General features: G+C 47.2%; 1 protein-coding gene across 2 annotated transcripts; it reads left to right on the forward strand.

The window, feature by feature from the left end:
* The first annotated feature begins 12,586 nt into the window (after nt 1-12,586).
* On the forward strand, nt 12,587-52,997 carry LOC133905424 (probable ubiquitin-like-specific protease 2B). Of its 2 annotated transcripts, none has more exons than XM_062347189.1 (16): nt 12,587-12,817; nt 14,596-14,876; nt 14,960-15,038; nt 15,126-15,175; nt 22,047-22,241; nt 22,331-22,388; nt 24,981-25,089; nt 26,515-26,583; nt 26,976-27,104; nt 27,960-28,160; nt 28,246-28,301; nt 28,376-28,469; nt 29,619-29,709; nt 30,388-30,507; nt 50,919-51,293; nt 51,418-52,997. In XM_062347189.1, the coding sequence occupies exons 2-16, from the start codon at nt 14,610-14,612 to the stop codon at nt 52,687-52,689; spliced, it is 3,165 nt and encodes a 1,054-aa protein (XP_062203173.1). In that variant the 5' UTR covers nt 12,587-12,817; nt 14,596-14,609; the 3' UTR covers nt 52,690-52,997. The 2 variants fall into 2 exon arrangements, with proteins under 2 accessions (XP_062203173.1, XP_062203174.1); XM_062347190.1 differs by having other exon boundaries at nt 14,601-14,876.
* Nucleotides 52,998-72,089: the final 19,092 nt, after the last annotated feature.

Here is a 72,089-nt window from a genome sequence, read left to right on the forward strand (position 1 = left end):
AAGTTTTAGCATGTTGACTACCCCCTTCTACTTCATGTATATAATCTTTTCCTTATTTGATGGAACCACACCTGTCTTCCTGTGGTTTGCCCGTGTTGTTTCTGGAATGTTTATTCCTTTGAGTTTAACTGAAGTCCAATCTACGTGTATAGGTATGGCGGCCTGAGGCCAGAGGGGGCCTCGTCCGTATCTTGGATAGTGCCTCCGGGGTGGGATTGAGTGTGTCCAAAGCGTCGGGGGCTACTCCATCTGTTTGACGGCGGAGTCATTTCGTTATGCCCCGCAACTCTGAGGGGGCAATTGATCCGCAAGTGGCCGCCGATGTCTTAGTCAAGGTCGAGTCAGAGGATCCCCTTGTGTCTACTCCAGTTGTATATTTTGTTGCAAGGGATGACTGGTGTGCAGCCTGAACAGCCCGAGAGGTTGCTGGCTCATGCTTCCTACAACGTTTTGTCCTTCCCCGGGGTTCTGACGGAAGAGTCCCCTCAGGACTTCTTGAGTCTATCCTGGACGAGTGAAGGTGGAGGAGGTACATGCCGCGGAGGTCACGCCGGAGGGGCAGGAGGAGGAAGAGTTGGACTTCTCAGCTTTCGACTCATATCCTTTATGGAGGATCCTTCGTCTTCCCGAGGCCGAGTCTCTATTTTGAGCAGTAGCTCTTCTCGTGGAGGGGGCTCACATCGGCCTCCTATGCGCAGTTGTCTGGGATGACTCTCCAGGTCCCACGGTGTTCCCAGGAGGCGTGGCAGTCAGGCACCCTCGTCATCCCATAGTGGTATAGGGAGGCGTGCAGGCAGGCTAGCCAGTTTGCTGGGCACAGATTCGATGTACAGCGGCTAGCTATGTGCAAAGACTCTTTGTATGTTATGTAGGTACAAATTGCATTGTGTTAGCTTGTTGTTTTGTTTCTTTCTCTTTCTCTCTTTTTTTATGATTGATCGTATCGACACTTCGCTTGTGCCCCTTATCCCAGTCCCTTCGCATCCTGCGGCTACTTAGTGGCCACAGGGTGCGAGATTCAAGGGGCATTGTGTTGCAGTAGGTGGGAGTCGGGAACTTGGAGTTTTCGGTTTTTAAGATATCGGAAGGGTCAGGTGATTTTGGCATAGAGACTTTTAGTCGTGCCAGTGCCGGGGGTTATCCCTCCGCCATGTTAGGTCAGGCAGGCCTTAGAAATGATGGAGGGTGTTGTTCATGTCCGGTATGAAGGCACTACCTTCAAGATGCTGGAGCGGTCTTTACCTATCTGCCATTTTAGGTTTGCTAGGTCCAAAGGATGACAGACGGAATGCCTGTCCAGCACGGAGACTTAGGTCTTCAAGATGCTAGAGCGGTCTTTGCCTATCCACCACGTTGGTTAGCTAGACCTTAAACATGGCAGACGGAATGCCTGTCTAGCACGGAGGCTTATGCCTTCAAGATGCTGGAGCGGTCTTTACCTATCCTCCACATAGGTTAGCGAGTCCTTAAAGATGGCAGACGGAATGTCTGTCCAGCAGGAGGCTTCTGCCTTCAAGATGCTGGAGGGTCTTCGTGGGTTTTTTTTTGGTACCTTTGGAGAGAATTGAGCCTAGGGCCCCCTATACATAGTACTTGCGAAGGGTCTCAACATTCCAACTGTGTTCGAGGGGGGTTCCTTCTGTATCAGCAAGGCGGTAGGAGCCGGGCCTATTAGACATGAGGACCATGTATGGGCCTTCCCATTTGTTGCGTAGCTTTCTCGGAGCCAGGGCATGTCGAAGCACTAGTTCGTCGGGTTTGAAGTTTCACGGCCAACCCTTGGATCGTACCAGGCCTTAGTTTTCTTGATGTAGTGATCTAGATTCTGAATGGCATGGAGCCGCGTGCCTTCGGTAAGGTTGAGGGAGAGCTCCCTTTCTCCGTCAGTTTGTGGAAGTTGTACCCTGAGAGAGCAGCCCTTGACCTCGGTGGGGGTCATGACCTTGTCTCCATATAGAAGGCAGAAGGGTGTGAACCCGATGGCCCGTGTGACAATGGTGCGGAGGGACCACAAAACCTTGGGAAGTTCCTCGACTCATAGGCCTCGAGCTAAGCCGACGAGGTGGCGATTTAGACCGGAGAGGATGTTGCCGTTGGCCCTTTTGACTGCTCCTACCCAGAAGCCCCCTTTTGTGCTGACCCAACACACACTGGATAGACTCTAATCAGTATGTCATGCCTTACCCATATCAACCTTGTGGTTGGTACGTTACTTCTTAGGTTGTCGCTCCACGAACCGATCCTTACTTAGGTTACTTGAGCAAAGACTAAACCAACATCATAACCATGACAACCATCAAAACTACTTTGCTCAAGGCCTAAAGTTCCATGTTGCTAGACCATTAACAAATTAATCATCAATGTTGTATATGTTCATTAGTCAAGATCATGACACTTCTTAACATCCCAAAAGCATGGCTAAGCAATCTACCCACAAAGGACATCTAACCATAAACCATCTAGGTTCCAAGGGATGATATGGGAAAATCTAGGAAAAACCCTAACATAGGTGACTACCCATCATATTGACACTGCATGCAATTTTGTAAAAGAAAACATTTAAAAACATAGGTTCAATATGATCAAGTACACTTGCCTTTTTCCCAATGCTGGTCAGTGTTATCGAAATCTTGGTCTTGAAGTCCCTCGAACTGCTCCGGAACGTTATCAACTAATCGCGAGATCTACCGACAAACAACACAAAGGAAGACAATAAGAACAACATACCAAACATCATTAAAACACTTTAAAAGCACTATGGTTGGATAGGTAAGATTTTAGAAACATTTAGATGCAAGAATCGTCTAAATCAGAGTTAAGATAAAAAGAGAATAGCTTTTGAGAGATGGATTAGACTAAAAGGGAAATGCTAATTACCAAAACTATCTTCCTATGAGAAAGGCTTTATTGCACAATCACTGTGTCAGGCTTGACAACATCATAATGCATGGTTCAAGAAGTGTAGGGCAGACCAGACTTTGCTGACTAGGCTAAGAAGAATGATGTGGCGCTAACTTGGCATGCTATGCAAGTACCATCTTGGATTAAAGAAAGGGTACACTAAGGTCTAGTCTCAACCACCTATGATGGATCAAAAAGGCTGAAGGTTATGCTTCTAGGTTAAGGATACTACTGGTGACTCTATGTAGCGGTGGTGGTTCGGGTTTCGTTGGAGATGGCGATCGGGCATGTGGCCACAAACATCGATGTCGGCTTCAGTGATGTTTCAGTGAAACGAGGGAAGCATGGCGTAGAACGCGGAAAGACTAACTCAACGGTATGGTTGGTTTTGGAAGGGGTCATTCGAGGTAGCGGCAAAATAGCGATAACTACTTCTAGGTTTGTTGGTGACCGCGAACGGATGCAGGAACAAAGATGCTCACGTTCTAGGAGATTGGCTATGAAATTTGAGAAACCGTTTAAATAGAGATGTTCATATATCTCGGGAACACAATACTATGGCATGAGTTTTGGTAGATCATCCACCAAGAGGAATAACGATCAGCATAGATGAGATAGGTGATGGCTTAACATGCTGTGGTTAGCAATAGCGTCCTGGTCCTGTCGCTGCAGAAACATGGATAGGCTCCTAGGTCACGTAGAAGACTCCATGGGACACGCCGTGATGCAGTTGGTGCATCCATACGGCTTTCGGATTAACGGGGAACGTGAATGCAAATCCGGTGCGCACGCAGAACGCGTCCAGAAACCGGACAGCGGGTATGTCGACCTTGATTTCGATAGTTTGGCTAATCTACTGGCCAAACCGGTTGGTGAGGGCGTGGGGAACATCATGGGACATGCACCGGTGAAAGGGTTTGGGGATTTGACCTCTGGTCGGTCGGGAACATCGATGCCAATTGGCTACAGCGTGGCTATCCACGACGGCGACGACCGTAGCGGCGTAGATCGGGCTTTGGCCCGGGCTAGGGTTTGGCTAGGGACTTAGTATGATGCTAAAATAGTAGTAAGGGAGGAGAAGAAGGGGTCCTCACATTGCTTTGATGTTCGAGGAAGGAGGATTCGCAGAGAAGATGACGTAGAGAATCACGGGCGGCGGCGGCGCTCCGGCGACGCACAGACAGGGCAGCAGCGAATTCTAGGGCTTGGGGGCATGGAATAGAGGTAGAAGAGGGCGTGCAACTCAAATATATAGGGCTAGGGGCGGCTGGTTGAGGTAGAGTCCAAACCAAACACGAATTGGATTCGAGTTCGAGTCGGTTACGACTTCCTTTTTCACAGCTCTCTATTCTGAGGATGATATCTCCATCTTCTGGACTCCAAATTGGACGTTTCTTGATTCGAAATTGTAGTACTCGAAAATATATACAACTTTGGTAGTCATTGGAACTTATGAAAATATCATGTTGATTTCCAAAACTGCACCACAAGATAAACTGTTTGAACTCGGACTTCTCTGCGTAACACTAATTTCGGGGGCCATAACTCCTAGCTCCATTATCCAAAAGGTGACTTCCATAGTTTCAAATTGAAGCTCTCACCGAGACATACAACTTTGGTTTTGTCAAGATTTCCATTTGAGGCCGTTTTGAACTCCGAAACGTCATGAGAAGATGAGGCTGTCCAGGACTCCGTGAAAATTTACAGATTTCGTGGATCCTTTGTTGGGCCATCTAGAAGACTTGGCTAAGGGTTTGGACTTGAGCAAGATTGAGCCCAAAGACACTTTAGGTATATCTAGGGTTTAGAAAAGAAACTTCTGTAGAGAAATTTGAATAGGGTTTAAATTTGAATTGAGCTTGAAGTGAATTGGAGAGAAACTAAAAGATAAGGTTGAACAAGAATAGGGGTAGATGAGGAATTTGAATTTGGATTTGGGTAGAATTTGAGAAAGAGGAGAGATTGACTTTAAACAAGGATTTGGATATCATTTGAATTGAACTGGAGAAGGATCAAGTATGATCAAGGATTGAATAAATGATGAATTCAAAGATTTTGAATTCCAACCATTAAGATCCTTAACTTATTCACTACTGAGTTTTGTAAAACCGTTTCAAAATCTTTTTCACTCAAAACACCAAAGAGAAAAAAAAAGGAAAAAGAACTCTAATGCATTTACCTGGCTCCTAACAAAACTCAGCATGCAATGCACAGAAAATAATAACCTATGTTGATTGATTGATTAAGAAAATAGGTTTTAAACCTATACTACTGGTGAAGCTATTCAACAATCTTGGAAAATTTTAGAAATTTGATAAATTTGAAAATCAGGGTGTTACAGAAGGTCTGAAACCCAATCTTAAAGCTGTATTCATTCTTCAGCGTGATATCACAGAAGCCCATCAATCCAACCAAGCTAGATAAGCTACAGGAAGATGTGGTTGAGACTCTATCACAATTTGAGGTATGTTTCCCTCCATTGTTTTTTCATATCATGGAGCACCTCATTGTTCAAATTGTGAAAGAGATACGGATTCTTGGCCCCATGTTTCTGCATTAGATGTATCTATTCAAGAGGTTCATGGGAGCTCTGAAGAAATATGTTAGCAACTGAAATCGGCCGGAAGGCTGCATGGCTGATGGCTGGGGAATCGAGGAGACCATTAATTTCTGCGTCGACTACATGAATCTCAAATATTGGTGTGCCTGTATGTCGCCATGAGGGGAGCCTACAGGGAAAAGGGACGATAGGTGCAAACTCATTTTGCACTAATGACCCTATTTCATTCACGCAAGTATATTTCACAATTCTGCAACAATCAGTTGTAGTGGACCCGTATGTCGAAGAACACCAGAAGATGTTATGCACCAAAAATCTAGGGAAGTCCGATATTTGGATAGCGCGAGGGCACCGAGATCATTTTGGCGCCTGGTTACGTAGATAGGTGATGGATAAGTAGATATAATGTAAGAATTTTCACAACGACAGGGTCTACTCGATATGGATTAGGCGTAAATGCTCAGTTGAATGTGTTGGCTCACAGACCGTCAACTACAACCCTCGCATTCCAAGGATATGACGTAAACGGCTATACATTTTATACGAGAGCTCATGATAATAAGAGCGCCAACCAAAATAGCGGCATCCTTATAGATGCCTATGACTACAATGTAAATAGGGAGACCTACTATAGATTCATAGAGGAGATCTGGGAGCTCGACTATAGAGTGTTAAAGGTTCCTCTTTTCCGGTGCTAATGGGTCAGAATCCCAGGGGGCATGAAGATAAACAAGTATGGTATGACTACAGTGGACAAAAACTCGTTGGATATAGTGAAGAACCATTCATACTTGCGAATGATGTTATGTAAGTTTCCTATGTAAAGGACCCAGACCTAGCTAACATGGAGGAGTGTCACGTGGTTCTTCAAGGAAAAAGAAACATTGTTAGAGTGGAGAATATCGTTGATGAGGAAGACTACAATCAATTTGATGTGCTACCTCCTTTTAGAGAGGACGTCGACATAGGTCCCATGGAAGACATCGATGAACCTCCCTATGTACGCCGTGATCATTATGAAGGGCAAATCGTTAATACAAAGTAGCTAAATTGTATTAATTGTTATGTATTGCTATGCATTAATAAAGGTGTCTTTACTATTGATTTACATTAGCTATGGTTCTAAGCATATTTCTTTTCAATTTTTAATGATTTAAAATATTTATCTATGAAATTAAGATATGTAGGAAGTTCCAATTATTATTTTTTAATTAGCAAGATCCAACAATATTTATTTTCCATTTTTATTGAATTACAAAAGTTAACCATGAAATTTAGGTTTATAGCAAGCTTAATATTGGTATATAGCAAGTTCAAATTAAAATAATTATGTACTAGGATTGGAGGTAAAAAGAATGTCAATAGAATACACTTGAGTAGCATGGCGGTTAGTTTGTTGGTCCTAGCTGGGGCCAGACGTCGCAGGTTCGACGCTTGTGCTCAAAACAAAAAAAAAATTGACTCCCAGCGCACCTAGGGAGGGGGGAATTTCACTGCCAGTTGGCTTCATGGCCCGGCAGTGAATCCCCCCTTCACTACTGGCACACATTGGAGCCAGCAATGAAGGTGTGGGGTTTCACTACTGGCTAACCTTATGGGTCGGCCGTGAATCCCGCGCCCCTATATAACCAATGCTCTGCACGTGTTCTCCCTTCGGACATAGAAAAATTTTCCCCTTCCACCGAATTGCCTCCCACACCGTCCTCAAGCGTCGCCACCTCCGCCTTGTTCTCACCCACGCCACTGGAGGGCCATGAGCCCGCACTGACGACCCTGAGCCCGCTGTCTCAGTCCTCCTCCATTGGTTATACACTCGCTTGGAATATCAGTAATCTCCCAAGTCCCATTAGACATGATAGAGTCCATCTCGTTATGGACCGCCTCTTTCCAATACTCTGCATCAGGAGATGCAAAAGCCTCCGAAAGAGTTTTTGGCACATCATCGACAAGATATACAATAAAATTATCACCAAAGGATTTTGCAATCCTTGGTCTTTTGCTTCTCCTAGGAGCCTCATCAACTATATTGTCATCCTTGTCAGATATCTCATTATTTGATTCAGGTGGTATAAAGGTTTCAGAGTATCTACATGAGTTTCATTATACTCACTATAGTTAGAACTGCATGCTGCTCTCATGGGATAAATATTCTCAAAGAATGAAGCATCTCTAGACTCTATGATTGTATTAGCACAAATTTCTGGAGTATCAGATCTCACTACTAAAAATCTATAGGCCGTGCTATTTTGAGCATAACCCAAAAACACGCAATCAACTGTTTTGGGTCCCAGCTTTCTCTTTTTCGGCGTAGGTATATTGACTTTTGCCAAACACCCCCAAGAACGCAGAAAATTGACATTGGGTTTTCTCCCTTTCCATCCCTCATACGGAGTGACATCTCTATTCTTTGTCACAACTCTGTTTAGGACGAAAGTGGCTGTCAAAATAGCTTCCCCCCCCCCCCACCATTTGTAAGGCATACCGGCACTCTCTAACATGGCATTCACCAAGTCTGTAAGTATCCGATTTTTTCTCTCAACTATCCCATTTGACTGGGGTGAATATGGTGGTGTAACTTCATGGATAATTCCATGATTAGCACAAAATTGTGAGAATTCATTTGAGATATACTCTGCTTCGCGATCATCATATAATCGCTTAATTTTCCTCTCAAGTTGGTTCTCAACCTCGGCCTTATAAATTTTAAAGTAGTTTAGAGCTTCGTCTTTTGTTTTTAGTAAGTAAACATAGCAATAGCGTGTTGCATCATCAATTAAGGTCATGAAATATCTCTCGCCTCCTTTAGTCAACAATCCATTCATCTTACACAAATCATAATAGATAAGATCTAGAGGTGCCAAATTCCTCTTTCCCTCTAATCCTTTAAAAGGTTTTCGAGGTTGTTTAGCTTGAACACACGATTGGCACTTTGATCCTTTGACAAAATCAAATTTCGGAATTAACTCTAATCTGGACATTTGAGCAATGGTGTCAAAACCAATATGACAAAAACGAGAGTGCCAAGAGCTGGTCTCGCAAATATTATTCATGGATGCAACATTCAAATTATAATTAGGCTCAATAGTACTTAGGCGGAACAAGCCTCCGCTCTCATAGCCTTTACCAACAAAGTTCCTGAATTTAGACATGACAACTTTATTGGACTCGAACACTAACTTATAACCATCCCGACAAAGCAAAGAACCACTAATAAGGTTCCTATTTATTGTTGGAGCATGCTGCACGTTCTTCAAATGGACAATCTTCCCTGAAGTGAGCTTCAGTTCGACCGTATCAACACCAAGAACAGAAGCAGCATATCTGTTTCCCATCAGGACGGAGGAAGACCGCGCTCCCTGGTAAGAGGAAAATAAGGAAATATCAGAACAAATATGTATATTGGCACCAGTATCAACCCACCAATCTGTTGATTGTAATACTGAAAATACAACTGGTAGATTACCATACCAAGAAGATCCGGCCTCATTGCCGTTGTTGCCAATAGTAACATTCACAGCCTTCTTGTTTGGCTGTCCATCTTCTCTAGTTTTGCGGTAGCGGCAGTTCTTTGCAAAGTGCCCATCTTTGCCACACACAAAACATGCTTTGTCCTTCAATTTCTTCTCAGTGTTCTTCCTTTTGAAGTTAGTGGTTTTCTTTGGCTTTCCACCATCCTGCATCTTGCCCTTGTTCTTGTTGTACAATTTTTTCTCTATGATGTTTGCATTAGCACCATTTTCCGCCGCCACGGATGTAATCGGCATGTCCTTTGCTCTTGCCTTTTCCTCCACATCAAGGGCTATAATAAGATCCTCGGAGGAGATCTCTTCCCTCTTGTGTTTCAGGCTAGTGGCAAAATCCCTCCATGATGCAGGAAGTTTGGCAATAATACTCGCTGCCACAAACTTATCAGGCAGGACACAACCCAAACTTGCGATGTCCCCAACTAGAAGCTATAACTCATGCGCCTGTGCAACTATCGACTTCGTAGCATTCATGCTGTAGTCATAGAATTGCTCACAGGTATAAAGCAAGCGACCAGATTCGGAGACAGCAAATTTGTGCTCAAGTGCATCCCACAACTCTATGGGGTTTGTGTAATTCATATACACATCGTACAACTGATCTGATAACAAGGTCAAGATGCAACCGAGTGCAGTGTCTCTTGCACTCCCAAAGTTGGTATTCTGATCAACCGTGAATGGCATCTGTGGATGGATTACCCACCACAGTCCCACCGACATGAGCCAAAACTTGACTCTAGTTTGCCATCTACGGAAGTTCATGCCACCAGTAAACCTCTCAGGTTTCATTGCATCCGAAGCATCAGCCATTGCTGAATAAGAATTAGCGCGATAAGGTTTCTGGAATGTTGGTAATATACGCAAAAATCTAATTCCAGATTCTATACAAAGGCATATTTCACAATCTATAATAGATGAACATATTTCTAACCCTAGCAGCAAGCAACAGTACCAAAAATCCATCAGTTTCATCAAGAACTCACAGTCGGGTTGATGAAGGGATTAAGTTGATGATGTGTCGGTTCACTGCCGTGCAGATCGTAGATGAAGCAGTGCAGAGCGGTCGCGCAGGTGCGCTACCCAGAAACCTTATTGCTGTCCCTCGTGCGGGCTTCACGACGGCAGAGGCTCGGAGATACTGCTCACCCTCCAACCTTATGCACGGCAAGGAGAAGGGCCGGTGAGATCAGGCAGCACATCACACAAGACAGTGATCGGGTTGGGTGGAGACGAAAATGTGGAGCAGAGAGATGTGTCCTCAAAAGCCTGGACGTCTCCAGGATTTATAGGAAAATAACTGCCCTCTTGGAGCCGTTTTCTCTCATAAAATGCCCACTAATTGCTGCCTCCATAACTGACCAATTACCCTTAGAATTAAGGTATTGATCGCGATTAAAACGGCTGATTATGACATTGATCACAATTAAAAAGGGAGAGCAGCAAAAGGGCTTGCAATTTTGTGCTGCCACGCCACGCCATGGCCGCGCGTCACAAGTCACAAGTCACACGGATATTCACGCGAAAAATACGTGAATACGCGCGCGCGCGTGTGAATATAGCAAAGCATACTCTCTCTTTCTCATTTTCTCTATTTTAAAGAGGCCAGAGAACTCAAGTATTTAAGTTTGTCTACATCCCCTTGCCTGGTAATACGGGACTAAACCTTCTTGCTTTGCATTCTCATGAAGGGCTTTAAATGGGCCACATTCCAACACCTAGAAGTTAGCTCGGAACACTTCGCAAAACTGCTCCAACGAGTAGATTGTCCCTGATGATAGATTGGTCAACCATGGCCTAGCTGCTCCTTCAAGGGCCGTGGGGAGGTAATTCGCCATTACCTTCTTGTCCGCACCAACCGTTTGGATGATCGTGGTATAGATATGGAGAAACTCAACTAGATTTATGCTTCCATTGTATTTCTTAATCTTCTCGAGGCGAAATCTTGCCGGCCAGCTTACGTTTTGTACAACTGGAGATAAGGATAGACATCTGCTGATGGCGCCTTGTTCCAGCACCCCCGAGAGTCTTTCTTACGGCGATCAAAGATCGGTCGCGATTTGATCTCCTTTGTTAAGTCGATTGCCGAGTTCACCCAATCCTTATCGGTTGGGGTAGCAAGATCCGTAGTCGAATGGCGTATGAGGACCTCTTGTAAAAAGAGGATCCTCTTAACAATTGCAGATTATTGATAATCGGGAGACTGTATGACCAGGGCCCCGATAAGAACAGGGGGTGGTGTGCCCGCCTGAGGCTGACCGTAAGCTGCTACCGGGGTCAGAGGACCCCGACCGTTCGCAAGGTCGTCGTCATGATGACCTAGATAATCACCCCCGTCTTCGATACCGAAAACTTCTCGAGGGTAATCTCTGTTACAAGAGAGGTATAGAGATCCATCATGTATATTTCATCAGATGGATCGGAATTGGTATCTTGACAATCCATGTTGTCAGAAATTGTGGGGATTGATCCCGACTTATCGTGAATTGGATATTCATAGTTGTCTTGGCTACCGAGTAGTTCGAACTCAATCCCGTAATCTTTGGCGCATTGATTCATAAATTGACTTACTTCGTCGCTTGAATCGTCGCCATAATGTTCGTCGTCAAAATCCACCCGATCAATCACTGGTTCGTCGGGAAGATGAGTAAAGTTATCGTAGGACCCCTCATCTAAAAAGCTAGTTTTCGGCAAAGTTTTGGGCGATGTTGATGGCATGATGTGTGTAGACTCTTCAACACCTTTTTTTCATGATCCCCACAGATGACGCAGCTGTTGACTGTTTGTGAACCGCCGATCTAACGAACTTGTTGAAGAAATAGAGAATGCTTGAAGTAGATGAATCACAAAGGAACATACAAGGGTTTTTAGACAAATTCAAACATCCCTGAGAATAATAGCCCTACGTTATGTTTATCTTGTATTGATTTGAGCTTGTTTACAAAGATGAGTGGCTAGCCTGGATGGATATAAACTTAGTCGGCGACATACTTTTTGGCTTCTGTTCGCTTGTCTTGCTTGTAGCGCTCTCTAATGATCTGTTTTTTCTTCCTTTTCGTTGGGCCCCTTGGCTCCGTATATTTATAGGGGTGTCGTTCATCCTCTAGACTTCTTATTCCAATTTTTGGAGATAAATCTTTTTGGTTATGGGACATCTTGTGTATTTACGGATGGTTTTCTTTCTTCCAGAGATTCTCTTCACAGAGATGGTATGCCCCGAGAATTACGAGAAACCCTGAGGTAGCCGGATGCGGTAACTATCTATTATTCATTATTAGGAGTGTATGAATAAAGGCTAGAACTCCATTTGTTGCTGTGCTAAGGCCTCTTCTTGTGACATTAATTAGCTATTCAATTCGATAAAAACTAATGTGACAAGCAATTTAAAAGATGAGAGAAAACGAGAATATTCTTTAAATTAGCATTTAAACAATTCTAGATAGAAGACACCTCTCAGTGAGATAATTAATTACTTGAAGAAGACCTTAAGAAATAAGGTATAGACGCAACGTTAGTTTCTTAACCTCTACTTTTAGACATCACTAAAAAAAAGCATTCGGAGTGACGGGTCAGCGGTCGCGATGACTGTTCCGGCCAACCAACTAGAGGCGAGCCCGTCCCGCGAGCCGTCCCTTGGTCTTCCGGTTCTTCCCTTCTGTCTCGTGCTGCGGGACTTCCGAAGTGTCCAATTCTCCGCAGTCTCCAATTCCCCACAGTTGCTTGCCCGCTCCCGAATCCCGGAGGCCGTCGGTCGTCCCCTCGGCCTCCTCCCCCTCCGCCGCCAGCCGACGAGCCGCGCGCAACCGGAAATTCGCGCCTTCCTCTTCGTGGCGTGGTAAGCCCTAATCCCCTCCCCTCTCCTTGCTCCTCTCCGACCAAGCTCTGGCAGGCCCTCCGGTGCTGCTGCCGTCTTCTCCGCTAGACAACGCACTTGCCCCGGTGCCTTCTCGCCGCGCCGTGTAGTCCTCTGGCCCCGTGCCGTCTCGTCGAATCCGTCGTGACTGTCCTCTTCTCTAGCGACGCTTTGGTACGAGGGTATGCAATGCTCGATGCCGGACTCTTCCCCGCCGGCGTCCGCGCCCATTCGTTGCCGGACTCTTCCCCGCCGTCGCTGAGAAAAAAAGGTTTAAGGGCCGTCTCCCACCCTAGATCGGGCCTCAGGTGCGACTCCTTCGTTCGCCAAATCCTCCGTTGCTCCCTGGCCTCTCTCCCCCACTGCCTCCTATTCTGCCTCCCCGTCCTCCTCCGCTTCCCTTGCTCTTGGCTGCAGCTGCCGCAAACCTAGATCACTGCTGCAAACCTTCCTAGCAGCCGATGGCCTCTCCTGAAATTCTCCATCAAGGCCTCAATTCTGGGCCCTCCACCCTCTCTGCCTCAGATCAGTACCGCTTTAAAGAAAATTTTTACATGTCTGTTTTATTAGGCTTGCTACATTGCTCCTGCTCTTGAACAAGTTGGAAATTTGATTCCAGATGACATCCAAACAGAAAAAAAAACTGACACCAAAGTACTGTAGGTCTGGATTCAAATAAAAATTGAAACGGAATCCATTTTTTTAGTGCTGCTATAGTACAGACTGTTTGTACAACTCCTTTTACAACCAGGAGATTGAAGGGCTAAAATCAATTTTGCGGTGACTCACTTAATGGAACATAATATATGGGACCATATGTTAAAATCCTGTTATTTGTCTAGCAATGGTGATGTGTAAAACAAATGGGTCATAATATATAGGGCTAAAAGCAAGTACAATAATGCCAAGTTAGTGGGCTTACACCAGAATTTTGCCTGTGTGGAGGAGACAGGCGTGAGACAAGGAGGTTGGCAACTACTTAGTCACCTGGCTGTACGAACTTTCCAATGTGGCAATCCTTGAGCTGCGCCCCACCCACATGAACCTTTCCAACAACTCCCATCACCAAATCCGGGTGGTGCAGTACCCTTAAGCTCAACTGCGTAGTACCCTTGAGCTCAATGGCGTGGCCTCCATGGGTCCGACATACAACGTGGCAACCATGCATATCGGGCATGGGCCGCGCAGTTGGAACTTGACACCACGGCCTTAAAGCGGCAGGACAACCTCCTCGAGCTGCGTGACAATGTATGGAATGAGCTCGCGCTTCAGCAAGTTCTCGTTGGGGGTAAAGAGCCTAGGCGGCCACAAGCGTCGATTGGATCGACAAATCGGTGTGAAGTATAGAGTGACAATAGGAGGTGTAGCTTGTCCATTAAGAAAGTGGGCTCCACATTGCTATTGGAGGGTGTGTTTGAAGCCAAATTGTTATAGGCGTTGTTTGTTGTGACCAGAGATGGCTTCACATGACATGAGGTGACATTGACGAAATTGGAGACAACAACGGGCTGTATTATTGATCATGCTCTAAGTAACATATACCAAGGAACTTGGGGTTTCCTAAAACTTAGACCACAAAACCTGGGGTTATGTGAAATTTACTCTTTCTTTAAATTCTTTGGAGGCAAACAAGGCCTTGGGTATCTCTATTTCCATTGCATTTGTTTTGGCAATAAATTGGGGTTGACATAAACCTGGTTCATGATTGTCATCTGTCAGCTAATATCTTATTTTATTTCGTACTATTTTTGTTGTTGTAGCCCAGCTGGTGCAGATGAATCAGACTGAGGTCTCTGGTTTGTTGTGCGTTGGCATGCATGAAATGGACGGGGGTGAAGAATCATATGCAGCTGAATGCTCTAAAATGAATCAAGATAAATCCCATGAAACAACAAAATTTGATGTAGTAATGGCAACTTCGGCAATGTATACTGATCATGGCAATACCAATGCTACGTTAGATGAATATCACATGTCAAGAATTCAGCATTTGGAGGAAATCAGATTTGGCAGTACACAACACTTTGAGCTTCAGCCAGTTGTATATATCTCTTCATACAGTTGATTCCTGTTCTGTTTAGTGCATTTCTTTTTGTTAACTGTTTATTTTTTGGCTTCTATAAGAGAATGGTTGCTGATTCTGAGGAAGAAAGCTCGTCATCTAGCTCTGGCACTTCATCTACTACTAATTATGATATGCCTGGTAAGATGCTCAACTTTTTGTAATAGCTTCTGTTTGCACTGTGGGGCAATCCTGGGCAATCCTGTAATCATTGTTATGCAATTTTAGGTTACATGGAGCAAAATGTGCAGCATATCTATACTTCTTTGGATGCAATGGTATGTGTCCTTGTATTACATTGTAATTTGATTGTTGACACCTGAAATGTCAGTTTTTTTAAAGCAACTTCCAGCAGTGGGGCTAGAAATTGAAATGGTTTATCAGGAAATTTGGAATGCCATAGCAGTAGAATTTTTGTAAGTTCAGTTACGGATCTTGGCCTACTAACACAATTCTAGTGCCTTCTGCCGTAAGCTAGTTAATTTTTCTTGAGAAGACTAGTTGTTACTTGTAAATTGAGCTATGTGCTGTTGGAATCAACCTAGATGAACACACACGGACATGGTAGAGAACACACATGGGAATTTTTTTATGCTGCAACTATCACAGCATTTTCTGCTCTATTTCACTTATAAAAAAGCAAGTAAACAAGTCTTAAACCTGGCCTTAATGTGGCATTAATGGCCCTAATGGTCTTAATGAACTTAATGACCCTAATGGCCTTAACAAGGAATAAAAAACACCAATAATGGTGGCTGTAACATCAAGATTTATTCTGACATTATTCTCCTAAATCTTGCTGCACTGTATTGAGCTTGATGAATACTGATCTTAGAACGAAGTTCATGGAACCTGACGTGGCCGAGCGGCTTGGTGAAGATATTCGTGAGTTGCTCCCCTGTGCGGATGAACTCGATGTCGATCAGGTCTTGACGCGCACACTCTTGAACATAATGATAACACGTGTCGATGCGCTTGCTCCGGTCGTGATGCATTGGATCTTTTACCAAAGAGATTGTGGACTTGTTGTCCATCTTCAGGACCGGCGCGCTGGGCTCTGAGCTGAGCATGTCACTCAGAAGCAGCATCAGCCATTCGGCCTCGCAGGTCGACATGGCCACCACCTTCTGCTTGGACGACTGTCAAGTGATGGGGTTGCCGTTGAGGAAGACCATTCCGGAGATGCTCTTCCTATCATCGATGTCATCGGCCATGTCACTGTCGTTGTAGCCTAGCAAACACGGCAACACACTCTTCTTCTCGGCCGCGTAGAGGACACCCTATGTTCTTGTCCCTGCAACATAGAACAACGAGGTGCTCTTTGCATGGCGCCTCCATTAAGCGGCTGACGTAGCCTACTGAGTTGGCTAGGTCCAGCCGGGTGTGAACGTGATACCGGAGGCCCCCGACCAGACTCCGGTAGAGAATAGCATTGATTGACAGGGATAAGCTTGACTTGTTGAGCTTGAGGTGTATCTCCATTGGAGTTTGAAAGGAGTTGCAATCCACTAGTGCAACCTTCTCTAGAATCTTCAACATGTAGGTAGATTGCCCAAACTTGATGGTGTCCAGGCTTTGGTGCACCTCGATGCCGAGGTAGTACCTGAGCGCTTCCAAATCACTCATCCGGAATACGTTCTTCATCTCCCCGTTGAACTCGTGGATGCCGCTGATGTCGTCGCTTGTGATGATTAAGTCATCAATAAGACGCCCATGATCAGTCGACTTCTACCTTCACCACGCGTGTACACTCTTTGTTCGGAACTGTTGCGATGAAACCCCAGTGTGAGCAGAGTGGCGTCTAGCTTCACATTCTAGGCGCGCGGTGCTTGGCGGAGACCGTAGAGCACCTTGTGGAGACACAACACCTTGTTCTTGTGCTTGCTGTCGATGAAGCCGAGCTACTGCGCGCCGTACACCTCCTCCTGGAGATCACCATTCAAGAATGCCGACTTGACATCCATATGGTGAGCCTCCCAGGATTAGTGCGCAGCAATGGCAAGTAGGAACCGCACCGTCTCTAGTCGGGTAACAGGGGCGGAAACCTCATCGAAGTCCACCCCCTGTCGTTGGATATAGCCCTTGGCGACGATGCGTGCCTTGTGCTTCATGATGTCTCCATGCTCTTCGTGCTTCACTTTGTGCACCCACTTCATGCTGATCGCGCTGTAACCTGTAGGGAGATCGACAAGGTTCCAAGTCTTGTTAGTAATGGAGTCCATCTCCTGCATTGCCTTCCACCAGTTGCAGCTCTGCTCTGCTTCAGCGAAGGTGCTTGGTTCCTCGGCGCTCACCATGTGAAGCTCGTTGAGCTCCAGTTGGCACGGTGCGTACCCTCGTGGCGTGGCCGGACCAAGGATGTTGTCGATGATGCGGTACCACTGGGGATTGTATTCTTTAGCAGTCGCGTCAAGACCAGAGTCGTGCATGGGTGGCGTGACGTGCTTGATCGCCACCGTAGTTCGATCCGCTGCAGTTGCAGGTGTCGACGGCGGAGGTGTTCAATCATGGTTTAGGGAGCTAATACGCGTGTCGTGCACTGACTCCTTGGTGACCATGTACTCCATCGTGAAGGGGTCATTGTTGTTCACCTCATGCTCCTTTGAGTTCCATTTCCACTTCGCTAATTTGTCGAACATGACGTCGTGCGTCACGTGTACGCGCTTGCTGATGAGGTCGCACACCCGATATGCCTGGACCCACTCTCGTAGTCGATGAAGATCATCGGAGTGATGCGGTTGTCGAGCTTCTTTAGGTGAGGCTTCAAATCCTTGACATGCGTGACGCAGTCGAAGGTGCAGAGGAAGTGCACTGCCGGCCGCTTGCCATGCCATGCCTCGTATGGCACCTTCCCGTCAACGCTCTGAGTTGGCGAACGGTTGAGGATGAAGACAACGGCGGAGATGGCCTCACCCCAGAACGTTCCGGGGAGGCCCTTTGCCTTCAACATGCTTCAGGCCATGGCAACCACTATTTGATTGCAACGCTCAATGACTCCATTTTATTGCGGAGAATAGGGAGCCGTGAGCTTCCATGGCACGTCGCGCTCGACGTAGTATTCGCCGAATTCCACCGAAGTGAACTCGTCGTGGCGGTCTGTGCAGAGGACCTTCAACCTGTGCTCTGTCTCCACCTCCACCGTCACTTGGAATCGCTTGATCGCCCTCGATGCTTGGTCTTTGCTCGCGAGAAGACTCAGTCACATATAACGCTCATGTTGTCCACGAGCAGGAGGAAATAATGGTTCTTGCTCGGCATCGTGGGTCTGATGGGCCCTCACAGGTTGCCATGCGTAAGGTCAAGGACATGCTCTGCGCTGTACTTTGCCAGCTTGGGGAAGAATGCTCAACTCTGCTTCCCGGCGAGGCAATCGTCGCAGACTTGATCAATGTGATTCGCGGCAGCCCTCGCACCATGGCATGCTTGGAGAGCTTGTGTATGGATTGCAAGCTGAGGTGCCCATACCTCGCGTGCCAGCGCCATGCCTTCTTTTTGAGCCCCTTGCTGACAGCACCCCAGTCGCGCGATGTCGAGGATGAGCACCTCACCCTTGCCAGCAGCCATCGACCCGGGTCCCAGATCCGCAGGATGTTGCCGTCGACCAGCACTTGGCAATCGTTCTTGTCAAGCTGACCGATGCTTATGATGTTGGTGGTTAACCGAGGACTGAAGTACACCCCGTGAGCGTGCGGTGCTTGCTGGTCTTGAAGGTGAACAGGATCGTGCTGCGCCCCTCGATGTCGACGAGGGAGCCATCGTCGAACTTGACGGTGCCTGGATTCCGGAGTCAATCACGGAAGGCGGCGCACGACCTAGTCATGTGGTTCGTGGCGCCGATGTCAAGGTACCACAATCAATCGTCGCGGTCCTCCTCTTGATCTAGCTCTGCAAATACCTTTACATCGACTAGTCAGAGAGGGCTGCATTGTGGTGGAGGGGGTGCTGGCACGGCGGGTTACAGCGGAGTGGATGGCAGGCGGTGCGACACAAGCCCTGGCCATCAAAAGCGTGGGTTCATCGTCGTCGCCCTGCGTCATGTGGGCATCGGCCTGCTTCGGCTTGCTGTGGTAATCCTTAGCCCAATGGCAGAATTTGCCGCAGTTTCGACATTGGTCCCAGCCACCTCTTGGGCCAGACGTGTTGCCGTTGCCGTCACGCAGCCCGTTGCCGTGACCACGCCCACAGTTCTTGCCATGATGACGATGGGAGGCACTGCTATTGGACCCTCCCTCACTATCGCGCTTCTTCATGCGAGCTAGCCACTCCACAGTGAGGAGTAGCTTATGCCTGCCATTGCCACCTGAAGCGCTAAGCTTGTACCTCTGCTCCACAGCGTGCAAGCGACTGATCACGTCCTCGATCGAGAGCGTGTTTAGATCAAGGGGGGTCTCGATGGAGATGGCGACCTGCTGGAGATGTTCCGGGATGACTTGCAGAAATCTTTGCACCACCTTAACATCAGTGACTTCATCCCTCGGTACTTGGAGGTTGTTGGCAAGGCCCGTGATCCTCATGGAGAAGTTGTCGATGGACTCACCATCTTTGAACTCGATCTCGCTGCTTCTGTGCGTTCGCTTCTCTAACACGCTCATCGTCTTGATCGCTTCCTAAGCGTCCTTGGCGGTGTCCTTGACGGCGAGAGTTGACAACATCTCTAGCAGCACGGTGCAGAGAATGATAGACAACGCTAGCCTGTCGTTGTGGTAGTTGTTAGATATATATGTTGCTATTCCTAACAGTAGTTGCCGCCAGGCTCGATCGCCTCCCAAAGACCCTATGCTTGCAGGTTGACACACATCACAAGCGCCCAATTAGTGTAGTTCGTTCAGGTGAGCATGGGGTACACCACCGAGCCCGATGCCTCCTTGACTATGCGTTTCGTGACCACTTTGCGGCTACCGTCGTCACGGTGCCGCGGTCGGTGCAGAGGAGGTGTCGGTGAGCAATGGCGCCCTTAGTGCGGAGGAGTCCTTGGCTGCGCCATCCTAGGAGCCCACGATGACATAGCAACGCTTGGATTGACAACACATGTTTTGATGCCAAATGTTGGAATCAACCTAGATAGACACGCGGACACAGTAGAGAACACACTTGGGATTTTTGTATGCTGCAACTATCACAGCATCTTCTGCCCTATTTCACTTATAAAACAGCAGGTAAACAAGTCTTAAACTTGGCCTTAATGGCCCTAATGGCCTTAACAAGGAATAAAACACCAATAATGGTGGCTGTTACAGCAAGATTTATACTGACATTGATGCTGCTGTCTCTGTAATTGTTATGCACTGAGTTATGTAACATGCAAATTCTTTTAGAAAATATGTTTAAGGTTGGCCTAAGAGCCTGTTTGTTTTAGTTTGGGATTTTGAAAAACTGATTTTAAAATCTAAAGCTAAAACAAAGAAGTAGATGGTACAATCTACTTTTCAAAATCTAGCCCTCTTTTTTACCACAATCTAAAAGCTGCCTCCCACCAGCTTTTTACAGATTGTGACTAAAAGAAAAAGAGAAGTGCCCACACAAGCCTACGGTAATTACCCACCAATGCCATTACTATTCCCGAACTGTCATTTTTTTTCCTCCCTGTTCTTCTATTCTATTCGTCTCCAACCAACCGCCGCCCCCTCCCAGGCGTCTTTGCGCTCCCGCCCCCCTCCCAAGCTAGCGGCCGAAGCACCTAGCCTAGGATGATAGCACGTCGCATGCCCAGTCTGCTGGTGCCCCTGCGGCGCCTTCTTCCTCTCGAGAGTCGGTGGTGTCGGTCCTATGGCCCATAGGGGTCCTGAGTAAGTTCAGCGGCCGTAGTTGGCGCTCAAGACCTGGCGGTGTATCCGCCGGCCACTGCTCATCCCCCACAACACGCCGCTCCTATGTTGTTTCCGATCAAATGGAGCAAGCCACCAATGGCTCACTGCCAGCACCTCAGCCGCTTCCTCTCATCTATCGCTGCCAAAGCAGAATCGCCGATCCCCGCGCGGCGCCTCCCTCGGTCGCTTGGCATGTCCGCACATAGTGCCCGTATCCGAGAGCTCGCGTGCCTCAGCCGCGTGCGCGAGGCCAGGGAGGTGTTCGATGCGATGCCCTTCTGCGACATCATCGCCTGGAACTCCATGATCTTCGCTTACTGCAACAACAGGATGCCTGATGCCGTGAGGTCGCTCGCCGTCGTAATATCCGGCAGGAACCTACGTACAGGCAGCATCTTGCTATCGGGTTACGCCCATCACGGGCATGTGCGTGACGCTGGCAGAGTGTTCGATGAAATGCCCCCTCGGAACGTCGTGGCGTGGAATGCCATGGTCAATTGCTATGTCAAGAACAGGGACATCACCCTTGCACGCAGGTTTTTTGACGCAATCCTGAGTAGGGATGTCATGTCGTGGAACTGGGTATTGCCATAGCTGACAGATGGTGGGTGCAAGGACTCTGTTTGGACAAATGCCAGAGCACAACTTGGTTTCCTGGACACTGATGATTTCTGGGTATGTTTTGATTGAGCAGCATGGTAAGGCTTGGCACATGTTTTGCATGATGCACCGTGAAGGAATGTCACCAGACCAACCAAACCTTGTATCTGTGCTCAGTTGTAAGTCGTCTTGAGAGTATTGACATTCTAGAGTCTCCGTGTTCTTGCTCTTAAGACAAGCTTTGAGAGGGATGTGGTCATTGTCTCAATTATCGTATAATTAGGATCAAATATGAAAAACAAGGAAAGAAAAGGTTAAATAGACATAAATATGCACTCAGAAAAACTAGGGGTATTATGGACATTACGCAACCAAAGCAAACATCCAACCTACTCCAGAATCCAGGATGCCAAACAACCTTCAGCATTTTACAATCCAGCCTTTTAAAATCTACACTCTAGAAGCTGCTTTTCGGAATCCCAAGCTAAAACAAACAGGCCCTAAATCCTTTTCTTAGATTATAGTATCTAGCCCATAGTAGAATTTTGTTGTTTTTCCTTCAAAATCATTCCAAATTATTCATATGTTTCATTTGAATTATTGTTGAGCTTGCTGTGATCAGATGCTTAGTATATTTTTTATGCTTCAGTTCAATCTTTTCCACCTTTGTTTTCTACATTGGGCTGATATGTTGCTTAAAACTGGAGAAATTTATCATTTCTTATTAATTTGCCTTTTGTAGGTTGACAAAGATGGACCAGTTATGCTTAGTCCTGACTTTATAATGTGCGATGGAACTTCACATCTTGAGCCTCACTTTACTTTCTCATCAGATGGGATCGAGATTGAATATTTTGATTTGGATTCCTGTGAGATGATAGCTCTACATTGGAAAATATCTAATATCATTTCCATCATTTGTAAATGGGCTCAGAGTGTAAGCAGTTCAATTTATTTTATTGTTACCTTCTCTCTTAATTTTTCATGTTTTTCACAATGTTAATATCAATTTATCATCCTAATCAGGTTGGATCTGCCTTTGTAACTTTCCTTGCTGGATCTGAAGCAGAAATTGGAAATTCAGGTATAATATATAGTCAAGATATTTGATTCTTTTGCTTTCCCGGGTGCTCCAATGGTAAATAACATATATTGTTCATTATGATGCATATGAGGTAGGAGATATGGCTGTGTTGGTTTTTTTTTGGTGTGGTTTGAGACTGCAAATTTTGCATGTATTTTGTATCTTGTTTTGTAAATGGAATCAGTACTAACCAATGAAGGTTCTATTGTGTAAATGGTTTTAGTTTGGCTTGTTTACTTGATCTGCTTTCATTTTTTATGTAAGTGTAACAATTTCCAGACATCATCATAATTAAATACTAAATTCTGTACTTTTATAGAAAATGTATGTCAAGTCATATTCTCCGTGATCCCATATTAGTATGATTTTGAAAAATAGAACAATAGTTTGAGTGCACAAAAATCTTGATTGTGTGGTGTAATAGTTATATATGTATTGTGCTTATGAGCTGGTCAAGGGTTATTTAGTTCCTTTGCCTTTTTTTTTTCAGTGTATGTTATTTTCCCCTATATTTGGTTTAGGTTCATGTAAACTGAACTAATACTGGGTACCAAAGTAACCTAAACTTCCAAATTCATTGGGCTAGATTTGTTTTAGTTTGCACACCTGAAATATTACCAGGTAAGTATCAAGTACGAAGTATCATAAGTTTGAGGGTAATTTGCATCTTTGCCAGTGGTATTTTTCAGTTTTGCACATTTTCCATAAAAAAGCTAATGGCAAAATGCCATTAATGGCTTCTAATAGGCCATACCTGCCATTAGACACGATAGAGTGCTCACACTATTTGATCCAAGCCTTCTGACCTAGATAAAGACATAGATACCTCACCATGTCCTCTTCCCCACCATCCTCACCCACTCGATCTCCTCTCCGACACGGAGCTCGCCGTTGTTTGCACCCTCTAATCAAGCATACCTCCCTGCTCGTCTGCTCATATGCTGTCCTCCCATCCGTGCGTTGGATTGGCCGCCTCTGTCCTCTCCTCCCTATCGTGTGTCAGAATGGCAGCCCTGCAACTGCCCACACCACGTGCTCATTGCCGCGATGGTGGCCAGCCTCAGGAACTCCTTTAGCAATTCATCTACAGGCATCGGCCTCCTGATGGTTATGTTGGAGGAGCAGTTCACGGCATGGCATTGTGTCCAAGCAACTGTCGTCTATAGAGTTCATGTAGCGGCGCTGACAGAGGATGACATCCATTACGAGGTGCAAGATGGTGCTATCGCCTTCTTAGATCCATCCCGCCATCTCCTTGGATGGATCCCACTGCAAGGGTTCATGTGGATTTGGGGATTGGGCTGCCATCCTTGGTGGTTGAGGAGCAGCGCTTTGGGCTTTGGGGCTCCCACTACCCCATGTGTTCTCAAACTTCCCTTCCGTTGGTGCCTACATTAGCACTTATCTCAGCTTCTACCTTTTCTAATATTTAAAATGTAACGTAAGGTTATGCTAGTCACAGAATGAACAAACTTATGGGTATTGAAGCGGCAAATTTGCAGCTATACATTTTAACGGCAAATCTCAAATTGGAGGTCCAATGAGTGGCAAATATGTCATTTTGCTTAAGTTTGATGCTTGCTCATTTGCTCTTTCCATGTGAGCTTTGATTTCAGCATGGGATTTCTTTTAATGGAAGCATGCGATTTTGTTACGGACCAAACCTCTAGTGCCATTTCGTATGGGTTGTGTTGGGTTGCATTAGAAACCGGCAAACCGTCCCATGCCCTAAAGCCCACTTGAGTCACGATTGGATTGAACGCAAGGGTGTTGCGTCACCTCCCGACTTCGGCCCCAACCCTACCTTTGCTGTAGCAATGAACGAGCCTGACTCTGCTATGAACTATTTTCTTGCTTGCGTGAGCGTAGTGATTGGCGGCACAATTGATGTTGTCAGTGCTCATGCCCCCCTCGAGATCGAAATCCTGCTTGGTGCAGAGCACAACCCCGCCACTAGCTTGGTGCCCCTCATGATTCTGGAAGATACGTCGAGTCCCATCAGACCAAGCTAAGCATAGATATTTAATTTCATCCATTGGTCAATCTCCGGATTTGCAAGTTAAAGGCAATCAAACAAACACGCACATAAGCACAACAAGAGGGACCTGAGTCTTGAGGTATACAATGCCATCTTCAAACACCATGGCTGCCGCCATTGCCCTCTGCGATGATCTCGATCTCGTCTGCCACTACCACAGGTGATGGCTTCTGCGACCTCAAGCTGCTACAGGTGCCGGCTACGACCTTGTTGATCTCGAGCTTGTCAGTACTCAATCTTAGGAGTATGTCTGACGTTTGTTGCATGACCTTTGACTCGTTGAACTGACCCTTTACCGTTTCATTCCATACCTCCCAATGAATCGCACAAACCTTCAAAACCAAACCGCCTAACCCGTCATCATACGGGTTGGTTTGGGTTTGTACCTAAACCCATGTAAAACCGGCTTTGAACAGCCCTAATGTTAACTTGTGCATTAAAAAAAAGCTCTAGTTGATTAATAAACAACTTTTAGAAGTATAATAATATTGTTGAGATTCAGATACTCCTTGCTTCTAACCAACTAATTTGCCTGTCTTTTTTGTATTCAACAGGTCCTGTTAGAGTACAATTTTGTCTTGATGATCCACAATGGCCAAGAAAACAACAAAAGATTTGGCATCTTGCAGCAAGATATCAAGAAATATGGAAGGATGTTCCATCGTAAGCTTTGAGATAATGTTTTGCCTTATGTCTGTATTGCTTTTTAGTAATATATCAAATTTCTAACCACAGCATGTGCTAATAAACTCATATTAATGCATCGTTAGGTTATATAGATGCGGTTAGGATGTTTTCATTTTCACCTGCTACTGCAGCATGGCATGTATTGCAAGGCTAATGCTGACCATCAGGCCATGTTAATTGTGGTGTTAATATTTTAGTAAGAGAACAATCAATGGTCATACCAACTCACTGGGGACATTTTAGAATAAATTTGGTTCGGATTCAGGTATTGCTCAGATATTATAAATGATTACCACCAGATATGATGAAGTATGAGACTTGTGTAGTACTGATGGTTGTGCGGTGTCTATCAGTATTCACTGTTAATTTATAAGTCTTCTTACATAGTAGAAAGTAAAACAATTAATTAAGTTGTGTTCTTTTATTCAATGCATTGCCAGATAAGCCATGCTGTAGAGTGCAAACTCTAGTAAGTTGGATGATTTGAGTTTTGGTTTTGTTATGGATATGCTAGTTTATTGAACCTCGATTTGGATATGGATATCAAGTCTCAAGCATGCTTTTTAAGGTGTCGCCTAGGTGTCCAGGCAAGATGCAGTGGCAAGGCGTCGCCTCCGCCTTATGTGCATGCCTTGATTTCACTAGTGCTCTCTGTCGCCCATCCTTCTCCAATCGATTCCACCGTCGCCCACACCTCTCCGGCTCAATTTTGGCCTCACCCGCCCCTCTCTGTCCTGATTCCAGCGCCATCCACCCCTCTCCAACTGCCATATCCTCGCCCAGATCGTGGGGTGGATGCTTGGGAGAAAGAGATGGATGATGGGGCATCGACGAGGTACAGTCGGGCAGCAAGAGCTTGGACCTTGGAGGCTGAGGAAGTGGGAGGGGCAGGACAGGAGGGAGAAGAGGAAGAGAGATGGCGGCAGCTGGGGAGGGGAAGTGGGAGGCGGAAGGGGTGCAATTAGGTTTACTTGCCTGTTGGGGTGGGTTGGGGATGAATTGGGCTGACTTGGTTGAGTGGGTTGTGCCTTAAGCTAGCCCATCTATCTTCTTTTCCCCCTTTCATTTCTATTTTTCCTCTAGAAAATACACTCTGCTGCATGTGTGGCTCTGTGTATGGCGTCGCCTTGCCTCGCCTTGAGCGTCTACGCGATTGGAAGGGGGTGGGTCGCCACGTCTCGCCTTACCGCCTTAAGAACAATGGTCTCAAGCATGGGTGTAGACTATGGCAGGGTAATTTTATTTTAATCGGTGATTCAGCAACTGGATAATTTTGATTTATACTTGTTTGCCCTCTTAATGTGAAGTTTGCTCCTTGCTAAAGAATGATATCAACATTTAGCTATATTCTTGCCATTACTTTTTTAACAACTGTATTGAGTAATTGCATGCATTTGTCAGAGATGATATTGCGTCTGATAATTGGAGCATCGAACCCAGTTGTTTTTTCCCTAGGCAATACTTTTTGAGGTGAGTATATTACACTTGCGCTATTTATCCTCAGTTGTTCCTTGTTGTTTTTCTCCCCCTTTTTTTCTGAGAAGTCTGAATATCTAGAAACATCAACGTCACACTACATTCAGGTCAATGGTCATATGAACAATGTTTATGCTATGATAGAATTCCCAGCATTTTATGTCTATTTTACTTAGTAGGTTCACTTCCTGACAACTAATTTTCTTTATTATGTATGAACTTTATTGGAGACCATACTTCCTGTAAAGGAAATGTGTGTAGTTTTTGCCTTTGGTACTATTAAACCTGAAGCATCTGCATATTCACAGGCTACAGTTATTTTTTCCTATGGCGATTTACACTGTTTATGTTAAAACATGTTCTGTTATTCGTTTTTATTGGTTCAGCACTGAGGACTTTGAAGATGTTATTTATCCTAAAGGAGATCCTGATGCCGTTTCAATTAGCAAAAGAGATGCTGAGCTGCTTCTTCCTGAAACCTTTGTCAATGACACCATAATTGACTTTTATGTCAAGTAGGTTGAACCTTTTCTATCCCCAGCATCCTTTTTTCATATAGGATTAGTTGTTAATGATGATACCCTGTTACATTTTTGTGCTGTTACAACTACTATTGTGATTTTTGTACATCTGCCTGGTGTTGCCAAATACATATAATTTTGTTGCCTAAAGTTGACTGTGATGGGAGTTGCATTTTGATGTTGAAGGTCGCTACTTACTATGCAGCTGGTTTCTGCATAATAGTCTGGTACTGGAAAATAGGAAGTTTGAATGTTTCAAGTTTGTTTTTGTGCTTTAGTTTAATTTAAATAGTGGACCTGCTTTAGATTCATAAGACTAATTATATTCTTGAGCAACTAAGTATTCGATTTTTCTCTTAATTTGTTGAGATGTATAAAGAATTAAAAATGATGCAAGTATCTAGAATTTGAATGCATTAAACTAGTTTCTACTACTTTGTGTTGCATGTTTGGAAATTCTCAGTTTCTTATGATCTTACAAGCTGATTCATACCTTTTTGAGAGGAACTTGTGCAGGGCATTTGAGCCTGTGGCCAGTTCCATTTTTTTCCCGGAACCTTGAAACTGCCTTGCAATTGCCACAATTTAGTTGATGGTACTCAAATATAGCATTTTGTTCAAGTGTTTTGATATTCCCTTATATTTTGTGACCTGTGAGCAGCAGTGAAATATTAATGCGTATAATACTAGATGAAACAAGCATCATCACTTGTATGTGCTTTTGTTCTTTTATTTTCTGACATTTTCTTCTGTTTCCTTATATCTTTCACAATCCCGGTAACTACTAATAGAAAATACAAATACTGGATCAGCTGTGCATTAAACTAATGCTTAGTTTCTTTTTTGTAGATACTTGAGCACAAGAACTGAACCTACTGAGAAGCGCAGGTACCACTTCTTTAACAGTTTCTTTTTTCGCAAGCTGGCAGATCTTGACAAAGATCAAGGGAGAGCTCCAGAAGGTAGAGCAGCTTTCTTACGTGTCCGCAAGTGGACCCGCAAAATTAACGTATTTGAGAAGGATTTTCTGTTTATTCCAGTGAACTTCAAGTAAGAAACTTCAAACTTAAGACAATGAAAATTTGTTTTTGTGTGATAATCTTTGTACACTACGAATTACATATCTGCATTGCAGCTTGCATTGGAGTCTAATTGTTATATGTTATCCTGGAGAAGTGGCGACATTCAAAGGCATGAATATAAATTGAAATAGGTACTTCTGTTTTTTTTTTTGGTAGTTCTTTTATTTACTTGTTTTGCTTCAGATGGTGATACGGAGGTCTCTGATAAAGTCCCATGTATACTACACATGGATTCACTTAAGGGAAGTCATAATGGACTGAAAGACATCATTCAAAGGTAAGTCTTTCTGGACGAATGATATCTTCGCTACTTTTGTGCAGCTTTATGAGTAGTTGTTATGTTTTCTGTTGGGTTATGATTTGATTATAGTAAATAGCTGGTATTTGCCACATTAAAATGATTAGATTTCTCATCAAAAGTACTATCATATAATTATTTCATTTCGAAGATGGAATATCCTGAAAGGGACTAGACTCTGGTTATATTGATAGAAATAGTGAATGCATCCCCCTTTAAAAAGGGGCCCTCCTATAAACAAAAATACAAAGAGGGGAAAGAAAGGCATCTAGCCTAAACTGTGGTTGGTTGGAAGAAAAACATATAGGACCTGATGCCCAAACAGAAAGGACAAATGTATGGTGAGATAAGGGGCACGGGGGTGGGAATTCCTGTTAATTATTTCAGAGTAAATTTTACAAAACTACAATTAGATTGGAAAAACTACCACAAAACTACACTTGAAAGGATCAATTTTGCAAAACTACACATTTATTATCTCCCCATATTGCAAAACTACACTTTTAATAATCAGTGCCACAGAGCATTTTGTATAGCAAAGCTACACTTTTATTTGCATTTTGTATCACACTTGGTTTTATTGCCACTTTGTATCGCAAAAAGTACACTTTAGGAAGTGTAGTTTTGTGAAATGGAGTGACAATATAAGTGTAGTTTTGCAATACAGATTCTTAAAAATATGTAGATTCATGATACTTTAGTGACAATAGACGTGTAGTTTTGTGAATCGGATTAACAAAAGTGTAGTACTATGATATGCAATGACAATAAAAGTGTAGTTCTGTGAAATTGATTTTTAAAAGTGTAGTTTTGTGATAGTTTTCACATTCGTAGTGTAGTTTTGTGAAATTTACTCATTATTTTAAGTTTTATGAAATTTACTCATTATTTTAAATTTGATTCCACCTTTTTATAACATATGACTGCAAAAGATAGTGATCAAAGGTGTATAATGCTCACTATGTGGGTTTCTGCAATGAAATCTATTTTGAACAGGTGATAACTCTTAATGATGGTTCATTGACCTTTTTGCTCTCCATAATTCCTGTTTGTCTTACCAATTTGCACTCATACTTTGTGGTCAATATTTGATGGATCATGTGTGAAGTTTGATTCTTTCTTGCGCAGTTATTTATGGGAAGAGTGGAAGGAAAGGAACCCTGAATCAGCATCAGATAATTCAGACAAATTCTTGAACTTGAGATTTGTCTCCCTTGAGGTTTGGGCATAAAAACTATTCTTTTGTGAAATTCGTCTAAAGTGCTTTTAATGGTTGGTGATCATAATACCAGTTCTGATCCATTTGATTTTGGAGTGCAAAAAATCCATTTTAGAACCCTGAACTGTTGAGTTTGTCTATCCCCCCCCCCCCCCCCCCAAAAAAAATCAACTGAAACTGTTTGCTTGAGGACCCTGAACTGTCAATCCCAACCCTTAAATCGTAGTTCATTTTCTTGCTGGATCTCTTGCAACTTGTTTGCAACCAAATCCGCTATCAAATTTTGGGCACAAATCATGCTAAATGTTGGCATAATAAAACACCTGCTAAATATCTGATTAGCAGCTAGATTAAGCTAATAGGTTTAACACCAGCCAGTTGATTGTTTGACTGGATTCCTGTGAGCATCATATATTCACTGATGGCTTATCCTTCCCCAAACAAATGTAAGTTTGGACCTGTTTGGTTGTGCAGTTGTGCTTATGTGTAGAAAGTGTCGAGTCTATTTGGTTGAGCCTACAAACCTGTGATATGCCACTCATTTTCTTTTGTGGAGAAAATCTTTGCCATAATTTAACACAATCATGACGTTTTGCATGTGTGCTAGCCACATCTAGCCTTTGAATTGCTTGGATGTAATAATTTTGGATTGTAATCTTGTTTCTATTTGTGGTCCAGCTCCCTCAGCAGGATAATTCATTTGATTGCGGCTTGTTCTTGCTCCATTATGTGGAACTCTTTTTGATGGATGCTCCCAGTATCTTCAACCCATTCAAGATCGATGTATTTAATAACTTTGTGAGTTCTAAAATCTTTATTTATTTTCTTAGTTGTTTAATGACATCCTGTTGTTTTTCTGCCATTCCCAGTGTAAAGATGTATTGGTGGTCTTGAATGTCATCAGAACCTTGTGAATTATTCTTTGTTACTGTAGTGTTTGTCCACTTTTGGGTGCTAACTAAAATTTGATAGTGGGTTCCATGCAGTGAATGGGCGTTTTACTTAATCTTTAATGGATTGACTATTATAAGTAATTTTATTCAGCTATATTTCAGACGTGCCTTCATATGTTTGAACTCTTCTGGTAGATTTATCGATTAAGTTAGAAAAGTGTAGTTGGCGAATTGTAAAAGCAACACGCCTACACCTCTTTAAATCGGCTGGTCCTAAAAATCTTAACTAATAGATCCAATCTGTAACTGTTATGTTTGGCTTGAATAGATAACATAAGAGACTTCATATTAGTTAGGATCGTAATCAGGTTTGTTAGTTTGTATCTGATTCAGATTGTTAGTTGGTTTAAATTAGTCAGTTTGGATTAGGATTGACCGGCTATAGATAGCACGGCATTAGCAGCACTTTCCCTTAAGCAATCAATAAAAAAGTCTCCTCCCGTTATCTCTCTCTCTCTATCCCGGTCGCCTCGACCAAGCTGCTGCCACGGCGCCTAGACGACGGGGTTACAGGCCCCGATCATTGGTGGTGCACCCCTACAACCTATGCCACCCAGGTTCTACCAATTTGGCATCATAGATGCCAGGTTCCAACGATGGGGAAGGTGCTAGCCAGGAGGCGAACATGCAAGCCATGAAGGCCATGGCCAAGATGGTGGCCTACATGCAGAAGCAGCTCGGCGAGGTGGCATAGTAGATGGCTGTCATGTCTTCACGCATCACGACGGTGGAAAAGCGCTCGATGGATTTTGCAAACTAGGTGCCCGTGTTGCACGGCGGCACGCAATCTAGTGCGGCTGCTTCCTCGCCGGCGACGACTGTCCAGCTTAGCGAGGTAGCATAGCAGATGGCCGCCATGTCTTCGCGTATCACTGCAGTGGAAAAACGCTCGATGGATTTTGGAAACCAGATGCTTGCGTTTCACGGCAGCACACCATCTAGTGCGGATGCTTCCTTGCTGGCGACGACTGTCCAAGTGATCCCAGCAGGCACTGGACCGCCATACGTTCCACCCCGATTTCAACCACAACTCCCACAAAATACCGACATCCACCACATCAAATTTTCGCATTCACTATCAACCATCCCCTCCACCTTTCCGCCCATGCAATTCCCATCGGTGCCACAGTTCAATAGCGCCATGGAACAATTTCCCTACCAACCGACATCTATTGGTGGCCACATCGGCGTGCCACTATTTCACAAACTTGAGTTCCCGACCTTCGATGACAAGGAAAACCCACTCGGTTGGTCAACCGTTGCGAGCACTTCTTTCGTGGCCAGCGAACAAAAGCAGAGGTGATAAGGTGTGGTTAGTGTCCTATCACCTCACCGGCATCGCCCAACATTGGTACTACATGCTGGAACAGGACACTGGCGCACCATCCTGGGAACGCTTCAAGGACCTATGCCACCTTCGCTTTGGACCACTACTGCGGAGCAACCCCCTAGGTGAATTGGTGTGTCTTCCCTTTCCAACCACCGTCTAGGATTATTAGGAGAAATTCCTAGTGTTTCTTTGTCGCGCAGATCCTCTTTCTAGCACAGCAAGTACAACTGTTCATTGCAGGGTTACCAGATCGCGTTCGCATCAACATTGAGCTCACGAGCGTATGAGCGCCGCATCCAAGCTACAGATGGCTCAGCTACGACTCGACTGTTAACTTTGTATAGATGGACAAACGATGGATCGATTACATTGAGGCCCAATGGGCACTATATATAGAGGTACAAGAAGAAACCCTAGGATTAGGAGATGACTTTAATACCTTTGTTGGATTTGATCTTGCGAGAGGTGGGTCGTATGACACAGGAGTTTTCTTGGTACCAGTAGCTTTTGATGTTTATTCAAACACCCAAAAGCTTATAGCTGTTAACAACCTCTATTGGATTGAAACTCATCTAAAGGTGTGTTACAAGGGGGAAGGGGGGTCAGCCCAATATATAGGCAAAAAAACTGACCTACTGTTCAAAGATGTAGCCACCTTACTGTTGTAGAAAGATTAAACTAACTACACACAACGATTTATTCTAACATTACTCGCCCTAAGCCTTTTGTGTTTGCTTAAGCTTAATTTGGACCATTCCAATCCTAGCTCTAAGCTCCTGGAAACAAACTTGCTCTAATGTCTTTGTTAAGATATCTGCGAGCTGGTCCTTAGTGTCAATTGAAGTCTGCACTGACACTCTTGTTGTCCGAGCACTTCCTGATGAAGTGGTAGCGCACATCGATGTGCTTGCTGCGCTCATGAAACACAGGGTTTTTGCTCAGTGCTAGAGCTGATTGTTTGTCAACCTTGAGCTTGACGGTGTCGGCAGGCTGCCTCTTGAAGTCGCCAACCAAACAAGCCAGCCACACCTTGTGTAGCTGTAGTGGTGGCGGTGACATACTCTGCTTCACAGGACGACAGGGCCACCACCTTCTGTTTGAGAGAATGCTAACTCATCAAGCTGTCTTTGTAGAAGAACAGAGCGTCTGAAGTGCTCGTCCGCGTATCAATGTTGCCGGCGAGGCCGCTATCGCTGTAGCCGACCAGGTATCCCTCCTCTGCTTTCCCGTAGCGACAGCCGTAGTTGATCATCCCGGCAACATAGTGCAAGACCCTCTTGATGGCTGTCATATGCTCCTGAGTTGGCCGCTCCATGAAGCGGCTCATGAACTCGACGTTGAAGGCGAGATCCGGCCGTGTGTGGACGAGGTAGCGAAGGCTTCCGATAAGCCTCCTGTACTCTGTCGTGTCCACTTCTGTCGTTTGTCCATCGGGGTGTGAGCGGGATTGCAGTCTCTCATCCCTGCCATCTCTAGGATTCGAGTGGTGTAGTGCACTTGGCATAGCGTGACGCCGCTACCGCTGTTGCTCTGCTGGACCTCGATCCCAAAGTAGGAGAGGAAACTGAGATCGCTCATCCTGAATTGAGTCTAGGAGAGCAAACCGAGGTCGCTCATCCTGAATTGAGTCTATCTTTGCCTTAATCGATCGATCTCCTCCTTCGTCAATACTGTGATGATCAAATAATCTACGTAGACCCCAATGAGCAGCAGCGTGTTGCCATGGCCGCTCCAGTACGTCGCATGTTCGTTCGCGCTCTGCTCGAAGTCGAGAGCCCTCAAATGTGATGTCAAGCTTCGCGTTCCATGCGCACGGTGCTTGTTGCAGGCCGTAGAGCACCTTTCGCAGTCGCATAACCTTGTGCTCTTCTCCGGCGACAATGAACCCTGGCAGCATGACCTCCTTCAGTTTGTTGTTGAGAAATGCCGATTTCACATCCATGTGATGGACCAGCCATTCCTCTTGGGTAGCTAGCGCTAGCAGCAAGCGCACGGACTCCAGACGGGCAACATGTGCAAATACCTCGTCAAAGTCCACGCTCGGCTGCTGAACATAGCCCTTGGCGATGAGGCAAGCTTTGTGCTTGATCACAACCCCGACTTTGTCTTTCTTGAGCTCGAACACCCATTTGAGCCTGATTGGGTGGTGTCTAAGCGGCAGCTCCACCAGCATCCATGTCCCATTCTCGATGGACTTCATCTCTTCCAACATCGTTGCCCACCACGTCGCGTCGCGTTCCGCTCCGACGAAGGAGTTCCGCTCTCCTATGCTTGCCAAGTGCAACTCGGTGTCATCTAGGACGTGGGTAGCGTATCCCGCCGGAGCTCCGCCATTGCCGAGTAGCTTGTCGACGATGCGGTAGCGTATTGGGCTGTTGTCATTGTGTGCGTCGAGCCTGGTGCTATCATTCGGTGGTTGGCGTGACGAAGTCCGCCTCCTCGGTAGATTCGCCGTTCGGTGTTCTGGGCGATGCATTGGCCGCCGCTGGACTTGGCGTAGGTGGTTCCGCCGCCGGTGTTCCTCCTCTAGCTAAGGTGAGCCCGTCAGCAGCCAGGAGATGGGCTTGACTCACCATGAACCCCACGACAAAGTCGCTCGACGGAGCCACACTCCAAGCTGCATCCACTTTCCAACTCCATCCGACTTTCTCGTTGAAGATCACATCTCGCGACAAGCGGACGCGCTCGGTGCTCGGGTCGTAGAGGTGGTACGCCTTCGCGCCACGCTCATAGCCGATGAATCGTCCCTCCTTGACGTACGCCATACAGTCGAAAGTACGCAAGAAGTTAACCGCCAGCTTCCGACCGTGCCACGCCTCGAACGACGTCATGCCATCTAGGCTCTTAGTTGGTGCGTGATTGAGCAGGAAGACAATGGTGCTCATCGCCTCTCCCCAAAACTCTGCCGGCATGTCCCTCTGTTTTAGTAGCATGCGCGCCATCGCGACAATCAACTAATTGCGCCTCCATGCCGTTCTGCTGTGGGTTGTACGGTGTGGAGAAGTGTCGCTCAATTGATTCGCTACCGTTGTCGGTGCGGAGGACGTGAAGCTTCCGACCACACTCCACCACCTCCGCCTGGATCGCCTTGATCGCCACATATAGCGGCTGGCGTTGTCCACCATATGCGGTGTCCACTATTCTTCGACGTCCACCTCGTGTCGTCGGTGTGATGGGACCGCAAAGATCTCCATGGACGAGGTTGAGGCGCACTTCGCCTGATACTTGGTCTGTGACAGGAACGGAGCTCGACGATGCTTGGTGGTGATGCACGTGTTGCACAGTTGCTCGACGTGCTTCAGCTGCGGCAGGCCTCACACCATCTAATGGCGCGCCAGCCGTCGGCGTGTCGAAGCTTATATGGCTGTTGCGTGCGTTGCATCGCTAGGTGTTCTTGTCATGTCGTGTCGCGAGACAGATGGGACGAGCAACATCAAGGCGTTGGATGTACAGCCGGTTGCGCCTGCGACGAACTTTGGTGAGAATGCGGTGTTGGCGGTCCCAGATCCGCAAGATTCTATCCTTGATCAGCACCTTGGTGTCCCCCTCGTCCAGCTGGCCCACGCTGATGATGCTGTTCTTCAACCGTGGGATGAAGTAGACTCCGAAGAACGTCTTGTGCTTCCGTTCTTCCTAGCGAATAGGATGGTGCCACAACTGAGGATGTCGACCATCGAGTCATCTCCGAAACAAATGGAGCCCATCACACCTTGATCGAGCTTCGTGAAGACATTGTGGTGACCCATCATGTGGTTGGTGGCGCTGGTGTCGAAGTACCAACCCTTCAGGTGGTCGCCGTCGTCGCTGGCACCAAGATGGACTTGCGCGCGCAACTTGTCAAGGTGGACGTGGCTTGGCGGTGGCTCCTGCGCATCACTGAGAGCGCACACCTGCACCTATCAAGAGCGCAAGCTCGTCTTCTTCCTTGCCCTGGGCAAAATAAGCCCGCGCCTTCTTGGGCGTTCGGCAGTCCTTGGCCTAGTGGCCGTAGCGCCCGCAATTGCGGCACTTGTCATGGGAGAGATCTTGCGTGGTCTCCTTGCCATCAGAGCCGCCGCCTCCCCCTTTGTTCTGTGGTGCGTGCGCACGGCGACAGGCATTGCCGCTGCCCGAGGACCCTTCGCCTTGCTTTCGCTCCTTCATGTGCGCGAGCCATTGCTCCTCGTTGAGGAGGAGCTTTCCGCCGACGGCAGGCGAAATCGTCGATCGTCTCCCTATCTTACCTCGAATTCCTTTCGTAGCTGTTGCGCTGAGACCTTGTGAATGCGATTGTTGTCAACGTGCATCGATTTGATGGCACCCCAGGCCTGCTTGGCGCTCGTTTTGACAGCGAGCATGCCAATCATCCCTTGGGGCACGGCGTGGAGGATTGCCTCCAGCACCATGCGGTCATCCTGGAAATGCGCATCGCCAAACTCCACTACTTCCCAGAGGTTGTGAGCCTGCAACATGACCTTAATGAGCAGGCTCCAGTCGGCGTAGTTGCTCCATGTGAGGATCGGGTACGACACGCCGCCAACCTCCTTAACCACACGCTGGATGAACACATCGTGTCCACCGACGTCTCGGTGTCGCAATTGTCGTGGCGGTGGTGACGGGGAGCTGCGGCGGTTGAACTGCCTCTGGGGGCTCAAAGCCGCACCACTCGTAGGAGCCGACATCGTCGGGATCGATCAACCATGACTATTGATACCAATTGTTGGGTTTGATCTTGCGAGAGGTGGGTCGTATAAACACACGCGAGCACAAACTGGATACAGGAGTTTTCTTGCTACCAGCAGCTTTTGATGTTTATTCAAACACCAAAAAGCCTATAGCTGCTAACAACCTCTATTGGATTGAAGCTCATCCAAAGGTGTGTTAAGGGGGGGTGGGGGAGCCCAATATATAGGCCAGAAAAACCGACATGCTGTTCAAAGTTGTAGCTGCCTTACTGTTGCAGAAAGATTAAACTAACTACACAAGGATTTACTCTAACAACGCTTGATTGTTATACTCTTAACACCCTCCTCAAATACAACGTGAAGTTGTTGAAGCGTTGAAGACGCTGCATTTGAAGAGTTGACGCTAAGCATTAGACTTAAAAAAATTGATTACATCCAAAGTCTGTTAGTCGCTGAATTCTTACTCTTGGTAGTAGCTGAATTCTTACTCTCATCGAGAGAGGATGACACTAGGAGTTGGGACAATTTTTTCTTTATTTCTCACACAAATACCATGCCAACCTGAGGGGTTGGGGATACATATTTATAGGCTGCTAGCCAGCCAAGCATATGCTAAGATGCTGTCCTAGATGCTGTCCTAGCTGTCCTAGATGCTAAGATGCTGTCCTAGATGCTAAGATGCTGTCCTAGATGCTGTTCTAGATGCTGTCCTAGCTGTCCTAGATGCTAAGATGCTGTCCTAGATGCTAAGATGCTGTCCTAGATACTGTAGCCCTAGAAAGGACCTCAAAGACCAGCCAAGGACCACAAAGACTTATCCCATCATTCTCCCCCTAAGTCTTGTGCATCGTCTTGTGGGAAAGTTGAACCATCCCGGTCCTGGAGCAGAGCTCAAGGAACTTGATCCTCCCAAGAGGCTTGGTAAGCAGGTCCGCGAGCTGGTCCTTGGTGTTGATGTAGCTCGCCTTGATGCTCCCTTCCTCCAAACAGCCTCGGATGAAGTGGTACCTCACCCGGATGTGCTTGCTCCGTTCATGGAAAACGGGGTTCTTTGCTAGGGCCAGAGCGGACTTGCTGTCCATCCTGAGCTCCACCGCTCGTGTCTCTGCCGAGGAGATCACCAAGCAGTCGAGCGAGCCAGAGCGCCTGAGTTGAAGCGGTGGAGGCCGCTATGTACTCGGCCTCGCAGCTGGACAGGGCCACCACCTGCTGCTTGACCGACTGCCAGCTAACGAGGCACTTGCCGAGGAGGAAGAGGATCCCGCTCGTGCTCTTGCTGGTGTCGATGTCGCCGGCGTGGTCACTGTCGCTGTACCCGACGAAGTGTGCCGCCCCAGGGCACCTAGGGTAGTAGAGGCCGTGGTCGAGAGTCCCCGCAACGTAGCGGATGATTCTCTTCACAGCCTGCTGGTGCTCCGTCGTCGGTCGCTGCATGAACCGACTGACGTAGCCGACGGAGAATGCCAAGTCCGGCCGTGTGTGGGCGAGGTAGCGAAGGCTCCCCACAAGACGTCGGTACTGCGTAGCGTCCACCTCCTCCGTCGTGCTGTCGCGGCTCAGCTTCAGCCTCTCCTCCATCGGAGTGAGAGCTGGGTTGCAGTCGGTGAGCCCAGCTAGCTCAACGACGCGCTTGGCGTAGGCGGTCTGTCGAAGCGTGATCCCGGAGTCATCCTGATGCACCTCGATTCCCAGGTAGAAGGAGAGAGGCCCCAGGTCACTCATCTGGAAAGTGGCCTTAATCTCTTCCTTGAATGCCGCCACCTCCGCATCCTTGGTGCCGGTGATCACCAAGTCGTCGACGTAGACACCCACCAGCAGAGCATTTCCTCCACTGCCCCGTCGGTAGATGGCCGCCTCGTGCGGGCTTTGCTCGAAGCCCATCCCCTTTAGCGTGGAATCCAACTTGGCATTCCACGTCCTCGGCGCCTGCCGCAAGCCGTAGAGGGCCTTGCGCAGGCGGAGCACCTTGCCCTCCTTGCCGGGGATCGCAAATCCCGGCGGCTGGTGCACGTAGACCTCCTCCTTCATGTCGCCGTTAAGGAACGCCGACTTGACGTCCATGTGATGAACACGCCAGCCCTCCTGGGCAGCTAGCGCAAGGAGTCGCACGGACTCCATCCGTGCCACGGGAGCGAAGGCGTCGTCGAAGTCGACCCCCTCCTGTTGCACGAAGCCTCGTGCCACCAAGCGAGCTTTGTGCTTGACGATGGCGCCGGCTTCATCCCTCTTTAGCTTGTACACCCACTTAAGAGTGATCGCGCGGTGACCACGAGGAAGGTCAGCAAGCTCCCAGGTGAGGTTCTTTTCAACCGCATCCATCTCCAACTGCATCACGGCGCGCCATGCCGCGTGTCTCTCGGCCTCTGCAAACGACCGAGGCTCGCCGTCGTCACACGCAAGGTGCAACTGCGCCTCCAGGTCGTGAGGCACCAGTCCCGGCACCGGCTGGTCGCCGAGAAGGTTCTCTATCGTACGGTACCGCAACGGCTCGCCGTCGTGGTACGCGTCGATGCGCTCCTCGTCGTGAGAGCGGAGTAGCGAGCTCAACCGGGCTGTGCTTGACACGAGCTGGTGTTGGAGTAGACGTGCCCGGAGAGGTGCCTGTCGGTGCTGGTGCCAGCTGTGGTGGAGCCAGCGAAGAACTCATCGCAGCCGAGGTCCTGGTTGGAGAGTGTGGTGCTGTCGGGGTAGCAGGCGCCGGGGTCGGTGAAGGCTCGGGGACTGGGGTAGACGTGCTCGTCGAAGAAGAGCTGCCTACTCCCCCAGCTTCCTCGAAGTGGACGTACTCGACAGTGAAGTCGTCGTACGTTGGAGCCGAGCCGTCGTCCACCGCCTTGTCCCACGCCCATCCTCGCCCTTCGTTGAACACAACGTCGCGCGCCGTGCGCACACGCTGTGTCTTCGGGTCGAGGATGCGGTAGGCCTTCGAGCCCCCCGCGTAGCCGATGAACACTCCCGGAGTGCTCCTGTCGTCGAGCTTGCTGATGTGGCCAAGCTCCTTGGCGAACGCGAGGCAGCCGAAGACCCGCAAGTGGGAGACCGCCGGCTTGCGCCCATGCCAAGCCTCGTACGGCGTCCTGCCGTTGAGCGCCTTGGTAGGCGAGCGGTTGAGGATGTAGACGGCCGACACCACCGCCTCTCCCCAGATGACAGCCGGCATCCCCCTCTGTTTGAGAAGGGCCCGAGCCATCCCCACAACCGTCTGGTTGCATCGCTCGACGACGCCGTTCTGCTGCGGGCTGTACGGCGCGGAGTAGTGGCGCTGAATGCCCTTATCAGCGCAGTACGACGCGAATTCAGCCGCCGTGAATTCGCCGCCGTTGTCGGTGCGCAGCATGCGCAGCTTGCGGCCGCACTCCGCAGCAACCTGCGCACGCCTGATGGCGTCCGCAGCCTCTCCCTTGCTGCCGAGGACCATCACCCACATGTAGCGGGAGAGGTCGTCGACGAGTAGCAGGAAGTAGCGTCGTCCTCCCGGTGTGGCCGGTGTCACCGGACCACACAAGTCCCCGTGCACAAGCTCGAGCCTCTCGCTCGAAAGCTCGCCCGCTGGGGAAAGGGGAGTCGCCTCTGCTTCGTCAATACACAGACGTCGCAGAGCTGCTCCACATGGTCGAGGCACGGCAGGCCTCGCACCATCTCCGTGGCACTGAGCCGCTTCAGGGCCTCGAAGTGAAGGTGCCCGAAGCGCTCGTGCCACTGCCACGCCTCGTAATCCCGATGAGTAGCGAGACAGAGGGGTTATGCCACCTGCACGTTAAGGACGTAGAGTCGATTTGCGCTTCTGGTTACCTTGGCAAGAAGGCGACGACGGCGATCCCAAATCCTCATGACTCCATCCTCAACAACCACGCGCGAACCGTTCTCATCCAGCTGTCCCAAGCTGATGATAGAGTTCCTCAACGCGGGAATGTAGTAGACTCCGGTGAGCAGCCTGTGCTCACCAGACACGGCGGTGAAGATGACGGAACCGACGCCCTTGATCTCCACGCCGGAGGCATCCCCAAATTTGACGGAGCCTCGGACGCTAGAGTCAAGCTCGGTGAAGAACTCCCGTCGACCGGTCATGTGATGGGTGGCGCCGGTGTCGAGGCACCACCCGTCAGTCTTGTCGTTGCCGGAGCCGTCGCCGAGGAGGGCGTGTGCTTTTGGCTCGTCAAGGTGGAGGAGAGCCGCTGCGGCCGGTGCCGCTGGAGGTAGCTCTATGCTCGCATGAGCCATGAACAGAGCCGGCTCCTCCTCCTCCGCCTGTGCGACGTGGGCCTGGCCGCGTCGTGGCTGACGACAGTCCTTGGCCCAATGGCCAAGCCGGCCGCAGTTGCGGCAGGTGTCGTCTCGTGCCGGCTTGTGCTTGCCGGCGGCGCCGCCCTGGGCGCCTCCGCGGGCATCACCCTCGGCACGTCCTCGCGCCCCGGCCTGGGCGTCTCTGCGCGCCTTGCGCGGCTTGCCACGCTTGCGGCCGCCTGTCATGGAAGAAGGCTCCCCCTTCCTCCGGTCACCCTGGCAGGCATCCCACTGCTCCCGAGTGAGAAGGAGCTTCCCGCCAGTGGTGATGGGCCCCGAGAGAGATTGTGGCTCATCGCTGTCGACGACCTTGAGGCGACCTATCGCCTCCTCGATCGACATCGTGGAGAGATCCAGCAGAGACTCGATCGAGCGAGCCATCTGCTTGTACTTCTCGGGGACGCAACGGAAGAGCTTTTCGACAGCTCTCTCCTCGCCGTAGGTGTCATCGCCGAACTGCACCATCTTCTGCAACAGAGTGTTGAGACGGAGAGCAAAGTCATCAACGTCCTCACCTGGCTTGAAGGCCAGGTTCTCCCACTCCTTGCGAAGTGCCTGCAGTGTGGACTTGCGGGCGCGGTCGCTGCCGATGCGTGCCGCAGCGATGGCGTCCCAAGCCTCCTTGGCAGTCCGCTTATTGGTAAGCGAGAACTGCATCTCGGACGGGACTGCAGCGATGAGGGCATCCAGCGCCCGTCGATCCTGGTCGTAGTCGACGTCGCCGTACCGGACTGCCTCCCACATGTGCCGCACCTGGAGCTTTACCCTCATCACCGCAGCCCACTCGACATAGTTGGTCTTAGTGAGGGTAGGCCACCCACCGCCGGGGCCGACGTCCCTGACAACAGCCTGGAGCCCGTGGTAACCACGGTACCGATCCGGGGAGAGAGAGCCACGCTGCCTGTGAAAGCCGCGCTCTCCATCGACCCTGTTAGTCGCTGAATTCTTACTCTTGGTAGTAGCTGAATTCTTACTCTCATCGAGAGAGGATGACACTAGAAGTTGGGGCAATTTTTTCTATTTTTCACACAAATACCATGCCAACCTGAGGGGTTGGGGATACATATTTATAGGCCCATGGCCAGCCAAGCATATGCCAAGATGCTAGTCTAAGATGCTAGTCTAAGATGCTGTCCTAGATGCTGTCCTCTAGTCTAAGATGCTGTCCTAGATGCTGTCCTCTAGTCTAAGATGCTGTCCTAGTGTCCTAGATGCTGTCCTAAAGCATATGGGCAGCAAGACCACCATGTGGCAGCCCCACAAAGACTGCACAAGGACTTATCCCATCATTCTCCCCCTAAGTCTTGTGCGTCGTCTTGTGGGAAGATTGAACCATCCCGGTCCTGGAGCAGAGCTCAAGGAACTTGAGCCTCCCAAGAGGCTTGGTGAGCAGGTCCGCAAGCTGATCCTTGGTGTTGATGTAGCTCGCCTTGATGCTCCCTTCCTCCAAACAGCCTCGGATGAAGTGGTACCTCACCCGGATGTGCTTGCTCCGTTCATGGAAAACGGGGTTCTTTGCCAGGGCTAGAGCGGACTTGCTGTCCACCCTGAGCTCCACCGCTCTAGTGTCTCTGCCGAGGAGATCACCAAGCAGTCGAGCGAGCCAGAGCGCCTGAGTCGAAGCGGTGGAGGCCGCTATGTACTCGGCCTCGCAGCTGGACAGGGCCACCACCTGCTGCTTGACCGACTGCCAGCTAACGAGGCACTTGCCGAGGAAGAAGAGGATCCCGCTCGTGCTCTTGCTGGTGTCGATGTCGCCGGCGTGGTCGCTGTCGCTGTACCCGACGAAGTGTGCCGCCCCAGGGCACCTAGGGTAGTAGAGGCCGTGGTCGAGAGTCCCCGCAACGTAGCGGATGATCCTCTTCACAGCTTGCTGGTGCTCCGTCGTCGGTCGCTGCATGAACCGACTAACGTAGCCGACGGAGAATGCCAAGTCCGGCTGTGTGTGGGCGAGGTAGCGAAGGCTCCCCACAAGACGCCGGTACTGCGTAGCGTCCACCTCCTCCGTCGTGCTGTCGCGGCTCAGCTTCAGCCTCTCCTCCATCGGAGTGAGAGCTGGGTTGCAGTCGGTGAGCCCAGCTAGCTCAACGACGCGCTTGGCGTAGGCGGTCTGTCGAAGCGTGATCCCGGAGTCATCCTGGTGCACCTCGATCCCCAGGTAGAAGGAGAGAGGTCCCAGGTCACTCATCTGGAAGATGGCCTTCATCTCTTCCTTGAATGCCGCCACCTCCGCATCCTTGATGCCGGTGATCACCAAGTCGTCGACGTAGACACCCACCAGCAGAGCATTTCCTCCACTGCCCCGTCGGTAGATGGCCGCCTCGTGCGGGCTTTGCTCGAAGCCCATCCCTTTTAGCGTGGAATCCAACTTGGCATTCCACGCCCTCGGTGCCTGCCGCAAGCCATAGAGGGCCTTGCGCAGGCGGAGCACCTTGCCCTCCTTGCCGGGGATCGTAAATCCCGGCGGCTGGTGCACGTAGACCTCCTCCTTCAAGTCGCCGTTAAGGAACGCCGACTTGACGTCCATGTGATGAACACGCCAGCCCTCCTAGGCAGCTAGCGCAAGGAGGAGTCGCACGGACTCCATCCGTGCCACGGGAGCGAAGGCGTCGTCGAAGTCGACCCCCTCCTGCTGCACGAAACCTCGTGCCACCAAGCGAGCCTTGTGCTTGACGATGGCGCCGGCTTCATTCCTCTTCAGCTTGAACACCCACTTAAGGGTGATCGCTCGGTGACCACGAGGGAGGTCAGCAAGCTCCCAGGTGCGGTTCTTCTCAACCGCATCCATCTCCAACTGCATCGCGGCGCGCCATGCCGCGTGTTTCTCGGCCTCTGCAAACGACCGAGGCTCGCAGTCGTCACACGCAAGGTGCAACTGCGCCTCCAGATCGTGAGGCACCAGTCCCGGCACCGGCTGGTCGCCGAGAAGGTTCTCCATCGTACGGTACCGCAACGGCTCGCCGTCGTGGTACGCGTCGATGCGCTCCTCGTCGTGAGAGAGCGGAGTAGCGAGCTCAACCGGGCTGTGCTCGACACGAGCTGGTGTTGGAGTAGACGTGCCCGGAGAGGTGCCTGTCGGTGCTGGAGTGCGTGGCGTTGCCAGCTGTGGTGGAGCCGTCGAAGAACTCATCGCAGCCGAGGTCCTGGCTGGAGAACGTGGTGCTGTCGAAGTAGCAGGCGCCGGGGTCGGTGGAGGCTCGGGGACTGGGGTAGACACGATCGTCGAAGAGGAGCTGCCTACTCCCCCAGCTCCCTCGAAGTGGACGTACTCGACAGTGAAGTCGTCGTACGTCGGAGCCGATCTGTCGTCCATCGGCTTGTCCCACGCCCATCCTCGCCCTTCGTTGAACACAACGTCGCGCGCCGTGTGCACGCTGTGTCTTCGGGTCGAGGATGCGGTAGGCCTTCGAGCCCTCCGCGTAGCCTATGAACACTCCCGGAGTGCTCCTGTCGTCGAGCTTGCTGATGTGGCCAAGCTCCTTGGCGAACGCGAGGCAGCCGAAGACCCGCAAGTGGGAGACCGCCGGCTTGCGCCCATGCCAAGCCTCGTACGGCGTCCTGCCGTCGAGCGCCTTGGTAGGCGAGCGGTTGAGGATGTAGACGGCCGTCACCACCGCCTCTCCCCAGAAGACAGCCGGCATCCCCCTCTGCTTGAGGAGGGCCCGAGCCATCCCCACAACCGTCTGGTTGCGCCGCTCGACGACGCCGTTCTGCTGCGTGCTGTACGGCGCGGAGTAGTGGCGCTGAATGCCCTTATCAGCGCAGTACGACGCAAATTCAGCCGCCGTGAATTCGCCGCCGTTGTCGGTGCGCAGCACGCGCAGCTTGCGGCCGCACTCCGCCTCCGCAGCAGCCTGCGCGCGCCTGATGGCATCCGCAGCCTCTCCCTTGCTGCCGAGGACCATCACCCACATGTAGCGGGAGAGGTCGTCGACGAGCAGCAGGAAGTAGCGTCGTCCTCCTGGTGTGGCCGGTGTCACCGGGCCACACAAGTCCCCGTGCACAAGCTCGAGCCTCTCCTTGGCTCGGAAGCTCGCCCGCCGGGGAAAGGGGAGTCGCCTCTGCTTCGTCAACACGCAGACGTCGCAGAGCTGCTCCACATGGTCGAGGCACGGCAGGCCTCGCACCATCTCTGCGGCACTGAGCCGCTTCAGGGCCTCGAAGTGAAGGTGCCCGAAGCGCTCGTGCCACTGCCACGCCTCGTCGTCCCGACGAGCGGCGAGACAGAGGGGTTGTGCCACCTGCACGTTAAGGACGTAGAGTCGATTTGTGCCTCTGGTTACCTTGGCAAGAAGGCGACGACGGCGATCCCAAATCCTCATGACTCCATCCTCAACAACCACGCGCGAACCGTTCTCATCCAGCTGTCCCAAGCTGATGATAGAGTTCCTCAACGCGGGAATGTAGTAGACTCCGGTGAGCAGCCTGTGCTCACCAGACACGGCGGTGAAGATGACGGAACCGACGCCCTTGATCTCCACGCCGGAGGCATCCCCAAATTTGACGGAGCCTCGGACGCTAGAGTCAAGCTCGGTGAAGAACTCCCGTCGACCGGTCATGTGATGGGTGGCGCCGGTGTCGAGGCACCACCCGTCAGTCTTGTCGTTGCCGGAGCCGTCGCCGAGGAGGGCGTGTGCTTTTGGCTCGTCAAGGTGGAGGAGAGCCGCTGCGGCCGGTGCCGCTGGAGGTAGCTCTATGCTCGCATGAGCCATGAACAGAGCCGGCTCCTCCTCCTCCGCCTGTGCGACGTGGGCCTGGCCGCGTCGTGGCTGACGACAGTCCTTGGCCCAATGGCCAAGCCGGCCGCAGTTGCGGCAGGTGTCGTCTCGTGCCGGCTTGTGCTTGCCGGCGGCGCCGCCCTGGGCGCCTCCGCGGGCATCACCCTCGGCACGTCCTCGCGCCCCGGCCTGGGCGTCTCTGCGCGCCTTGCGCGGCTTGCCACGCTTGCGGCCGCCTGTCATGGAAGAAGGCTCCCCCTTCCTCCGGTCACCCTGGCAGGCATCCCACTGCTCCCGAGTGAGAAGGAGCTTCCCGCCAGTGGTGATGGGCCCCGAGAGAGATTGTGGCTCATCGCTGTCGACGACCTTGAGGCGACCTATCGCCTCCTCGATCGACATCGTGGAGAGATCCAGCAGAGACTCGATCGAGCGAGCCATCTGCTTGTACTTCTCGGGGACGCAACGGAAGAGCTTTTCGACAGCTCTCTCCTCGCCGTAGGTGTCATCGCCGAACTGCACCATCTTCTGCAACAGAGTGTTGAGACGGAGAGCAAAGTCATCAACGTCCTCACCTGGCTTGAAGGCCAGGTTCTCCCACTCCTTGCGAAGTGCCTGCAGTGTGGACTTGCGGGCGCGGTCGCTGCCGATGCGTGCCGCAGCGATGGCGTCCCAAGCCTCCTTGGCAGTCCGCTTATTGGTAAGCGAGAACAGCATCTCGGACGAGACTGCTGCGATGAGGGCATCCAGCGCCCGTCGATCCTGGTCGTAGTCGACGTCGCCGTACCGGACTGCCTCCCACATGTGCCGCACCTGGAGCTTTACCCTCATCACCGCAGCCCACTCGACGTAGTTGGTCTTAGTGAGGGTAGGCCACCCACCGCCAGGGCCGACGTCCCTGACAACAGCCTGGAACCCGTGGTGACCACGGTACCGATCCGGGGAGAGAGAGCCACGCCGCCTGTAAAGGCCGCGCTCTCCATCGACCCGTCCGCCACCGTTGCCGTGCGCGCCTCCTCCAGGAGCCCCGCCGGCGCGTCCGCGCCTGTCTGGGCTGCCGCCCCGCTCGTGGGCATGCGCCGCTGCCCACTGTGCCGCCCGCTCTCGCGCTGCCTCTGCCTCCGGCAGCTCGAGGTCCGCGTCGGCGCTGTCGTCAGCAGAAATGGAGCTGCCGGTGCTGCCGCGCAGAGCCTCGACCTCCGCTGCCGCCGCACGCGCTGCAACCGCCGCAGCCGCTGCTTCTGCCTCCGCTCTGGCTGCTGCTAGCTCCGCCGCTGCCAGCCTCGACGCCCTTGCCGCCGCCGCAGCGGTCTCTGCCGCCGCTCGCTCGCGTTCCTCTGCCGCGGCAAGTTCGGCCTCCTGCCGACGCCGCGTGCTCGAGGCGACCGAGCGCTGAGACTGCCCTGCGGACATGACGCGCTACCGGGGGAGGGCTGCTGCGTGGGGAGAGGGCTGCTTCAGATGAGCTACTGCTGCTCTGCGCAGAGGGAGAGGGGTGAGCAGGAGCAACCGGGGCTGCTGCTGCTCTTAGCTGGGGCTGCTGTGAGGATGAGGGGGGAGATGAGCAGGAGATGCTCAGGCTACAGGATAAACAGGCTCTGATACCACTTGTTAGTCGCTGAATTCTTACTTTTGGTAGTAGCTGAATTCTTACTCTCATCGAGAGAGGATGACACTAGGAGTTGGGGCAATTTTTTCTCTTTTTCACACAAATGCCATGCCAACCTGAGGGGTTGGGGATACATATTTATAGGCCCATGGCCAGCCAAGCATATGCCAAGATGCTAGTCTAAGATTCTAGTCTAAGATGCTAGTCTAAGATGCTGTCCTCTAGTCTAAGATGCTGTCCTAGATGCTGTCCTAGATGCTGTCCTCTAGTCTAAGATGCTGTCCTAGTGTCCTAGATGCTGTCCTAAAGCATATGGGCAGCAAGACCACCATGTGGCAGCCCCACAAAGACTGCACAAGGACTTATCCCATCAGACCCGTCCGCCACCGTTGCCGTGCTCGCCCCCTCCAGGAGCGCCACCGCCGAGCTCGCCTCCTCCAGGAGCGCCACCGCCGTGCGCGCCTCCTCCAGGCGCGCCACCGCCGTGCGCGCCTCCTCCAGGAGCGCCGCCGGCGCGTCCGTGTCCGTCTGGGCTGCCGCCGCGCTCGTGGGCGTGCGCGGCTGCCCACTGCGCCGCCCGCGCTCGCGCTGCCTCCCTCCCCAGCAACTCGAGGTCCGCGTTGGCGCTGTCGTCAGCAGAAACGGAGCTGCTGATGCTGCCGCGCAGAGCCTCGACCTCTGCTGCCGCCGCACGCGCTGCATCCGCCGCCGCCGCTGCTTCCGCCTCCGCTCTGGCTGCTGCCAGCTCCGCCGCTGCCAGCCTTGACGCCCTTGCCGCCGCCGCAGCGGTCTCTGCCGCCGCTCGCTCGCGTTCCTCTGCCGCGGCAAGTTCGGCCTCCTGCCGACGCCGCGTGCTCGAGGCGACCGAGCGCTGAGACTGCCCTGCGGACATGACGTGCTACCCGGGGGCTGCTGCGTGGGGAGAGGGCTGCTTCAGACGAGCTGCTGCTCGTCTGCGCAGAGGGAGAGAAGTGAGCAGGAGCGGCTGGAGCTGCTGCTGCTCCCAACTGGGGCTGTTGCGCGGCTGGGAAAGGAGGTGAGCAGGAGATGCTCAGGCTACAGGATACTACGGCTCTGATACCACTTGTTAGTCGCTGAATTCTTACTCTTGGTAGTAGCTGAATTCTTACTCTCATCGAGAGAAGATGACACTAGGAGTTGGGGCAATTTTTTCTTTATTTCTCACACAAATGCCATGCCAACCTGAGGGGTTGAGGATACATATTTATAGGCTGCTAGCCAGCCAAGCATATGCTAAGATGCTGTCCTAGATGCCAAGCATATGCTAAGATGCTGTCCTAGATGCTGTCCTAGCTGTCCTAGATGCTAAGATGCTGTCCTAGATGCTAAGATGCTAAGATGCTGTCCTAGATGCTAAGATGCTGTCCTAGATGCTAAGATGCTGTCCTAGATGCTGTAGCCCTAGAAAGGACCACAAAGACCAGTCAAGGACCACAAAGACTTATCCCATCAAAGTCTAATATCGAAGTTGTTGAAGCGTGCAACTCTTGAACAATGTCGATATACAAAACTATTTCCACAAGTGGGTATTCTCTTCACAACTCATACTTCAGCAAGTACCCCAAAGTCTTCAAAAATTGTCCTTCGACTCTTCAAATATGAAGCTTGCTTTGGAGACTTTGTTCACGATGAGAATAGTGAGATGTGTCAAATCAGGCCAAAAGGGATAATAGAATAGAGAAAGCACCGCCGCAAGACGACAAGTAGTGAGATAATATCATGATGACAACAAAAATGGCCATTGGTCATGACATGTAGCAAGACGGCTACAAAAAGGACCAAGAGGGCAAAATTGCATCAATGGCGACAATGATGGGATTTGCCAAATCGATGAGATTCAGCTAACCCCAAATAAAAATTAAAAAGAGAGCTGATTGATAGAATTTGTGGACACGCATGACTAAGACTAACTAAAGGAGAACAACAGACTTGGATGGACACAACGAAAACAAAGACTGATTAAGATGCTAGCAGTAGCAACATGTAGCTAGGATATGGATAACAGCAAATGGCATCATACAAGCACAACTTATGACAAGAAAGTGTGATGATCCATATAGGAAAGGCACCAAAAGAAGCAGGTGGCATGGTGGAGATGCAAGAGATCCACAGTGGACGTTGCACAACAGAGGACAGAGGACACGACGGCGGCGGTGAAGGTGCGATGGAGAGCGACGACAAGGGAGCAACTGCGATGGCAGCCTAATGTGACAACTTGTGTAGTGGACGATGGCACGGCGGCGTGTGACGGAGGAGACGTGGGCGTGACAGGGGTGCGTGATGGATGAAGGGCACGACCACTTGGACGGGCGCGTGGACGAGCGGCGGCTTAAGGATGAAGATGGATTTTGGATCGTGGGTGGATTAGATGGATACCTAACCTAACCCTAACCAGGCTCTGATGCCATGTTAACTTTATATAGATGGACAAATGATGGATTAATTACATTGATGTCCAATGAACACTATATATAGAGGTACAAGAGGAAACCCTAAGACTAGGAGGTAACTCTAATACCCTTGACTATTATACCCTTAACAAGGGTGTTCACCAGCGCACACAACAAGCTAGCTGTCAATGCCGATTCCGGTTGCACCAAAACCATATGGAGCGTAGGCACCAAGCGTCTGCGCCACTACCGCGACCCTTTCGTCACCTGTCCCCGACTGAATTGACTGAATGGCAGAAACATGGGCTGTGTTACAATTGCGATGAGTTGTATGTGCGCAGCCACCGTTGTCAACGCTTTTTATACATTGAGGTGGCCGACTATGACGACGAAGGCGGGCTAGATGACGTTGGTTGATGTAGGAATTCAAGCTTGCCCACCCTGCGTTTCAGCTCGAGGACGAGCTGTTTGCCGATGGAGGGAGTGATGTTATGGTCGGCTTGAATAGATAAGAGACGCCATATTAGTTAGGATCGTAATCTGGTTTGTTAGTTTGTTAGCATTTTCCCTTAAGCAATCAATAAAGAAGTCTCCTCCCGTTATCTCTCTCTCCCGCTCGCCTTGGCCAGGCCGCCGCCGCGATGCCTGGACGCCAGGGTTACAGGCCCCAGCCATTGGTGGTGCACCTCTTCAACCTACGCCGCCCAGGTTCTACCAGTAACAAACTAATCGTAGCCTGGCAACCTGAAGCTAATCTTCTTAACTAATTGAGATAGGAGGCTTATCTTAACTAATTGAGATAGGAGGCTGAGTTGTTGGCACCGCTCTGGTGGCCATGGCCCTCCTGCGTCAGTAGGTGTTGCCCACAAATGCATCCAGCCTAGGCAATAGTTTGATCTGGCCGTGGTTTTATGATTCTTTTTGCTTCATCCATTTCAATCTGGGCTTATCTCCAAGCCTAGCCTCTGGAGTTGTTGGCACCGCCCTGGTGGCCATGGCCCTCCTGCGTCAGTAGGTGTTGCCCACAAATGCATCCAGCCTAGGCAATAGTTTGATCTGGCCGTGGTTTTATGATTCTTTTTGCTTCATCCATTTCAATCTGGGTTTCTTTAAATTAATTTATCAGAAAAGTCCTTCAAGAGCAAATACTAGTCATATCATAATTGTAGAATGTTCTTATTTTAGACTCCAGTCGGAGTTATATTTCTCTCCTTTATATTTTCACTATTGATGTACTTTTCAGCTTAGTGATGATTGGTTTCCACCTGCTCAAGCTTCTCTCAAGCGTTCAGTGGTCCAAAAGTTAATTCATGAACTAGTGGCAGGATCTTTTCAGAATCATCCTATGCTAGTTTGCAGTAATGTGCAGCTTGACAAAGGGCATCAAAGAAGCGAAAATGTTGACCGAGAACCAACTGCAGAGTTTCTTGCTCAGAGGTGCTCTGTTGGTGAACCTGATTCAGTTTACCCAATTCATGATGGCACTCAACTAACACAACAACCGTCCACATCCATCTGCTTAAATGATTCTGAAGAAAATGGGCTATCTGCTTCTGGGTGCTTTTTGGACAATGGAAAGGTTTCAATGGTCGCTCTACAGAATCTACAAGAGTCTGTGGTATGTTATTAGCTGATGGTTTTATACCCTTCAGTGCTTGAATAGACCGGTATTTATTTATTTTGCTTGAGCTTATTTACTAATATCATTCTGTTATTTTTTTTATTCAATTGTTTTGTGGTAGGTGTGTCTGCGAGACAAGGATACTGTCATTTGCTTGTCAAGCCAGGATGAGAGAAATAAGGCACTTCTTGAAGTATCTAATAATCTACTTGATATGAGAGCATGTAGCGCAGAAGATTCTTCAGTTTTCAAGGAGTCAGGTTGTTTGGTAAAAGATAAGTACAGTCATGAGGAATCGTTACTGGTTTCTTTGGATAATAACCGAAAAAAATCCAGCCAAGCAGTAGTTGAGGTGCATGATATTATGGTTTCCAAGTGTTGCGCAATCTCTGATGATGCTGAGCAGGTAATGGCCAGTCAAGAACAATCCTTAGAAAGAAACACAAATGAAGTTGGGGATGAGTGCCATAGAGCTTCTCAATATATGGATTCTGTCATGATGCCTGATGCGAGCAAAGATGACACTAGACCTCATCCAGAAAAGACTACATGCAAAATTGAGGATGGGCATGATCTTTGTGAAGACACAGATTCAGTCACGTTAGGTGCTATTGACAAAGATGTTGCTGAGCCTTGTTTAGAAAGGAGCACTGTCGAAGTCGAGGACACAAAACGTGAACATGGTCTTGTGGATCCTATCGCAGTAAAAGATGGTATCAATGACAATACACAGGAAATTAGCACAACTGCAGATAATGTTAATCATAGTGAGCAGTATGTTTCACCTGAGTTGGAAGAGCGAAATACTGATAATTGTATGGTCGGTAATACCTCTGAGTTGAAAGTCAGAAACACTGACAATGGTACGACAGGTAGTACAATATCCTCTGAGTTGAAAGATGAAAAAACTGACAATGGTATGACCCGTTATAGCTCTGAGTTGAAAGTGGGAAACGCTGACGATAGTACGACTGGTGGTGGTACAGTTTCCTCTGAGTTGAAAGAGGGAAACACTGACCATGTGATGGCAGCTGACTGTACAGATGAAACCAACGTAAATACGGATGGTGATGATACTTGTGACGATGGGGCAGTTCCTTGTGAGGATGACACAACTTTCACTTGCACTGATGCTGCGATACCGCTCGTACATAGACCCTGCAGTGCAGAGAATGAAACAATTTCTGAGAACACAACTTCTGATGCTAAAAGGCCTCTGCCTGATGGCACCTGCGGAGTGAAGAATATAAATTTCTCTGACGACAAGTGCATTCAGAAAGTTGATGCTCAGGGTACGGAACCAAAAATAGAGCGGCACTACAAGCGACGGAAGGTTTTGGCCGCAGAGTTAGAGAAACAACAGAGTTTCTCGGGGGTGTCATCTTTAGATTAGATTTGGATGGTGGCGGGCATAGGTTTAGCTTGTGTCATATGTAGTCCTTCCCGTTGTCCTTATGCAACCGCAATTGTTCTGTAATAGGTACTTCCGCTAGTAACTTTGTGTTTTACAAACCTCATATGAAATGCTGATGGCTGCTTGACAATGTTATTCTGTATCTGCCTGAAATAGATTACAGATGTGAAAAGTGTTGTGTGTGAGTTGCCTGCCTGCCTCAACGAAGTCATCTATTTTGTGTACCTAGACATCATGTGCATGAACATGTCAAATTTGAGTTCATTTCAGAGTTCATGGAACAAAAATTGCCTTCATGCGCTTTCCAGCAAAGCCAGATAATTTGGAATTTAGCTATTGTTTTCGTCCAACACAATTGGCTCGAATTTGACTTTGGCCGGAAACTTTCGTCCAATGGCTGATTTGGTGGGTGGATACCCCCTTGGCAGACTTGTCACGTTCTCTTCGACTCCCAATTAGGGATGCATTTCTTGAGTCATTGGGTCAACTTAAAACTAAAAAAATAAACTAAAGATTCACTTCCATCCAATTAAGTTAAGGAAAATATGACGTGGTGATCCAGAATTAACCATTGGGTATCTACTTGAAACCCTACTCCCAATGAACAATTGTTTATCAGTTTAATTATCTCAAGATATTTGATTGCAAAATCCAAGCGTTGATTGCATTTTTTGAGCTCTTACACTTGTTTCATAAGTCATCGTCACCCACTTTTGGCTCGGAGTAGTTATAACTATAGGCCCTTCCAAAATATTGTAAAGAGAACTCGTTTATTATGTGCATTGGTGCTAAACCACACCTGTGAGGACAAGAGCAAAGCTAGTGAGAAGTGCTTGTGCTATGGAGTGCTGGTTCATGTTATTTACACTATTTATACTCTTCTTTTAATTATATAGCATTACCATGCATGGGAAGGGCGGGATGCCATAAACGGATATAAGCAATTTGCAATATCATCTTGGAGACTCAGTTACATTGGCAAATAAAAAAAAAGTCTCACTTTTTGCTTGCCGACAAAAAATGCAGACTCGGTTATTACTCCTATTGGAAACCACATGCCAACAGTAACCTCGTTAAGGGGTGCAGCGCTGCTCGCCGGGGGGTGGGGGGGGGGGTGGCGTCAGACGCCCCATTCTTCTGTTGGTTCCAGAGGAGGAAGACGAGCAGCTCTGCACGAGAGAGAAAAGAAGAGAAGAGAGGAGAGGAGGATGGGGAGGAGGTAGGAGAGGAGGGGAAGGAGAAGCTTTGGGGTTAAAGGTAAAAAATTTTGTTTTTCTTGTTCGTAGAAAATGTAGTGTAGAAAAAATTAGTTTAGGAAATAGACTTAGAAAATAGTGTAGAAAAATTAGTTTAGAAAATTTAGTTTAGTTGTACAAATTTAGTGTGATGAAAAATAGATTTAGAATATTTAGTTTAGTTGTAGGAATTTAGCGCGATGTAAAAATAGATTTATAAAATTTAGTCTAGTTATAGAAATTTAGCGCAATGTAAAAATAGATTTAGAAAACGTAGTTTAGATAATTTAGTTTACTTGTAGAAATTTAGCATGATGTAAAAATATATTTAGAAAATTTAGTTTAGTTGTAGAAATTTAACATGATTTAGAAAATGTTTTAGATATTTTGTACAATTTAGAAATAATTTTAGAATACTATATAAATGTTAGTATAGTTGTAGAAATTGTAGCCTAATTTACCAATAAATTTACCATGATTTAGGAGTAATATTTTGAATGATTTTTGATCAGGGATGTTAGGAGACATGATAATTAGTATGTATTATGGAGAAGGATATATTATGCAATGTGACAATGGGATAGATTTAAGAAATTTATTGAAAATGGATGTTGGTCTGAATAATCCTGGTGAACTCAGGCATGGTCAATGTGACAGTGGGATAGATTTAAGAAATTTATTGAAAATGGATGTTGGTCTGAATAATCCTGGTGAACTCAGGCATGGTCAATGTGACAGTGGGATAGATTTAAGAAATTTATTGAAAATGGATGTTGGTCTGAATAATCCTGGTGAACTCAGGCATGGTCGAGTGATAGGGACAACACATTAGTCTGGTGGAGCAGTAGTTGTCGGTTAGGGTTATGTTGCCTAAGTGGTATGGTACTAGGTGGAAGTGGGAATTACCGGAGCTTAAAAATACAAAGCAGTTGAGGCAATTTGTGAGGTTAAGATTGGAAAGGAGTTTTTGGCATGTCATACTCGTGCAAGTTACTATGATATGTTTTGGAGAAGGCGAGTCAAGCGCCCATGTGGAGGTGGAAGAAATTGTTGCAACAACCAACAAGAAAATGCAGGATCCTGAGCCGTTGATGGAGGCTGTGGCGCAAGACTCAGACGATGAAGAATTTCCCTCCTCGTTGGCTATCGATCAGGGTGAGAACGATGAGGAGGTTGTGGAGCAGATGGAGTTAGACAATGAAGAGTTCCTCATATTTGTTGATGGCTCTACGTGGGAGAAGGAGAAGGATGTGTGCTCGATCAATGGAGTAACTTTTCTATGGAGAGTCTAACGGTGAACGATGGCCATGATTCATCCAGGGAGTATGATGCACTTAAGGTTAGGATGGGTCAAATGCTCCACGATGCCATACATCGTGCTTCCTGCTGCCCTAGACGTGACGACATGGCTGAGACGTCTAGGAGGAGGTCTCCACCACCATGTACTGCATCGATCCTCTCGCCAAGGAAGGAGGGCACGTCATCCCAGGTGCCACAGCCTGGGCTCACTTTGGTGTCCACACCAGGGTGAATGGGACCCTTACTAGGTACGTTATTTCGTTTCAACACAATTTGTTTTCTTCTATTTGCGTTTATAGCTATTAAAAACATCGTTCATAATGAAAGGTTCATAGTGGAAGTCTGAGGCCTTCATACATGCCGCTTCTCCTTCATCAGGGACCTACAACCACAATTCACATGTCTGGTTCGCAGAGCATCCTGTCACCCAGGGCTTCTCTCAGATGCCTAAAGCCCCATAACCTACGTAGCCTACACAGGATGATGCATCCACCCCGGCGGCTGCACCTTGCCCTAAATAGCCACCTGACCCCTTATCATATCTGATGGACCAGATCCATCGCTGTGCTAGAGGAGGGCTGATGAGCAATGTTGGCCTGATCTTCCGATAGGTAGCGATAAGTCGGTGGGTGGAGAACTCGACGTTGATGATACAAAGGCTTCGACCCGAACAGATCGTCTACCTTGCAATCACTATACCACAGCTTCGATGGTTATCAACCGTGTCGCGCGGTTGACCTCGCCAAGAAGGCTCAATCCCTGCAAGCGTACCGAGAACACAAGCAACAACGTAGAAGATGCAATCTGAAATATTGCGAATTGAATTCAAGCACTCGAAGTCGGGGTTCCACAAACACTTGCGGCGGCCTAGTCGGTCCGGAACAAGGGCGAAAATCTCACAACTGAGTGTAGATCAATATCTAAGTAAAACCCAACCCTAATTAGGGTGGCGACTACTGTATATAAAAGACTAGGGTTGGCCAAGGACCCCTGGACGCGTCCTAATAGACTCCAACACGATACACGGCCCAACGGCCCAAAAGATGGTGGCGTAGCACCCTGAAAGATTCTGGACGTTCACTTGTTTCGATGATTTCTGTTGACTCAGAAAGAATTTGGACATGGGACCAGTTCCGTTGGAAATCTTATCTCCTTAGCTTTCCAACCATGTAGAACGTCAAAAACGGAGACCGTATGCGTCCTGGGCGACGATTTTAGTGCAGGTTGGTCCTGGACTCCGAAACGGACTCGAACTTGATTGGACCTCCACCTTGGCTTGGGCGCCCTTGCTGTTCTTCTCCTGTGTTCCTAAGTAACAATACATCACAATTATTTAGTAGCATCTCATCCTCATCAAAATATAAAGGAACACTAAGGAACGAGCTCACCTCATGATTTAGTTGACGTGCACGAGCTCGTGTCAATGGACCTATTGTTGGAGGAATACTCGGTGTGTGTGTATCCGAAAGAGTGATGTCCTCATCATCCTCCCCCTCTTGAATTGGAGTCGTCCTTGATGCAATGTCATTTTCTTCTCCCAAGTAAGGCTTTAAATCTGAAATATTAAATGTGGGACAAACCCCATAATCTGCAGGCAACTCAAGCTTATATGCATTATCATTAATCTTTTCCACAATTTTAAAAGGACCATCAGCTCGAGGCAGCAATTTAGACTTTCTCAAATCAAGAAACCTATCTTTGCGCAAATGTAACCACACAAGATCACCAATTTCAAAAGTAATATGTTTCCGACCTTGGCTACCATAAGTTCTATACTTCTCATTCATCTTTTCAATATTTTGCTTAGTCAACTCATGCATTTTCAGAATCAAATTAGCACGTGTCTTAGTATCAAAATTCAATTTCTCGGATGTTGGTAAAGGAAGTAAATCAATAGGGGCACGGGGGTTAAAACCATACACTACCTGAAACGGACTTACCTTGGTGGTGGAGTGAACTGATCTGTTGTAAGCGAACTCAATATGGGGTAGACACTCTTCCCACATCCTAAAATTTTTCTTCAAAACAGCCCGCAACATGGTGGATAATGTGCGGTTCACAACCTCCGTTTGTCCGTTGGTTTGAGGGTGGCATGTCGTCGAAAACAGCAGCTTTGTCCCAAGTTTATTCCAAAGTGTCCTCCAAAAGTGGCTCAAAAAATTTGCATCACGATCCGAAACAATGGTGTTAGGCACTCCATGCAAGCGAATGATTTCCCTGAAAAATAAATCAGCTATGTTTGTAGCATCATCGCTCTTGTGACAAGGTATAAAATGTGCCATTTTTGAAAAACGATCCACAACGACAAATATACTATCCCTCCCCCTCTTGGTCCTAGGCAATCCTAAAACAAAATCCATAGAAATATCCTCCCAAGGCACATTAGGAACAGGAAGAGGCATATAAAGTCCATGTGGGTTCAAGCGAGACTTAGCTTTATTGCAAGTAGTGCAGCGTGCCACGTAGCGATCGACGTCACGCCTCATCTTAGGCCAAAAGAAGTGAGCAGCCAATACATCTTCGATCTTCTTCACTCTAAAATGTCCCATCAAACCACCTCCATACGCTTCCTGCAAGAACAATAGGCGAATAGAGCTAGCTGGGATGCATAGCCTGTTAGCACGGTATAGTAATCCATCATTCAACACATATTTATTCCAAGTTCTTCCTTCTTTACAATGTTCAAAAACATCTTTACAGTCCAAATCAGTAGCATATAATCCTTTAATTGTTTCTAAACCAAAAAATCTTATGATCGAGTTGGGACAACATGGTATAACGTCTAGATAACGCATCTGCAATGACATTGTCTTTACCTTTCTTGTGTTTAATGATATAAGGAAAAGACTCTATAAATTCAACCCATTTAGCATGACGTTTGTTCAGTTTGGCTTGGCTTCTAATATGTTTCAAAGCTTCATGATCAGAATGAATAATAAACTCCTTAGGCCAAAGATAATGTTGCCATGTTTCTAAAACTCGCACTAAAGCATACAACTCCTTATCATAAGTCAAATAATTAAGAGATGGCCCATTCAATTTCTCACTAAAATAAGCAGCGGGTTTACTTCCTTGTAGTAGCACTCCTCCAATTCCAATGCCGCTAGCATCACATTCTAACTCAAAAGTCTTACCGAAGTCCGGAAGTTGGAGTAGAGGTGCATGCGTAAGCTTATCTTTCAGCGTATTAAAAACTTGTTCTTGTGCTGGCCCCCATTGGAACGGAACGCCCTTCTTTGTCAACTCATTGAGTGGGGCAGCAATGGTGCTAAAATCTCTCACAAAACGCCGATAGAACCCTGCAAGGCCATGAAAGCTTCTCACCTGTGTGATAGTCTCAGGGGTCGGCCAGCTCTTGATGGCTTCAATTTTAGCTTCATCCACTTTAATTCCCTGTGGAGTAACAACATAGCCAAGAAAAGCAACTCTATTCGTGCAAAAGGTGCACTTGTCAAGGTTAGCAAACAAACGTGCATCTCTCAAAGCAGTAAAAACAGCACATAGATGATCATTGTGTTCTTCGTGACTTGCTATAGATCAAAATATCATCAAAGTACACCACCACAAATCTTCCTATGAAAGCACGTAAAACCTTATTCATCAATCTCATGAAAGTGCTAGGTGCATTAGTTAAACCAAAAGGCATCACTAACCACTCATATAGACCGAACTTAGTTTTGAAAGCAGTTTTCCATTCATCTCCCAATTTCATTCTTATTTGGTGGTAACCACTACGCAAGTCAATCTTTGTGAAAATAATAGAACCACTCAACTCATCAAGCATGTCGTCTAGCCTAGGAATAGGGTGACGATACCTTATTGTGATATTATTAATGGCTCTACAATCAACACACATGCGCCATGTACCATCTTTCTTAGGAACCAAAAGAACAGGAACAACACAAGGACTAAGGCTCTCTCGTACGTACCCACAGTCCAAAAGGTCTTGGACTTGTCGCTGAATTTCCTTAGTCTCCTCCGGATTGTTCCTATATGCAGCGCGGTTTGGCAAAGTTGCTCTCGGGATCAAATCTATTTGGTGCTCTATCCCTCTCAATGGTGGCAGCCCCGGGGGTATCTCAGCTGGAAAGACATCCTTATACTCCTGCAAAAGGTTGGTGACAACAGCAGGCAAAGAGCTAGGTATATCATCAATTGAAAATAAAACCTCTTTGCATACGAAAGCATAGCACAAAGTATCATTATCTTGAATTTCAGCAATGTCAGATTTAGTAGCAAGCATAACACCACCCTTTAACTTAATGCCTTCGGACCTAGGTGTGTTCTTCTCTTTCTTAGGTGGAAAAATAGATTGAGCTACTTGCTGATTTCCAGATTCCAAAACACGTTCTTTCTTTTCTTTTTCAGCTAAAGCTTTATCACATTGCACAATTTCAGCAAGTGTCAAAGGAAGCAAAGAGATTTTCTTTCCCTTGTGCATGAGAGAGTATTTATTACTTCTACCATGGTGTGTAGCATCGGTATCAAATTCCCAAGGACGGCCTAACAAAAGTGAACATGCTTGCATAGGCACTACATCAAAATCAGCATAATCATGGTAGGAACCAATAGAAAAATGTACTCTCGCAGATTGTGTTACCTTAACCTTACCGTTGTTATTGAACCACTGAATGTAGTATGGATGAGGATGTGCACGTGTTGGCAAGGAAAGATTCTTCACAAGATCGGAGCTCAAGAGGTTGTTGCAACTCCTGCCATCAATTATGGTACGAACACGTGCATCTTTGACAATGAGTAATGTCTGGAATAGATTATGGCGTTGTAGCTGCTCGGCTTGCCCCATTTGAGAACTCAAAACTCACTTCACAATGAAGGTGCATGCTGCATAACTCTCCGTGGCAGCAGTACCACTAATCTCCTCCCCCTCACTATCCATGTCATGATCGGCTGCAAGATTAGCTTCAAATGCATATTCTTCCTCAACATCACTATGACTAACATATCCACCATCTACTGTTGCGAAGTATGCTCGCTGGCTTGGGCAATCCTTCATGACGTGGCCAATACCTTGGCAGCGACGGCACACAATGCCCGTTGTACGACCCGTGGTAGCTGCACCTGAAGAAGAGCGTGGCATTGGATCCTGTGAAACAGTAGATTTACTCACCTCACATGATGGTTGTGGTGCTCCTACTGAACGCGCCCGAGTGTTGGAGGAGGGGGCAGCAGATCGTGTAGATGTAGAAGGGAATGTTGTTGCTTGTCCCGGTGGTACTCGTGAAGTAGATGTACTCCCAAAATTGTTCCGCAATTTCTGCACCTGTTGTCGACACTGTAGTTCTTTTTCTGCCAAGATAGCAAAATGGAACAACCTATTGGTAGTATTGTAATCTTTATAATCAACAAGGTCCTGAATTTCACGTCTCAACCCGGAGTAAAAACGAATCATGGTATCCTCATCATCCTCTTGTATACTACAACGAAGCATAGCAATTTGAAGCTCTTGATAGTAATCATGCACAGATTTAGAACCTTGATTTAAGCGCTGCAATTTCTTTTTCAATTCATGTGTATAATCAGGAGGAATAAATCTATTGCGCATGGCACGCTTTAGTCTAGGCCATGATTCAGGTTTTAAGCCACTAGAAACTAGACCATTCCACCAAATAATAGCATAATTCGTGAACTCACATGTGGCTAGTCTAACTCTATGCATTTCAGGAACCATATGAGAACTATACTTTTGATCAACCGTCATTTCCCAATTCAAATAAGCATCAGCATCATATGCACCATCAAAAGGAGGCATTGAAAACTTAATCTTAGAATAAGGATCATCGCGACCGTTGCAATTAACATTATTACCTCCATTACCTTGACGACGTTGTTGTTGGCCACGACGTAATTGTTCAGCATGAGGACGTTGCTCAGCACGCGCATCTTTCCCAACAAAAACCTCACCATCTTCTTGGTCACCATTATTAGTATCATCATCATCATCATCATCATCATCATCATGTGAATGGTCATCATCCTGTGGTGGCTGTCGCAACTCAAGGTCATTGACTCGTGTGACGAGGTTAGCAATGCTTGTTCTAATGTCTGTCAATAGCCTAGTATGATCCTGCAAGGCTTTGTTGAGTTCTTCCTTGGACACACAATCCTTAAAATCCGATAGAGAGCCATCACCTGACATGGTTAGTAGAAAATAAAGGACAACAAATATTATCCCTATCAACTACTAGATTGTGGAAGGTGGAATCACACACACTCAAGCGTCTTACCACGCTCTTACAAATGTTCTTACCAACGCAGCAAGGAGGAACAACCGGTGATGAGTCTGCAAGCGTGGGATGATTGCAAGAGTGAACCTGTTCGGATCAAAGGAGGTGGAGCTTGGAAGGCACAATATGGTAGCAAGGATTATCAATAATTGTAATCAGAAAAGCAAAGCTAAATAAGTGTCCAAAGTATGAATCACAGTTGCTGGTCTATCATGTGTCCCTAGTCCTAGCACAACAGCTGAAACAAAGCTAAAAAGGATGATCAGAGAAAGACACAGCAAACAGCACAATTATCTGGGTGTTCTCTATGTGCTCCTCTTTTTTGTCTTTTAGCACTAGTAGCAATCACAATTTTTTTCGTATTTTTCTGATATTTTTTTCTGAACTAGGAGCACATAAGCAACAACCACAGAAATTTTCAGCTCAAACGGATGCAAGATGTGGCCTACAGGAAATCAAGCACATTCTTTGAAAAGCGTGCAGAAACTTCGCGGCTCGAATACTCAATCTTCCGAGCCGAATTTGGGAAATTTTTTTGGCAGAACCCATAAAAGCAGGGAGCTACGGATGTAACTTTTTCTGTAGATGTCCGTGAAATTTTTTTTTGCCTGATTCCGAGTCCGTATGAGAAAGTTATGGCTGTTTTACTGAACCCCTGTCGAGTTAGGGTTTTTTTTCAAGCAACTCTTGCAGAAATTGATCTCTTTAAGGTATTGCAAGCAATAGGATCGCGAGATAAACAAGGATGGTAGCGGTGGCAGGGCAATTGATACAAGGCGGCTTGCGACCTATCTAGGGTTGGCGTGGCGGAAAGTAACACAAGGCGGCTCGCGGTGGCAAATCGAGTAATGTGGTGGCTCAACTTGTTGCTAGGGATGGTGGCGATGGGATAGCGGCGTGATCAAAACAGCACGGAGCGTTGACTAAAAACCAAGAACATGACTCTAAAACCAGCAACAAGACTCGACCACGGACACAAACTCAACAACGCGCAACTGAAAACAAAAATTGCAAAGGCACAAAGGGTTCTAGGGCAGCGGAAATTGATGGATTTTTTTTGGCTTTTTCTGGACTCTAGGTAATGAAAAACAGACTAATCTAAAGCGGAAGAAGAAATTACCTAACGGGCAACCTGAAAATCTGATACCAGTTGATGAGCAATGTTGGCCTGATCTTCCGATAGGTGGCGATAAGTCGATGGGTGGAGAAGTCGACGTTGATGATCCAAAGGCTTCGACCCAAACAGATCATCTACCTTGCAATCACTACACCACAGCTCCGATGGTTATCAACCGTGTCGCGCGGTTGACCTCGCCAAGAAGGCTCAATCTCTGCAAGCGTACCGAGAACACAAGCAAGAACGTAGAAGATGCAATCTAAAATATTGCGAATTGAATTCAAGCACTCGAAGTCGGGGTTCCACAAACACTTGCGGCGGCCTAGTCGGTCCGGAACAAGAGCGAAAATCTCACAACTGTGTGTAGATCAATATCTAAGCAAAACCCAACCCTAATTAGGGCGGCGGTTACTGTATATAAAAGACTAGGGTCAGCCAAGGACCCCTGGACGCGTCCCTAATGGACTCCAACATGATACACGGCCCAACGGCCCAAAAGATGGTGGCGCAGCACCCTGACAGATTCTGGACGTCAACTTGTTTTGACTATTCCCGTTGACTCAGAAAGAATTTGGACATGGGACCAGTCCCGTTGGAAAGCTTATCTACTTAGCTTTCCAACCATGTATAGAACGTCGAAAACGGAGTCTGTATGCGTCCTGGGCGACGATTTTAGTGCAGGTTGGTCCTAGACTCCGAAACGGACTCGAACTTGATTGGACCTCCACCTTGGCTTGGGCGCCCTTGCTGTTCTTCTCCCGTGTTCCTAAGTAACAATACATCACAATTATTCAGTAACATCCCATCCTTATCAAAATATAAAGGAACACTAAGGAACGAGCTCACCTCATGATTTAGTTGACGTGCACGAGCTCGTGTCAATGGACCTATTGTTGGAGGAATACTCGGTGTGTGTGTATCCGATCGAGTGATGTCCTCATCAAGGGCCAAACAAGAGGGCCAGAGGAAGACGTGCCCTGATGTATTATTTTATGTTATTTGTATCACTACTGTTGAGGACTCTGTTTAGAACTTCTAGTCTGTACTATGTTTATATTATTTGTATTACTACGGTTGATGACTCTTTTCAGAACTCCTACTCCGTACTACTTTTATGTTATTTATGCGTTACTCTTCATTTGTCCATACACACAACAATTGTTTCACTCATGAAAAAAAGAGAGTAAATTTCGTAAAACTACAGATACTTTAATAAAATTATCGTAAAACTACACATTTAATTAATAGTTTTACAAAACTACAAATTTAGTGCCGATTTTATCGTAAAACTACATATACTTTGTAAAATTATCACAAAACTACATATACTTTGTAAAATTATCGCAAAACTATAGTTAAGCAACAATTTCATAAAACTATAGATTTAGCACCGATTTTATTGCAAAACTATAGATTTTAGATGAGCTATTCCTAGCCCCGTTACCATGACGACTGGGCCCCACTTGCAGTCTCACAACAGCTGCCAGCTCATAAAACGGATAGCGGGAGTTCATGTGACTGCAAGTGGGGCCCATTCATCAAGCTAACAGATCTGCGATAGAATCTATAGTTTATGATAAAATCGGCGCTAAATTTGTAATTTTGTGAAACTATTGCTTTTTGTGATTTGTGATAATTTTGCTAAAGTATCTGTAGTTTCATGAGCTCCCAGACGATCCATTTCATGAGCTGGTAGCTGCTGTGAAACTGCAAGCGGGGCCCGATCATTATGGTAATGGGACTGGTAATAACTCCATTAGAATCTATAGTTTTGCGATAAAATTGGTGGTAAATCTGTAGTTTTGTGAAATTGTTGCTTAAATATGTAGTTTTGCGATAATTTTACCAAATATTTATAGTTCTACAATAAAATTGACACTAAATTTAGTTTTGTGATAATTTTGTCAAAGTATATATAGTTTTGCAAAATTTACTCAAAAAATTCTTCTAAACACAATAAATTTTTGCAAAAATAGAAATTAAGTGCCCTATCAACGTGTGGCATGCCGACAGGAGTCCTGTTGGCATATGGGCCATCGACATAATTCCTATCATCGCCTGTAAGGTGTCCTGTTGGCATCACCCTTACCAACAAGTCTTGTTGGCAGGACACCATGCCGACAGGATTTACTGTTAGCAAGACATATGTTCACAAGGGTCATATCGACATCTCGCCTTCCGATAGGTACCTTGTCGGCATTTCGCTTGCCGACAAGGGTACTATTGTTAAGGAAATACACTCTTAATTTTCCAAAAATAGATATTATTTTTGTAATTTTCCATTATTTAATATTAGTAAAAAAATGTGTAGAAGACACTCTTGTCAAGGAAAGGGGAAAAATAATGAAAACTTGATCATAGATTGGGCCTACAAATCAATATGGTCTTTGTATCATCGTTATGGAAGATTGGAGAAAGAGTCTGACATGTGGACTTTGTGGGGTTAAACATGCTATCTTTCTTTCTTTTCTTTTTTTGTGACTTTTTTTTTCTCAAGCAAATCAGGATCAACATGAACACCACATCAAGTCACTTTGACAGACACCCGCGACACATTTGGACACTCAAAAGTGTAAGATAGATTTTTTTGCCTCTATAAAATAATGTAATAGGAGTATAGGACCATTTGCAAGACATAACCAAGCAGGAAGCAGTGCGCTGATTGCTCAACTTTTAGGCTTCAGCACCTTCGCCAGTAGGAGTAGGATCCCTAGTTCCCTACCACACCATATAATCCAACATGAGAATTCAAGGTCATTTATGTGTAACTGTGGGATGTTGTAAACAACGTTTGCACTATCTTTAATCCAGTAATTAAACAATAGTTTGGCAATTTTTACTTGTTGTTTTTTTTAAAAAAAAACACATTTTAACCTGATTAGATGGTCGAATCTCCTGACTAGGTTGTTGAACTTGAGTAGGTGGTCGAATCCGACTAGTGGTTGAACCCGAGTAGATGGTCGAAGTGACTATTGGTTGAACATGAGTAGATGGTCGAAGGGACTAGTGGTTGAACCCGAGCAGATGGCTGACAAAACTAGTGGTCGGACCAGAGTAGGTGGTCAAAGCGACTAGTGGTTGAACATGAAAAACTCGACAACTAAAATAGCAGAGACTCGATGCTAGAATCTATAATACGATGACTAAGACCAACAACAAAGACACCGATGATGGACTCAAACTCAACAACGCAAAAACTGAAAACAAAATTGTGAAAGGCACAATGTGATTTGGATAGCGAAAAAATTAAGATCTAAATCTTTTTGTGGGTCAATTTTCTGGACTATAGGTAAAGGAACATGATTAAACAAAGGGGATAACTGAGAGTACCTAACGAGCAATCAAAGCTCTGATACCACTTGGTGGGAGTTTACCGATCTTTCGAAGATAATATGATAAGTTGATTAGTGAAGTGTCGACGTTGATGATTCAAATGCTAAGAACAGAACAGATCGAGAACCCTCGCAACCACTACAATACTACTTCGTAGTTATCAACAGTACAAAGACATAGTTGACCTCAATAAAAAGGCTTTTCCTGCAAGCGAATCAAGAACACAAACAAGAATAGGTAGATACAATCTGAATATTGCTAATTACCAATTAAGTACTCAAGTTGGGGTTCCACAAACTGAACAGGCGGTGAAACTGTCTAAAACAGAATAATCTAAGCAACCTGACCCTAAACTATGATAGCTATTGTATATATATATATATATGGGGGGGGGGACGTGAGGAGGTTGACCTAGGGTTGTGCAGTCATGGAAAGAGCCATACACAACCTGGACTCCAACCCTGACACGCTTACAAGGCTTGGCAAGGCCCACAACGGTGATGCAACAACTTATTTTAATGACTTTGGTTAATCTATAAAGAATCTAAGGGTGAGGCTAGATACATTAGAAAGGTCTCATCATAAGCTTTCCAATAAGTCCAATATCGTCTCAATTGGACTTTGTATATGAAAGTTATGCTTGTTTTACTGACGTGCTGTCCTGAGACTCGAGTAGATTTTAGAGTTTGACTAGAGCTCGACTTCGAGTCCGAGTAGACTTGACCCTCGAGTGATGATATCCAGATAGGGTTGTGGTGCTTCTCCCATGTTCCTAAGCAACAAAATAACACAAAATCTTAGTAGTATCCTACTCTTTACTAAGAAAGTTTGAATAATGAGGAACGAGTTCACCTTGTGTGTATCCGAAGGAGTGATGTCCTCATCACTAAAGAGTTGACCGCACGACGCGCGAGGATGAGGTCATCGTATTCCTCGAATTCTTTGCTGCTGGCCTTCATTTCCCGTAGATAGCTATGCTGGCTGGTGTGCTAAACCGGTAAGAGCTGGAGTCCCAAGGTCAAAAACCTAGCGCCACGGCCTTCGCGTACTTGCACTATGCGCATTGTCAACCGAAGAAGCTACAGGTGAATGGGGAGGAGCATGTTGCCTCGTACAACAGTGTCTCCTTTGTTCCCTTCGTGGGTGGAGGTGCCTGTTAAGGCCCAATGGAATCAGTATGGTAATGACTGGATCGAGTTCTTGTTCTACCGCCAGATTCCTAAATGGTTGAAGATGTCCTCCGATGCCAAAGAAATCCTCTTCCAAAGAAGAACGATGGTAGAGTTCACGGATATCATCAAGGCTATGAGGAACCATCCAAACAGTATTCTAATTAATCATTATGTCGATCATTTACTTAATCCTGAATTCAATGATTAACCAGAATACTATCCCGGTAGTCCCGGCACGTGTTGTGCCCAAGATCGGAACACACGCCTTTCCAACATAAGCAATCACAACCAATCTTAATAAAGAGCGAGTAATTAAACTATATTACAAGTTCTTAAGAATTTACAAGTTTAACAATTTATAGCAAAAGAGATCTAGGAGGATGCTAAAACCGATCAACTCCTAACCAAAAGAGAACTACGCAGCGGAAAAAAAAGCTATAGACCACAAAAGGTGGGTGAAGCCATATGCCCTTAGGCTTCACTCCAAAAGCGCGACCACTGAGCAGTTGCCTACTCATGCCCACCACCCTCGGCAGGCGTGAAGTAGCCAAACACCACCACTTCCTCACCTGCAAAACCTACAGGGCAGCTGAGTACGAAGGTACTTGCAAGACTTAACCATATAGGGTACATATAAATAACCCGACTCCAAGGATCATGCATTCGACAATTAGCAAGAAAAATGCCACAAGGTTAAATACATTAATATGCTTAAGCAACCTAGACACATATGTGCGAGCACCTATGCTTAACCAACATACCCTATAACCAACAACTTGCACATAAATGTAAATGGAAACATAGTAATACATCAATAGCCAACATCAACATTTCCCAACAGACCATCCATACTATTGTCCCGCACTTGTAACTCTACGACCGATGTAGATGGACAGAAGCATGCTCATGACCGAGAGCATGGCAATTCAAATTGTTTTTACACCCTGCGGGGTGATACTCTTTTACCCACACAGCATGAGAATCATTCGACTTGTGCAACCTGCTAAAGTTCACACAAGGGGGTACTCGTGAAAACCTTTCCTAATAAGCCCTAACCATTTGATACATGGTGCGGAGGTATCTAGAACTACTCCCAAAGCACACTAGATACCTCTAAGAGCCAGCCTGCCCAAACCATCGATGTTCAGGCCCAAATGATCACAGCTATGGAGGTATTCGAATTACCTTACTATTAGATCAGCATGTGGTGAGTATAGTAAGTGCTAAAGCCAACAGCACCGATGGATGGTGCTTAACCAATGCAAAGTGGTCTACAGTGTCCAGGCTCCTCTCCCGAACTACCTCGAGGAACTCCTCTAAGGCAGAAGACACCCCTAACACCGCCCACATCTCATCTCATCCTCACAACTCACCCAACCATCATCATCACTCCATCATTGATACCATTGTACATGTAATTGAAGCCTATGCTCGCGAACGATGAAATATTTCACCGCTCGACTTCTACCATGGACCTATGCAATGCTAAGAATCTCGTATCACAATTGAATTAGATATCATTATATTTATACCCATGCTACAAGGATATGGATCATCAAATATCCAAGGTAGGAGGAAATGCATCATAATAGGGGCTACTCAATTTCCTGACATCGACTTGCTTCACATACAAAGATACATAAGCATAGTTTATCAATTTTAGACTCCACAATTCAAATCAAGGGTGCAATATGCTTAGATGCTTGCCTTGCTGCTTTGGCGGTTGTCCGATACTCCTTGCACAACACTCACAGAACTTCAGGAGGTTGGCGTCACCTTCAACCACGGTCACTTCATGTTCCGGTTCTTCGCTCACTGAAGAAGAACGCATGCAATGATGAGCATGAATGAAGTGCAACAATGCATGCTACAATATGCACATGATGAAATGCCATAAAATATGCCATATAATTCTTAAAACATTTTTCCTTGCTAGAACTAGTTACTAGAAGACAAGCAAAATTGGTTTCACCCATTTTGGACTTGTAAAGAATTAACGATGAATTAATGAAGCCTTAACCTAATTAATTTATCTCAGAAATTTAATTAATTATTTCATGGCTGGGGATATTTTTAATAGGTATAGGAGGTTATTATGAAACCAACAAAATTGGTTTCATAATTGTTGCAGCTACAGACAATTTATTACGAATTTTACAAGTTATCATCAAAGGTAGAGAAAAAAGAAAAAACCTTGAGGAACAGTAACATTCGGATTATCCGGGTTGGGCCGGACACTCCAGGTTTCGGACCCTCCGGTGAACCTCCGGGTGATGGTCCTCGGTTTTTTTTTTTTGGCTAGGATCACTCGGAACCTCTAGGTTGTGACCCAGATACTCTAGGTGAGGTCAGAAAATGTGGATTTTCTCCCGGGATCTCTTTGGCCACTGTTCCGGTGACTTTTGGGGTGGGGATTTTGGACCTAGAGAATCATATTGACCTCCTCTACCGCGTAGAATAACAAGCACATGCCAAAAATGACCGAAACTCGACTATTTCTTCTAATGGTGGTGGAAGCCATTGTTGAGCTCGGTGAGCTCAAATTCGGTCGATCTAGCCATGGGGAAGGAATGGTGTGAGGAACCGTCCAAATAGTATTCTAATTAATCATCAGGAGGATCATTATTCATAATCACAACCTCGACGATTAACCAGAATACCATTCCGGTAGTCCCGGCACGTGTTTTGTGCCCAGGATCGGAACACATGCCTTCCAACTCAAATATCACAACACAGTTTAATAGAGAGCAAATAATTAAACTGGATTACCATTGTTAAACAAGCAACTGCTTCCACAATTTACAACAAAAGAGGAACAACAACAACTACTATGCAGCGGAAGAAAAACCTATACAACAAAAGAGTATGGAGCCATATGCCCTTAGGCTCCATACCAAAAGCGCCGGAGTTCGGAGTAGAAGGTGCTACTCCTGCCCGCCACCCTGATCGGCAGGCACAAAGTAGCCGAACACAGCCTCTTCTTCGCCGACCTGCGAACCTGAAAGCAACTTAAGGGCAGCACCCTTAGTACGAAGGTACTAGCAAGTCTTACACAGTATGAGTATATATATTCTCGACTCCAAGGATCATGCATTTAAAGCTGTAGCAAGGATTAAGACATGTTTAAGTTCATTAAGTGGTAAGCAACCTAGACTCTAGGTGTAAGCAACTGACTTAACCAACCACCGACTCAAACCCTGCCAACCAACTGATCAAAACAGATATATAACAACAAGTGTATAAAAGCAAACCATTCCCACCAAACCACCAACCACATACCGACCAAGCCACCCCAATCCAACCATGCCACAACCCACATCGAAACTCTACGACCAAAACATGGTCGCTCGGTGGAGATAAGCGATAGCGATGCTCATGACCGAGAGCGCGGCAGTTCGAACTGATTATACACCCTGCAGGGGGATACTCCTGGACCCACACGACACAGGGACCATACGGCTTGTGCCACCCGCTAAGATGCACACAAGGGGGCACCCGTGACAACCTTTCCCAACCAGGCCCAACCATGTGGATCAACCATAGCTCGGCGAGGCGGTATTAGAACTACTCCTCGAGCAAACTAATACCGCTAAAAGCCCGGACTCAAACCGGACTCACACCGTCTATGACGAGGCCCACATGACCACGTCTGCGAAGGTAATCGGCTCGCCTACCATTATATCAGCATGTGGTGAGTAAGGTAAGTGCTAAAGCCGACTACACCGATGATCAGTGCTTAACCGGTGCAAGCGGTCTACGGTGTCCGGGTTCCCTTCCCGAACTGCCTGAGGACTCCTCGTGAGCAGATGACACCCCTAACACCGCCCACACCTCGTCTCAACTCACCACTCACCATACCGACTCATCCTCAACACAACCACAAGTGTGAACAAGTAATAAGCCCTAGGCTCGCGACAACGGTGGACGCCGTCGTCGACTTCTACCGGAAAGCCTAAGTACCACTAAGCATAGCGAACTATAAGTAGACCTCGATGACTCCACTAGGCTCCTAGGAACAACACGGCACGTGACCAAAATGGGAGAATGCATAGGCATAGGTTCTACCCAACTCGGTACCCGACACATGCAATGTATACATAAGCGTAGATAACATATTAGATTTCAATTTGACACGGTGCAATATGATAGATGCTTGCCTTGCTGCCCTAGCTGCTGCTCACAGCTACCCGAGTCACGATCACCACTGCGGGAACCTCCGGGTACAGCCTCGTTCGCCGGGTCGAAGTTCCCTAAAAGAATCGCGCATGCAATGTAATGAATATGAATGACATGCAATGAAAGATGCTTCACTGTAAGACAGCAGCGGAGATGCAATGCACTTATGCCATGAGTTAAAAGCCTGAAGGATTTCCTTATTTGAATTATTGTTTAACATTTAACAACTTATTAATCCTCAGTAAGCATTTCATAAACCCTAGCATTTTTTTATGAACATGGCATAATTTAACAAGACTAACAGAATTTGATTTACCAATTTTGGACTCATCAAAAATTGTTTATGAATTATTAAAGATTAAACCCATTCATTAATTGAATAAAATTAATTATACCTTTCACAACACCTAGTATTTTTCATGTGCAGAGTATGATAATACAAGGCCAACAAAATTAGATTCATCAATTTTGGAAACACCAAACTTTAATTAGGAATTATCAAAGCCTAGACATAATTTATTAACTCAATAATTCACAGCACCTATTTCATGGCCACTGGCATTTTTAATGGACAGATCATGACACAACAAAAACAACAAAATTGGTTTTAGTAATTTTGGAGCTCTACACAATTTCCTATGCATTTTTCAAGTCTTCAGCCGATTTAATCATTAAACAAATATTCTAATTCGCATTTTCCGGAGTTTTCCCGATTAATAAAAATGCCCGAAATATTTTTTGCACACCCGGCCGGTTAGCCACTGAGGCTGACAGTGGGCCCGGTGGCTTTGACCCGGGTCAA

This window comes from Phragmites australis, chromosome 22 (assembly GCF_958298935.1).
Source record: "Phragmites australis chromosome 22, lpPhrAust1.1, whole genome shotgun sequence".
In the NCBI taxonomy this organism is placed as follows: Eukaryota; Viridiplantae; Streptophyta; class Magnoliopsida; order Poales; family Poaceae; genus Phragmites; species Phragmites australis.

Coding starts and splice junctions, on each gene's coding strand:
- LOC133905424 (XM_062347189.1), top strand. CDS start 14,610: ATGAATCAGACTGAGGTCTCTGGTTTGTTGTGCGTTGGCATGCATGAA. Junction 27,105..27,959: donor ATAATTGACTTTTATGTCAA/GTAGGTTGAACC, acceptor TCTTTTTTGTAG/ATACTTGAGCACAAGAACTG. Junction 30,508..50,918: donor TCGATGTATTTAATAACTTT/GTGAGTTCTAAA, acceptor TGTACTTTTCAG/CTTAGTGATGATTGGTTTCC.